This window comes from Onychostoma macrolepis, chromosome 03 (assembly GCF_012432095.1).
Source record: "Onychostoma macrolepis isolate SWU-2019 chromosome 03, ASM1243209v1, whole genome shotgun sequence".
In the NCBI taxonomy this organism is placed as follows: Eukaryota; Metazoa; Chordata; class Actinopteri; order Cypriniformes; family Cyprinidae; genus Onychostoma; species Onychostoma macrolepis.
In genome coordinates, this window is record NC_081157.1 from 34,344,978 (window position 1) to 34,398,671 (window position 53,694).

A 53,694-nucleotide genomic window follows, 5' to 3' on the forward strand; every position below is an offset into this window, starting at 1 on the left:
AAATAATGTTCAGGACAGTGTGATGCATGTGAAGTTCATTAACATCTCCGTGTGATTATGTAAATCTCCTGCTGCATATTTAAACAGCAGGCATGAGTCCGTTTATACATTCATCTGATCACTAGAGAGAGTGAAGAATCGCTTCAGTTCATTCAAACTGTGCTGTGAAACAAACCATGATCTCTTCATCTTTAGTGTTGCTTCTGGCAGTGATATCCTGTAAGTTTAGTCTACTTTCTCTGTGATACATCATTTTGTTGCTAAAAAGCTTGTGAACAGTTTTTAAGCATCATGATCTCTTATTAACAGGTATTATTTGATTTGATACAGGTATTGATTCATATGAACTCACTCAGCCTGAGTCTCTGATTGTCCGTCCTGATGCCACTCTCACTATCAACTGTAAAGTCTCTTATTCAGTTACAAGCTATGCTACAGCTTGGATTCGTCAGCCTGCAGGAAAAGCTCTGGAGTGGATTGGAGTGATCTGGAGTAATGGAGGCTTATACTACAAGGATTCCCTGAAAAGCAAGTTCAGTATCACCAGAGACACGTCCAGTAACACAATAACACTGCAAGGACAGAATATGCGAGCTGAAGACACAGCTGTGTATTATTGTGCCAAAGAAACACAGTGACAGACACCAATAGCCTCCCTGTACAAAAACATCATCATCGTATTACAAATTAAAAGTGTTTTTGATGATTTTCATCATTCTGGCTTATACAGATGCACAGAAATTGTTTGAAGCTTATCAAAAAATTATAGACATTAATTCAGCTGGTAAAACAAAAACAAACAAGGCAAGCCTAATAAATCGAAGTAAATGCATGATTTAATAAACCAAAAATATGCACCAAAAATAAAGAAATTAATAAAAACTGAACAATCAAATTTTGCAGTTCATAACAAAATATTGCTTAAGCATCATGATAATAATTGGATGTAATGAATTATGCAAATATTCCTCCTCCTACTCCTTGTTATTTGAGTATAAAGATGAAAAGAAGCGGCTTGTTCTCACACGTCTCAAACCATGATCTCCTCGTCTCTCTGGTTGTTGCTGCTGCTGGCAGCTGTTTCTCGTAAGTCTAATAGCTTAGAGATACTTCAGAATAAAAATACTCTTGGTTATACATAATGTTGTCATATTTCTAACATGTCCATATTTTTCCCTCTCAGGTGTCCACTGTGTTGAACTGACCCAGACTGAATCTATGGTCTTAAGTCCTGGTCAGGTTTTGACACTGTCCTGTAAAATCTCTGGATATTCAGTGACTGACAGCAGCTACTGCACTGGCTTCATTCGGCAGCCTGCAGGAAAAGCTCTGGAATGGGTTGGAGAGATATGTGGTGATGGTAGCACATATTACAGTGATAAACTGAAAAGTAGATTTCAAGTTACCAGAGAGTCTTCCAGCAGCACAGTGACTCTTCAAGGACAGAATATGCAGACTGAGGACACAGCTGTGTATTACTGCGCCAGACAGTCACAGTGACACAGAGCAGCTACTGCCTTGTTCAAAAACCACACTAACACTCGGCACACAAATACACAGCTTTGCACTAAAATCTTGGCACATTTCATAAGACCTCAGACCTCAGTTATATAACAAAAAGGCATTGCTCCTCAGACTAAAAGGTTTTCAGAAAAAAACAAAAAAAAACAATGTCAAGTGTCAGGTCTTGTACGGTTAAGCATTGGGTGAAACAGCCTCAGACAAAAGGCATCTTTGATGTCTTTGGTTGCTGTAATATAATTCCGGTCAAAAAAAATGGATACCACATAATAGATATAATTGCTGATAAGGTCATGATTGAATTGTTTATTTGTTGATCCATTCTCATTCTCATTCTATGTCTTACCAAAGTAATTTATTATCAAGACTAATAAAAACATTCAAAATTAGATTGAAGCAACAGACATATATGGAGACAAGGGAGTGTCTACAATAAAAGAGACATATTTACTGATGTGTGACCCTCAGGAAACACCTGCGTTTCGTTATTGCCTCTAAAAAAAATAAGTGAATATGCACGTATAGTTTCATAAGACTTATTTGAATTATGTAAATACAAAGCATATAGAAACCATTAAAATACATTCTGTTAAAGTTGATAACATGCTCATTCAAACATAAATAGAAGACAATACAATCAAGAAATTGCTATATCCTTATGTCTTCTCAGCAAGTGATATCAGAAGCAAATTATGTGAACCCGATGACTCTAATATAATCGTAGAAAAGGTTTCTAATCCAAATTCTGCTAATCAAACTAAACTTATGACATTATTATGACATTTTAATAAAACTGAGATGATCAAGAAGTCATTCATAAGCTGCTGCTTCTGTTGTGTGTGTTACTGCATGTTTCTGTTCTCTTATATTGTCCTAAATGTGTGCTGTCAGTTTCCATTAACTCGCCCTTTGTGGTGTGAAAACTGTGAACTACTTTTATTGTGTGATAAAAGTTTGCTTTTTATTAACTGCATCCACAAAGCCATACAAAAGTAGGGCTGGGAGTTATATATGATTACACACACAAGGTTAGATTAGATGTTTAAATTAAGCAATGAAACACAAGGTTTATTCCACAAACTGACCTCTTTCTGTGCTGTGTTTCCACTGAGGAAAAAAAAAAAAAATATATATATATATATATATATATATATATAAAACATGATCATTTATCATTCAGGCAACATGTTCTCATAAATGTCACAAACTCAAATACAGTTTTGCTTACTTTATTAAGGCCCAATATGTTTTTCATCACTGCATTTACCAATTTTTGTTTCCATTTTTTTTTTTTTCACAGGTAGAAAATATGTTCCTGGATTTCTTTCTTTCTTTCTTTCTTTTCTTTTTAATATCTGTAAGTGATCAGCTTTGATCAATGGCACTTATTACATTTATCGAAGCAATTTAGTCTTATCAAAGGCAATTTACAGATATTTAAAAAAAAAAAACATGAGAACATATTTTTATTATGGAGGCTGCTGCTCTATTGTATGAAGTAATGCAATGTCGCAATAGTGTCGCAAATATTCAATGCCTACATGAATATTTAAAATGTATAAAGTCCAAAAAAGTACTTCATACGTTATATTTTCATTAGTGTTGTCAAACGATTAATCACGATTAATTGCATGCAAAATAAAAGTTTTTGTTTACATAATATATGTGTGTGTACTGTGTATGTTTATTATGTATATAAATACACATATACAGTATATATTTTGTTGTGGAAATTCCCAATGCTAATCTGACTTCACCACAGACAACTCAAACAACTACAGTTGTTTATGTAATAACTAAAGTATCTCTGGCTAACTCCCTGAATTCCCCGAATACTTACAATACAATTAAAAGAACTACAGTATCTCGAGCTAATTCCCTGAATTCCTCGAAAACTTACAATTTATTTATTTATTAGTTTATTTAACAGGGATATAATCCTATATATCCCAAGGTACAACAATATAATCCAATACTTCCCTGAAGTATGGTGACGGCGTCCCGTCAAGAAGCTACTATCACTACCTCAATCACACATGAGCACACAGGTCTTTAGCATCTATACACTCTCACCGCCCTTCTCAGCTGTACGCTGTTACCTCAGCCCGAGGACAGCTCTATAGTCTTCCAACACTATCACTGTCTTTGCGGTGGTCTTTTGAGCATAGAATTTTTAGTACTTCTATTCCTCACCTGCGCAGCATATGCCAGACACCACTCCCAAGCTGCTCTTTGCAGGGATGAAAGTTTTATTCACGGCCAGGAGCCCACCATACACCATGCGCAACTGGCATGACACGACTAAACATAACAGAACCCATAAACAGCAATTTCTCAGTTCATGACCCCTTTGAAAACAAAATCTGTATAGTCTCTTTGTGAAGGACCTAATTTTTTTGTGTGTCAGGAAAGTTGAATAACCTAATTCAAAGCCTACAAATTAAAAACAAAAACACACTGAATTATTATGGGGCCAACTAACCAGTTACTATCTAGTCAGATTTTCTGTGCCAGCAGAAAAAGAAAACGTTTTAAGGGAGTAGAAATGTTTTCTCAAATCTAATGACAAACATGATGAAATATAATCAGTTTAATTAGAAAAGAATGGTTGCTTGTCTTGCAATAATTGTTGTTTGTCTGTATGTAAATTCCATCATCCCTTTGTACAAAACTGGAGTCTGAGGGTCAGTAGGACAAATAAAATAACATTCACTTCAGTATCAAATCATGATCTTATCAGCTCTACTATTGCTGGCAGCAGCTGCATCCTGTGAGCTTCACTGATGCTTTATTTAAACTATAAAACAATGAAATAAGCTTCATAACTGTTAACAGAAGTTTTGTTATATATTTTGACATAACTAATAATAACACATTCTTTCATTGTTATTTTCAGGTGGTGTTTTCTGTGTCGAGTTCAATTAGCTTCCATCAATGTTTGTGAAACCTCAAGAATCATTCTCCATCTCCTGCAGGATTTCAGTATCAAGCTACTGCATTCACTGGATCCGTCAACCCACTGGAAAAGCACTGGAATAGCTCGGATATCTTTATAGTGTTGGTGGCACTAACATTAAAGACTCATAAAAAAATAAGAAATAATAAAAAACAAAATCAGTTTCACCCAGGACACAACCGATAACAGTGTTTCTACAGGGAAATAATTTTCAGACTGAAAATTATTGTATTACTGTGCAAGAGAGTCACAGTGACCAAACAAGCCACAGCTCTGTACTCCTGAAATACATTTCAAGGCCCAGTATGTTTTTCTATCCATTTTTTTTCTGTGCAAAGGTATTAAAAAGAAATGACAGATTGGAGGAGGAGTTCATGCAAAACTGTTTTGTATAATTCCTATAAGTTGCATTGTGCCATAAGCGTGTTCATTGACTATGGTTCTTGCAGAAGAGCATAAATCAGCAATGACAACTATTATCAATTTACTCCTGTTATTACTATTTTTACATGGTCTGTAACTCGTTCTTAAATAATATTAATGATTTATCATTGCATACATTTTAGCAAGCTCACTACTGAGTTTACTTCTGAATAGTTTTACACTTTGCTGACTTCTAAGTTTATTATATTTCTCTCTCTCTTCCACAGATATTCATTGTCAGACCTTCACTCAGTCTCAAGATGAGGTAAAAAGACCAGGTGAATCTTTTCGTTTGGTCTGTACTGCCTCTGGATATTCATTCAGCAGCTACTGGGCAGCTGTGGTGAGACAGACACCCGGCAAAGGGCTGGAATGGGTTGCAACTATTGGCACATCTAGTTCTCCAATCTACTATTCCCAGTCAGTTCAGGGCAGGTTCACGGTGTCCAGAGATGATTCCAGCAGTCAACTGTATCTACAGATGAACAGCCTCAAGACTGAAGACACTGCTGTGTATTACTGCGCTAGAGAGTCACAGTGAATGAGTTCAGTGTCAAAGCAATACAAAAACCACCACCTTTATGGTTATTTATGCTCCAGACGTACTATTTCCAAGAGGGGGCGCTCTTATCAAGAAGTCTTAGTTCACTGTTTCAAACTGATTCAATCACTGAATGTTTGTTTTCTTGACAGAGAAATAGACCGTCCATTTTTTCAAGCCTGAAGAAACACAAATACACCTTTGAGTAGCTTCATCATGAAATGTGTTCTTGTGTCTGTAAAAAGTATGTGTTTCTGGATTTTTCTTTCTTTATTTTTTATCAGCTTTGATCAATGGCACTTTTGTTTTTTTTTTGTTGTTTTTTTTTTTTTTACAAAAAATGTTCATATAGATTGAAGTATGTACAGTATATAGTCTTTTTCGAAATAGTAAGAGTGAAATGTGTGAACACATGCTGGAGTCTATTCTTTCCTCAGGGTCACAAGGTCATACTAGTCAGGATGACCTCCCATCTACGTGAGCTACGAGTGACGGAGAGAACTGTGACATTTAGATGTTTGAATAACAGATATTAAAGAATCCTGTTCTATCCAGTGTTTCTACTCTCCAAATTGATGGCTGCATAGTATGTGTGTAAACAACCATACCGATAAGATGCTCGCTAAAGCTAGAAACCTTTTCTTTAATTAATCACATCTCTGACTCTTGGTCTTCCTTCAACAGACCTGGTCCTTGGGTCTTAACTGTAATTCCCCTGCAACTGTTATCAGAAGTTTTGTGACATAATTAATAATAACACATTTTTTCATTGTTATTTTCAGTGTGGTTTCATTGTGGTGTTTTCTGTGTTCAGTTCACTCAACTTCAATCTTTGGAAAAACAAGATCAGTTTCACCCAGGACACATCCAAAAACACAGTGTTTCTACAGGGGAAGCATTTTCAGACTGAGGACACAGCTGTGTTTTACTGTGCAAGACAGTCACAGTGACTAAACAAGCCTCCTCCTGAACACATGAACACATGAATCAGAGATATGTAATACCAGGGGCATTTCTAGCCTTTCATCAGCACTCAACACCAGCCCTCATATAAATAGTCTTTACCTGAAATACAGTCATTTACAAGCTGCACACAATAAAAACTAATTTTAGACACGTGAAAGAAAAAACACGATTGTCACACATAACACTCTGATAGTAATATTATCAGAAAAAAAAAAATTCTCAGGCTTGTATATTGTAATGTCCATTAACACATAAGGATTTATCAGTAGCTGGGGCTCATGGCACAGTAAAAGGGTCTAGAGACACCCCTGCATGCTACCATCCCTCATCACACATCCATCCATCCACACTTTTCATCTAGCCAAAAATACTTTTAAAATATTAAATAGTCACTGAAATAAATTAATGTTCTCATCAATTACAAATAATAATGTTTTGCTTACTTTATCTTGGCCATTTATGCTATTCGCCATTCTCCAAATTTAACATTTTAGCGTGTTATTTATTTATTAAAAAAATTCTGTTTTTCATACTCATAAGTAGAAACAAGAATTGACAGGCTGGAGGAGGAGTTCATGCAAAACTGTGATGTTTCTCTCTCATAAGTTACATTGTGTCATTGAAGTGTGTCTGTGTTTCATGTGATTCTGTAGAAGAGCTTCATCAGCAATGACAATAATTAATTCAGTCCTGATATTGCTATTTTTACATGGTTTGTTCATTTTTAAATAATAATAATCGAGAATTACAGCATAATACTTATATCAAGAACACTGCAATATTTATTTATTTTTTTAATACTTTTGCTGACTTTTCAGTTCATTATATTTCTCTCTCTTCCACAGATATTCATTGTCAGACCTTCACTCAGTCTGAAAATGTGGTAAAAAGACCAGGTGAATCTTTTCGGTTGGTCTGTACTGCCTCTGGATTTACATTCAGCAGCTCCTATGTAGCTGTGGTGAGACAGGCACCCGGTAAAGGACTGGAGTGGATTGCATACATCGGCACATCCAGTTCTCCAATCTCCTATTCCCAGTCAGTTCAGGGCAGGTTCACGGTGTCCAGATCTGATTCCAGCAGTCAACTGTATCTACAGATGAACAGCCTCAAGACTGAAGACACTGCTGTGTATTACTGCGCTAGAGAGTCACAGTGAATGAGTTCAGTGTCAAAGCAATACAAAAACCACCACCTTTACTGTTGACTTCATTTATGCTCCAGATGTACTGTTCTATTTCCAAGAGGTGGTGCTCTTATCAAGCAGTCTTAACTGACATTACAAACTGACTTGCTCACCGAATGTTTGTTTTCTTGACAGAGAAATAGACAGTCCAATTTTGAAATTCGAAAGAAACACAAATAAGCCTTAGTGTAACTTAATCTATATATATATATTATGTGTGTTTGCATGTTTGTAATAATTAATTATTTTTATTTGTTTGTTTATTTTTTGTTAAATATCTGTAAATAAAAACAGCTTAGATCAATGCAATGTGCCACAGTATACATTTAATTTAAGTCAATTCATTGAAGAAAGAAAAAAGTCCATGATTACATCAAAATAAATTTCTGTAAGAAATAACATTTCTGTGGTAATCTGCATTGTTAATCCTTTTGATCTTTTTTTTTTTTTTAAATCACAAAAATCTAACCTTTCATTGGATAATAACAATTTAAAATGGGGGGAAATATCATTATGAAATAAATGTTTTTTCTCAAATACACGTTGGATAATTATTGGCACCCCTAGAAATTCTTATGAGTAAAATATATCTGAAGTATATTCCCATTCATATTCACAATTTCGAGCACTCCAGGGTGATTATGAACATGAAATTATCCAGCCATGGCTTCCTGTTTCACAGAAATATAAATAGGAGGGAAAACAAAGCCCAAATTCAAGCCCACCGGCATTGCCGCAGGTTATAGTTGTCATTTTCCTTTTATAAGTATTTTTCTAGATGTTATCCATGTTTCATGTCTCAATGACGTGCAAGCAAAGAACCAAGTAAAGGATTTCAAGAGAAAAGAAAAGGTATTCACTTCCTTCCTGTCACATGAGGCTGTCAACTTCCCACCCCTAATTCAGGGAAGCATGGCAAGGCAAAACCTCCCAAAGAACGATAATTTTCATGTTACTAATAAATATTTTTTGTTGACATATTATCTACATAATCATGAAGGTCTCTAGAATCATCCAAACAAAACAATTCTTACAAGAAATCTATAGTTTTTTGTATACTTAGTCAAAAGTCCAAGCGGCAGCTATAGTTGCCAGTGGGCAAATGACTTGTAAGTACATATAACATATATCATGGGGAAATGGGGTATACTGTTGCTAGCATCGTGCTACTCATGTTACTTTATTGTTAAAAACATGTTAGCATCATGCTAGCAACATGCTAACAAGATGCTAATCATGTTAGTATGTGGCTAGAATCATGCTAATCACATTAACAGCTTGTTTAAAACATGTTAACATCTGTCACGGGGTCAACGAGACGTGAGGCGTGCGGATCCATTTGCAAGCTTTTATTTCTCAACAGAGACATGGTCATAACAGGCAGGGTCAAACAAATGGCAAACAGGTATATTGAGGGCAAGACAGATGAGGGGTAATCCAGGTACACGAGCAATAATCCGGGCAGGGGCGAACAGAGTCCTAGACAGCAGGCAAAGGGTTAATCCAAGATACAACGGCAGAAATCAGTTAAACATTTAGCCTACAGCAAAATCAGAGTACAGGCAGTTTTAACTTAAAATGAAAAAGGAATATAATCAGTAATTATGAATTATAAAATTATAATAGCCTATTTGAAACATTTTGTTAGCTGATGCTAACTGGCTAGCTAACTAGTTACCTGATGCTAACTTGAGGTAATTTTTAAATGTAAAGTCCAAACCAGTTAGAATACATTTGATGGAAAAACTAAGTATTTGATGTTCAGGACAGAATAACTATGCAGTAATTGCCCATTGCCTCCTGGGGGCGTTTTACCCCACAGACTATGTTTGAGAAAAAATTTTGTCATTCTGAAAATATAATTATATTTTTATTAAATAACACACACTCCCTATCTACAGGCCCTACTGTTCTCACTATGTTCCACCACTTTAAGATAAATGGATTTGTTGTTTGTTGGGTTTTCATATTCAAGAGATTATAAGATGCAGCTTTTTTGGGTTCGCATCGAATGTTCTTTAACTTTTATACATTATATATTTGTTTATGAGTAAAGATTGATCTTTTGAAAGCAGTTATTTTGAGTTAGATTCCAAATGTTCTCCTCCTATTCAAATTTGACATTGAGGGGTGCATACAACATATTTGCCCACCGGCAACTATAGTTTCCGCATATTCAAATGCGATTTTCAAGAAAAAAAAAAAAAAACCTGGGGAAAATAAATGCAGAATATGTTCACATAGGACACCAACACGTCTATATGCATGAAACCATTCAGAAAAATTTGGTCACAAATGGGTTAATCATCCATCACAATGAGAAAAAACAAATAATATATTTCTGTTGTGTAGCAAAAGATAATTGAGCTTCACAAATTAGTGAAGTGGCTTTAAGAAAAGAGCTAGAGCAGTGAAAATTCCCATTTCCATCATCAGGGCAATACTTAAGAATTTCCAATCAACATGAAATGTTACGAAACTGCCTGGAAGAGGACGTGTGTCTATATCGTCCTAATGCACGGTGAGAAGGAGAGTTTGAGTGGCTAAAGACTCTCCAAGGACCACAGCTGGAGAATTGCAGAAAATAGTTGAGTCTCGGGGTCAGAAAACCTTAACAAAAATTGTCAAACAGCACCTACATCACCACATGTTGTTTGGAAAGGTTTCAAGAAAAATTCTCCAAGCTAATCCAAAAACAAACTCCAGCATATTCAGTTATCAGACATGACTGGAACTTCAAATGGGGGTTCTATGGTCAGATGAAACTAAAAAATGAGCTTTTTAGCAGCAAACACTCAAGATGGGTTTGGTGAACACAGGGATAAAAAGTACCCCATGTGTACAATGAAATATACTGCTGTATTTTTGATGTTGTGGGCCTATATTTCTGCTGGAGGTCCTGGACATCTCGTTTAGACACACGCCATCATGGATTCTATCAAATACCAACAGATAAAAAATCAATAAGTCACTGACTCTTTTAGAAATCTTATAATGGGCCATGTTTAGATCTTCCAACCGTACAATAATCCAAACACAAACCTCAAAAACAACACAAAAATGGGTCACTGAGCACAAAACCAAGCTTCTGCTGGCCATTCCAGTCCTCTGACCTGAACCCTGTAGAAAATGAGTGGAGTGAACTGAAGAGAAGAAGCACCAACATGGAGCTGGGAATCTAAAGGGTCTGGAGTGATTCTGGATGAAGGAATGGTCTCTGATCTCTTGTCAGGTGTTCTCTAACCTCATCAGGCATTATAGGAGAAAATTTAGAGCTGTTACACTGCAGTGTTAATTTCGTTGACGAAGACTAAGACGAAAAATATTCGTCAACGAACCTTTTTTCTGTGACTAAGACGAGACGAGCTAAAATTAATGTCTGATGATAAAAACTATGACGAAATTTATGCCGCGACTACCGGACATTCAAAATACATCCTATAAATTATCTGTCTTGTCTTTCAAAATGTGCGTCTCTGTCATTGGATTACAATCAGATGAGGGGCGTATCTAGTCTCAGTATGGCAGCCGCAGTGGACGGATAGGCTATCAAAACGCAAACTAACGATCTGAAACAACCTCAGCACCCGAAGGGTTGGGGATAGGGTGACCAGACGTCCCGTTTTTCCCGGGAGTCACAATTCGTTGTCGATTAATTTAAAGTTAGTGACGGCGGGATAGGCGGAATCGCGCTGATAGAAGTGCTCTCTCTTGCGCAAGCTCCACTTCTTCAGTCTCATACAGCGCGCGATCAGTTCTCAGCTCTCAAATACACACATAGCAGTCCTGTGTCTATCGTGTAGAGTCAGAGTATCTCACATAAATACAGTCAGTTATGGCTTAAGTGAGCGTAAACAGGTGGATGAAAACTGAATGTGTGTCAGTTACATGCATGCCTTCCGTCTTAAAGGGACAGCATTCCTAATTATCCGTGTCATAAATGTTAACCAACAAAAGATGTTAAATAAATGTATAATTAAGTAAAGCTACTGTATCTGAAAAATGAGTTTAATTTGTATCTCTACCAAAAAATGAAAATGTATTCCAGTTTTTCCAAATCGAATCCTTGAATTTCTCATAAGCTTAATTGATTTGGTCTAAAGAGAGAAGAATGCCTATTTTTGTTTGAATACTACATATAAAATAGCTACCAAAATAAATGTTGTTAACTGCACTTTGACTAAAAGTAAAGACTAAAAGTTGACAAAAATACAATGACTTTTCGTCGACTAAAACTAGACTAAAACTATGAAATACTCAAATGACTAAAATGTGACTAAGACTAAGCATTTTCGTCTCAAGACTAAGACTAAGACTAAATCAAAAATGCCTGCCAAAATTAACACTGTTACACTGGCAAATGGAGGTTTCAAAAAGTATTGACTAAAAGGGTGCCGTTAATTGTGGCCAATGTGTATTAGAGAAAAACATTTATTTGATAATGATATTTCCCCCCATTTTAAATTCTTATTATCCAATGAAAGGTTAGATTTTTGTGAATTTTTAAAATAAAAGATCAAAAGGATTAACAATGCAGATTAATTTTCACAGCCTTCTTTGATCATATTTACCAAGGGTGCCAATATTTTTTGCCATGACTGTAAATAGGCGCTTATGGACATAATTAAGAGCTCTTTAAGTCCTGAGGTGGAGAGAGTCACAGGTCTCATCTGAGAGAGTATAGACAGACAGAATCATGTACTTTATGTTATTGCTATTGATTTTATCTGCAGCACCCAGTGAGTATCGATTACTGCAAAACAGCAATGTGTTTTCTTTTTAAGCTGCAAAAAGATCTGTAATGTGTACAGATCCAAATATTGTAAAGGACAATCAGTCGACAACGATGATAAAAATTAATTCACTCTTATTAATATTAGTTTTACATGACATTTGCTAAATTAGTTAGATTAAATTTAATTTACTACAGTCAGCTTTAGATTCTGTTTAAGTGTATTCATTTGGTTTCTGCTTCACAGATATTCATTGTCAGACTTTCACTCAGTCTCAAGCTGTAGTAAAAAAGACCTGGTGAATCTTTTCGGCTGGTCTGCACATCCTCTGCATTTTCATTCAGTAGCTGTGCTGCAGCTGTTATGAGAGAAATCCCTGGAAAAGGACTGGAGTGGATCGCATTCATCCATCTATCCAGTTCTCAGACTTTCTATTCCCAGTCAGTCCAAGACAGGTTCACAGTGTCCAGAAATGACTACAGAGGTCAGCTGTACCTACAGATGAACAGTCTCAAGACTGAAGACACTGCTGTGTATTATGGTTGCATGAGTTCAGGGTCAGTGCAATACAAAACACACTTCCTCGTTCCTGTATATTGCAGATGCTGGAAAATCTGTGGCCTAGTAGGACACACAGTTCTGCTTAAATACTGTATAACATTGTACCTAATATTTTATTGTTCTTTGTAATTTAATTGAAAAACAGACAAATGTGCATTTAATACATTAAACACCATGTTACATGTCTGCCTGTCTGTGATCCCCGTTCTCCTTATTTGGTTTAGTTCCTGCCCTCATTAGTTAATTATCATTTGATTGTCTCCACCTGTGTTTGATCATGTTGTTTGCTCTTTTGTTCCTGTTCCTTTAAAAGCCTTCAGTTCTCCCTTGGTTATGGTCCATTATTAATAATGTTATGTGTGTTTATTTCGTGAGCTACTTATCTTCATTAAAGAAACTATCTTTTGTACCCGTCGCCTCCTCGCACTCCTTGGACTCCACCGCACGTAACAGAATAACGGACCAACACAGAGATGGAAGTCGTCGCCCGCACCAGCCTGCCGCCGTTGATTCCGGGCCGCCGCCGTCTGCAGCTGGTCCCGGCCCACTGGGCAAAATTCAGGCCGGTTCGGCTGCCTAGCCCGCCGCAGATCGCGGGAATGGAAAGGCAGCCATGGGCGACTCTCCCAAACCCACAGTTCGCGGGAAAATTACGGCCGCCGTTCACGGCCTACCCAAGCCCGCCGACACGGAATACGGCAAACCCGCCCAGAAGAATGGCATCGCCGCCGAGAAGAATGGCAACGCCACCGAGAAGAATGGCGAGCCCGCCGAAAAGAATGGCGAGTCCGCCGAGAAGAATGGCAACGCCGCTGAAAAGAATGGCGAGCCCGCCGAGAAAGACGGCAATCTCACCGAGAAATATGGCAAGCCCGCCGACGGAAGCTTATGTCCCCTGCGGAATTCTGGTGGAGTATGAGAGGGATGACATACCCACCAATGCCCGCTCCTCGCAAGTGCCCGCCAGTGCCAGTTCCTCGCAAGAGCCCTCCTGTGCCTCCGCTGGTCCCGTCCAGCTCACCTGTGCCTCCGCTGGTCCCGTCCAGCTCACCTTCGCCTCCGCTGGTCCCGTCCAGTTCCGCGCTGCAAGAGCGCCCCCTAGAATCCGCGCTGCAAGAGCGCAAACCAGAGCCCGCACTGTCAGAGCGCACCCCTGTGCCTGCGCCAAGAAGGCGCCTCCCTGTCTCCGCGCTGCAAGAGCGCCCCCTAGAATCCGCGCTGCAAGAGCGCCGCCCAGTGCCCGCGCCACAAAGGCGCCTCCCTGCCTCCGCGCTGCAAGAGCGCCCCCTAGAATCCGCACTGCAAGAGCGCAAACCAGAGCCCGCGCTGTAAGAGCGCCCCCTAGAATCCGTGCTGCAAGAGCGCAAACCAGAGCCCGCGCTGCAAGAGCGCAAACCAGAGCCCGCGCTGCAAGAGCGCCCCCTAGAATCCGCACTGCAAGAGCGCAAACCAGAGCCCGCACTGCAAGAGCGCCGCCCAGTGCCTGCGCCAAGAAGGCGCCTCCCTGTCTCCAGCGCTGCAAGAGCGCAAACCAGAGCCAGCGCTGCCAGAGCGCACCCCTGTGCCTGCGCCAAGAAGGCGCCTCCTGTCTCCAGCTGCAAGAGCGCCCCTAGAATCCGGCTGCAAGAGCGCCGCCCAGTGCCCGCGCCACAAAGGCGCCTCCTGCCTCCGCGCTGCAAGAGCGCCCCTAGAATCCGCACTGCAAGGCGCAAACCAGAGCCCGCTGTAAGAGCGCCCCTAGAATCCGTGCTGCAAGGCGCAAACCAGAGCCAGCGCTGCAAGGCGCAAACCAGAGCCCGGCGCTGCAAGAGCGCCCCTAGAATCCGCACTGCAAGAGCGCAAACCAGAGCCGCGCTGCAAGAGCGCCGCCCAGTGCCTGCGCCAAGAAGGCGCCTCCTGTCTCCGGCGCTGCAAGAGCGCAAACCAGAGCCCGCGCTGCCAGAGCGCACCCCTGTGCCTGCGCCAAGAAGGCGCCTACCTGTCTCCGCGCTGCAAGAGCGCCCCCTAGAATCCGCGCTGCAAGAGCGCAAACCAGAGCCCGCGCTGCAAGAGCGCCGCCCAGTGCCTGCACCAAGAAGGCGCCTCCCTGTCTCCGCACTGCAAGAGCGCAAACCAGAGCCCGCGCTGCCAGAGCGCACCCCTGTGCCTGCACCAAGAAGGCGCCTACCTGTCTCTGCGCTGCAAGAGCGCCCCCTAGAATCCACGCTGCAAGAGCGCCCCCTAGAATCCGCGCTGCAAGAGCGCCACCCAGAACCCGTGCTGCAAGAGCGCACCCCAGTGCCTGCGCCACGAAGGCGCCTCCCTGTCTCCGCGCTGCAAGAGCGCCGCCCAGAGCCCGCGCTGCAAGAGCGCACCCCAGTGCCTGCGCCACGAAGGCGCCTCCCTGTCTCCGCGCTGCAAGAGCGCAAACCAGAGCCCGCGCTGCCAGAGCGCACCCCTGTGCCTGCACCAAGAAGGCGCCTACCTGTCTCTGCGCTGCAAGAGCGCCCCCTAGAATCCACGCTGCAAGAGCGCCCCCTAGAATCCGCGCTGCAAGAGCGCCACCCAGAGCCCGCGCTGCAAGAGCGCACCCCAGTGCCTGCGCCACGAAGGCGCCTCCCTGTCTCCGCGCTGCAAGAGCGCCCCCAAGAGTCCGCGCTGATCGAGCGCCCCCAAGAGTCCAGACAAAGATGGATAGCCCCAAATTTCAGCCTTAAAATTTTTTTAGGGGGGGCTATTCCCCTGTCTTTCCTGCTCCGTCTTGGGAGCCCAAGCTCCTGGATCCTCCATGGGCGCCCAAGCCTCCTGACCCGCCTAGGCCTTCCAAGCCTCCTGACCCGCCAAGGCCGCCGGAGTCCCCTGACCCGCCACGGCCGCCGGAGTCCCCTGATCCCCTGATCATCCAGGACGCCCACCCCCCCCTCCCCATTGGTACTGTTACGGCGCGGGACGCGCCTACCGGGAGGGGGAGATACTGTTACATGTCCGCCTGTCTGTGATCCCCGTTCTCCTTATTTGGTTTAGTTCCTGCCCTCATTAGTTAATTATCGTTTGATTGTCTCCACCTGTGTTTGATCATGTTGTTTGCTCTTTTGTTCCTGTTCCTTTAAAAGCCTTCAGTTCTCCCTTGGTTATGGTCCGTTATTAATAATGTTATGTGTGTTTATTTCGTGAGCTACTTATCTTCATTAAAGAAACTATCTTTTGTACCCGTCGCCTCCTCGCACTCCTTGGACTCCACCGCACGTAACACACCAAGCATTACACTTAATTTGTTTGTTGAATATGTTTCATCAAAATCATTAGTTATGCTCATGTTGTTTCATTACCAAAAGGTGGCTGTTGTATTTTATTTTTTATTTTATTATTATTTTTTTTTTTTGTATATACATTTATTTGGCACTATTTTTGTATCTTTCACTATGTAATTTTTGTTGATAAACATCAAATTATAAGACCTAGATTGTACAATAGACATATAAACAGGTTTCTAAACTTTATGCTACAAATTGCAATAAAAGTGCAGTGTTTATAATGATCAAAAATATTTTTCCAAAACACAAAAATTAGGCTTCAAAATAAAAACCTGCATGCATCTTGAATGACCAATAATAATCTCTAAATAGGCCTTCATATCAAAACATCAAAGGTTTATCTTTATATTAAAAATAGTTTTTACACCTTAAAGAAAAGTGACAGGTCCTCTCTTTTTCTTTTTTTTTGTGTGTGTGTGCTTATAGAGTTACATTGTCCCTTTTCTCTAGAAAGCAATTGTTCCAGATATCAAATAAAATAAAGATGAAAGGGCAAAAGTACTGAATTTTTACATCTTGAACAACAAAGTGACTGTATGCAAATTCTCCATCTGCTCCATGTACTAAAGTGAAGTGTGTCTGGGGGTCAGAAGGAGAAATTCACATCATTTTTAATCATGATCTTCTCATCAGCTCTACTACTGCTGGCAGCAGCTGCATCCTGTGAGCTTCACTGATGCTTTATTTAAACTCTAAAGCAATGAAATAAGCTTCAGAACTGAGACAAAATTACTAATAACACATTCTTTTATTGCTAATTTCAGGTGGTGTTTTCTGTGTTGAGCTCACTCAACCTCCATCTCTGGTTGTGAAGCCTCAAGAATCATTCTCCATCTCCTGCAGGATTTCAGAATCAAGCTATTGCATTCACTGGATCCGTCAACCAACTGGAAAAGCACTGGAATGGCTTGGATACCTTTGTAGTGGTGGTAGCACTAATATTAAAGACTCAGTGAAAAACAAGATCAGTTTCACCCAGGACACGTCCAAAAACACAGTGTTTCTACAGGGGAAGAATTTTCAGGCTGAGGACTCAGCTGTGTTTTACTGTGCCAGTGAGTCACAGTGACTAAACAAGCCACAGCTCTGTACAAAAACCTGAACACATGAATAAGAGAAGCGTAATACCAGGGGCATTTTTAGCCTTTCATCAGTACTCAACATAAGCCCCACTCCCACTCTTTTTGATACAGTTTGGGGTAAAAAAAAAAAAAGGACATAAATAGTCATTACCTGAAGTGCAGAGTCATTTACAAGCTGCACACACAATAAAGAGCTGCTTCGCTGCTGATAAACAAAAAAAGATTTCTGCAAGTTTTGTTTCCTACTGTAGATTTTAGGTAAATATCCACCTAAATTCTGTACTCTTATTGTTTTATTTCTCATAAAATATCCCATTACTATTTCAGTGTGAGAAGCCGCTGCAAACGATTCAGTGCCTGAGTGAACATTGATGAATTTGGCAACAGTGCTGTGGTGAGAAAAACAAAAAAAAAAAAAAAAACACACACACACACACAAATGATTGTCACACATAATTCTCTGATTGTAATATTATCAGAGAAAATGATTTTCAGGTCACTATACAGAAATCTCCATTAACACATATGGATTTATTAATTCATCCACACTTTTCATCCAGCTGAAAATGTTTTATAAATATATGTTCTCATAAAAGTCACATATTCAAATTTATTTTCACAAATTGAATATTACATATTCATTTATTTATGTACAAATGTCTCTTTTTCATACACACAGGTACAAAGAAGAATTGAGGCTGGAGGAGGAGTTCATGCAAAACTGTGATGTTTATCTCTCATAAGCTGTTGTGCCACCGAGTGTTTCTGTTCACTGACTGTATGTGGTTTTTGTTGAAGAGCATCAATAGCAATGACAACAATAATTAATTCAGTCCTGATACTACTATTTTTAAATGGTTTGTTATTTTCTAAACAATAATAATAATAATAATAATAATGTATAAATGCTTTTAGCAAGCACATAGTTAGGTTTTTTTTCTCTCTCTGACTTTATAGTTTATATATGTCTCTCTCTTCCACAGATATTCATTGTCAGACCTTCACTCAGTATCAAGATGTGGTAAAAAGACCAGGTGAATCTTTTCGGTTGGTCTGTACTGCCTCTGGATTTACATTCAGCAGCTACAATGCAGCTGTGGTGAGACAGGCACCTGGTAAAGGACTGGAATGGGTTGCAACTATCAGCACATCCAGCACACCATACTATTCCCAGTCAGTTCAGGGCAGGTTCACGGTGTCCAGATCTGAGGGGGGGGGGGTCCCCCTCAGTAGAAGTTGCGTCCCCGTCCCCCACTCCATCATCAGGCCCTGGTCCTGATGTTCAAATGCACCACTGAAAATAATAATAGAGCTGTCAGGTAAATAATTTAAAGTGAAATTAAATGAAATAATTTCAAACACAACTAAATTGTCACTAGATAAAAATACAGAAATTTTGGACACCTAAGCAAAATTCTTGAAGAAATAAGTATTTATACCAATACTTTTATTAAACACTGAAATCAGATGAACCTGACAGAAAAGTTAAAGATATGTTTATTAAACAATCTACAAAATGTCTTAAAGTGCTTGTAACATAGGCCTATGTATTTCCGGTGTGTTTTCTTCATGTTTATTTGATCACAGATCCTGTCATTTCATGTGGAAAGCAATTATTGTACTATACCAAATAAACAACAAACTGACATTTTGGACAACCGAAAACCTGTATGCAAATTCTCTACTTGCTCTTTGTACAAAAGAGGAGTTTCTGCTTTGTGGATCAGTAAGAGTGATAAAGCTGCGCTTACTCCAAATCATGATCTCATCAGCTCATCCTGTGAGCTTCACTGATGCTTTATTTAAACTGTAAAGCACTGAAATAAGCTTCATAACTGTTAAAAGAAGTTTTGAGACATAACTAATAATAACACATTCTTTCATTGTTATTTTCAGGTGGTGTTTTCTGTGTTGAGTTCACTCAACCTCCATCTTTGGTTGTGAAACCTCAAGAATCATTCTCCATCTCCTGCAGGATTTCAGTATCAAGCTACTGCATTCACTGGATCCGTCAACCCACTGGAAAAGACCTGGAATGGCTCGGATATATTTGTAGTGATGGTAGCACTGAAACTACAGACTCAGTAAAAAACAAGATCAGTTTCACCCAGGACACGTCCAAAAACACAGTGTTTCTACAGGGGAAGAATTTTGAGACTGAGGACTCAGCTGTGTTTTACTGAGTCAGACAGTCACAGTGACTAAACAAGCCACAGCTCTTTACAAAAACAAGTCTAAACACATTAAACAAATGAACATCAGCTTAACTGGTTTTATTCAACTCAGAATATAATTTAACATGACTGAAAACATGACTATACCAATGTAGCGTTTGGTACATAAATATAATTTAATTTAGCTCAAAGGGAATCATTTATGATTTTATAGGGAATTTGAACAGAATCACTGAGTCGGCAGCGATTCACTGAACGAGCCGTATAACATTAATTCTGCACTGGATATTAAAATCCAAAATATAGTGAAAACACCATTAATAAGCACAGTGACAAGATCGGCAGATTAAGACATTAACTTGTAAGCACAAAACACAAGATACTTCTCTTTTCAATATAAATAAGACTTTATTTATATAAACCTAAGACATGAACTAATCTAACATGAACACACGCATTCACACGTTGCAGAAAGAGAGAAAGGATGAGTTTAGAGAATGAGAATGTGAAATCCCAAGTTTATAGCAATATGTGCTATTGCAAAGACCTGAATAACCATCAATCACTTAATTAAACCTTGCATTGAGTTTCTCAATGAGGATAAAATTTATATTAAATGCACCACTTCAGTTAGACCTGGAGGTACTTGCTTGCGTTGCCTTTGTGTTACAGGGATTCCCTTCTGTCGTCGTCATTGCAGGAAAGAGGTTTTCCCGAGTTGGTTATTGGCTGGAAGTTCAGTAGTCTTTGAAGTGATGTCTTGGGAAGCCAATGGTTGGGCGTTGGCTGAGGATCGTTTTGGAGTCAGTTGCTGGTTGAAGTTTGAAGCGGGTGCAGTCGGAGCTGGACTTTGCGACAAACTTAACTTTCGAACACGAGACTCAACGGAAAGAAAAGAAGCTCAAATAAAAGAATAAAATGAGTAACGAGACTAGGTGTTTTTTTCTCTCCTCGTGGTGTTAAGTAGCAACTGGCCTGTAGGCCAGAGCATGCTCAAAGAGCGCTAAAACAGCGTCAAAAGCGGTGGCGAGAAGAAAGAAGGAGAAGGGAAGAGAGAGAAAGATTAGATGGTGTCCTGAGGTTTTAAACTCGGCTTTTGGACACATCCCATTTGGTGTCTTGACCAATTAGATAGGCTATTATCTTAGCTAGGGTTGTTCCTTCCATCATAAATCAGTTTGTTATCTGGTCACATGGTCTGAATTTTACACACTCTTGCAAAGTATACTTTTGGATGTGATTTCTATAACCAGAATATGATACATTTGACAAAGAATCAATTGGAAGAAACATTTCAAGCTAGAATTGTCAAACTCATACCAAACACGAATAAACCTTAAAGTCATTCAATAGTTATTAAAAGGACATACATAATATGTGCTTAAAACATGATAGTCTAATGTGTGGGTTACATACATAATACAGTGTTATGCCTGGAAATGTCCTTCTAGGATGATTTTATATGCATATGAAAAAGAAAGTCTCTGTGTAGTTCTGTGGAGACCAAAAGACATGTTCTTTGGACAAAGGAATTTCAGTCTCAGTCTTTGTCTTGTATGTGTGGGGGAAAAGTCAATCTAAAGAAGCTCGTGATTTCTCTTGTGGAACACATGTGATGGCCATCTCTTTGACCATTAATCTTGACTATTTGCCCCATATTTAACAATCTCCTTCCTGCGTTGGACTTATCAATAAGTGTTCTTTTGTCTTAATGTTGCAAGCTGTTCTGGAAGAGGCTTGTTGGTTAGGCTTCCTTCAGAGGTTGGAGCAAGGAATCTAATTTATGACGTTGTCCTGTTTTCTTGGGGCCTCTTCTGGAATGTCGGCTCCTCATGTTTCGATGTTCTGATCGAATCTTAGTTTTGTCTGACTCGTTCTGATCCTACACCAACAAAAGTTATTTTTATGGTTAAGATCAGGTATAAATGATTCTTTAAGGTAACAACACATATTCACTCATTACAGTGTATTATACAATTCCACCTATAAACCATGTCATCTGTGTGAGTGCAGTGAGATTGTTTACAGTAAATTTTTTTCAAGAGGTTTTTTTATTGTTAAAAAATGAATTATTAAACAGTTTTCCACTTAAACATGATACAACCATTATAACCACAAAATGACCAGACTTTCAAGACTTTCTTTTATAAATCAAGTATAGAAAATCAGACAAATAATTTTGCAGTATCATTAATAATTACCATAAGAACTAATATCAGAAGTTTACATCAATGCAAATCTCCGCCCTTAACAGAAGCACACAGACAGAATAAAAGCTCTTTGTGTTTTACAGAGCCATAACACAGTGAAAATACAAGCAGCATCATGTACTTTATATCAGCACTGCTAGTTTTAGCAGCTGTACCCCTTTGAGTATACCAAATAAATATTTCTAGAAAATCAAATGTGGAGTTTAGTTTGTATTACTGAAAATGTTTTATTTGTTGTACATAGGTCTTTTTTGCATTGAACTGGATCAGCCTCCTGTCATGGTTGTAAAACCAGGGGAAACGTTTACCATCGCCTGTAAGATCACTGGATATTCAGCCTCAGGTGGAGGCTACACAAACTGGATCAGACATTCAAGTGGAAAACCCATGGAATGGATCGGATATTTCCAGACTTCCAGCAGCAATCGTGTCACAGATTCTCTGAAAAATAAGATCAGTTTCTCTTCTGAATCCTCCAGCAACGCAGTTATTTTAACAGGAAAAAACTTCAACACTGAGGACACAGCTGTGTATTACTGTGCTCGCTATACACTGTGCTACAACCTGCCACAGGACCTGTACAAAAACCCAATTTTTCAATAAAACAAAGTTATACATTGCAGATCCTTTCCATATTAAACATCTTGTGACATAATTCCAAAGTTAATATGGCAAAATCAAAGCAAATAAATAAATACTGCACACTGAATGGGACAGGTCATGTTTTAGACTTTGTAAATCAGTTATATTTTTTCTATTAAATTAATCTGCTAAATGTCAGGTAACAACCTTGGGTGCACAATTGACCCCCATTTAAGAATAATTTAGATGCCAGAAGAGGGCATCCTTTCATGAAATGAAAAAAAAAAAAAAAAACTTACACTCCTGTTTTGTTTGAACACACCTACTCTGTGTGTCTCCATGCATGAGCAAATATATCAAGGCAAACTCAACTGCCATATTTTCTATTTAAACAACTGGTAAATAAGTGACTTATCTGAAGAGGAGAGACAATGTTCTCCATAAAGCTCCTTCTGATGTTGGTGGCTGTACACAGTGAGTGTTTTTAGTTTAGGGGGTTTTATTTAGGCAGTTTTACAGACTTACAATGTAACATCCAATCCTGTTTCATCAGTGTTGTAGTTCATTTGATGTGCAAAGCATTTTTTTCTCTGTTTAGGTGTTTATTGTCAGGTTGTGCTCACACAGTCTGAACAGTCAGTAACTGTGTCTCCAAGTGGATCTGTTAAACTGATTCACTTTGTTTGTTTTCATACAGATACCCTTACAAAAACCCAGGAGGGGGAGAAATGGAGATGATGGGAGATTTTTGCTCTTTCTTATCTTTAAACGTGTTTAAGTTATAAAGCCAGGTTAAAAGGAGCATCAGCAGTATCAGCAGTTGTTACTGATTGAGTTCTAATTAGATGAGCACTAATAATGTTTGTAAGACACATTCAAAGCAGTTCATTTCATATTGAAGACAGAATTCACCCCAAAATTACCATAAAGCAAACCACTGTATCTTTCCAAACCTATATGGTTGTTCTTTATTAGAAAACAAAAGGAGAAGTGCACAAGTCATAATGAAATTAATGTTACATTTAAAGCTAATTATTTCATACTTTTGGAGTATGACAGAAACAGACCACTTTCATTTTCTTTAATGGAAAAAAGCAGCCACAATATTCACATTTTCTGTAGGCTACCACATAAAAACTCATTCAGGTTTGAAATGAATAAATGATGACATAATGTACATTTCTTGGTGAAGCATCCTTCAATATTCACCCTGTGCACACACACATTACTAATACTCAATGCAAATTCTCCAGTATTTATATACCCATCCCCACCTTTGCTGTGTATAATTCTCTTGTGTTGCCACGAAGCTGAGAAGAATTATTCATAAAATCATGTTTTATCTGTTTGTGCTTCTATTGATGTCTGTCACATCTTGTGAGTACAAATCTTTTTTTTTTCTTTTAGCAGTATTTAACATCATTAATAACCACAAAAAGACCATTTCAAAATTAACTTTTGTGTGTGTGTGTGTGTGTGTGTGTGTGTGTGTGTTTAATTTGCAGCAGCGTGGAACACAACCAGCCAAGCACCCTTTCGGTAAAACCTGGAGAATCTTTTACCATTTCCTGTAAAATATCTGGATATGCTCTCAGTGATAGCTCTAAGGCACCTTCCTGGATTAGACACACTCAGGGGAAGATCCTTGAGTTCATTGGCATGATCCATGCTGGTGGTGGAATAGACTACAAGGATTCATTAAAAAATAAGTTCATTATCTCCAGAGACACATCCACAAGCACAGTATATCTTAAAGGACACAATCTGCAGGTTGAGGACACGGCTGTGTATTATTGTGTTCGGTATACAGGCACTATGATGAATAACAGTTTAATGCCTGTGCAAAAACCATGAGCACAAACACTTTGGTCTAATTTTAACATGCATGACTTAGTTTGGATGTTGAAAGATAAGACCTAAATCAATATACACTTTAACAAATATGTACATTTATTATTGAAAACAAAATGGGGCAATAATTAAAAGTCAATTAGAATTTTAAATTACTTAAATATAAATGATATTAAAAATATACTTAATAAGGTTTATTCATTTACCAAACAGGTAAACGAATAAACTAATTCCTTGAGTAAATGAATAAATAGGTCAATGAATAAGAATATAATTGCTGTATTTATCTAAATGTACACAAATGTACAGTGATCATATTTTATTTTGCAGATTGTTGGTGTCAAACACTGACTGAGTCTGAGGCTGTAGTCCTGAAACCTGGAGAATCTCATAAGCTGACATGTACTGCCTCTGGTTTGGATATGGCTAACTACTGGATGGCTTGGATCAGACAGAAGACTGGAAAAGAGCTGGAATGGCTGGCTTTGATCAGATATGATAGCCAGTCTATATATTACTCTCATTCTGTCCAAGGAAGGTTCACCATCTCCAGAGACAACAGTAGGAAGCAGGTGTATCTGCAGATGAATAATATGAAGAATGAAGACACTGCTGTGTATTATTGTGCAAGAGAGCCACAGTGACTGAAATGACTAGCGTTGTGCAAAAAATAAATTGATTGCAACAACTTACCTTAAAAATTTTATTAAATTCAGTGAATTTAATGATTCAATGAGTGTATGTAATGATTAATTGAATTTACTACATTTTTAAAGGTAAGTTGTTGCAATCAATTTATTTTAGCTACATTTAAATAAACACATTTATTTGACTAACATGTTTCTATTAATTAAGTGTTGCTAAAATAAATTGTCTGATACCTTAAAAAAACGTAGTATAATTTTTTTTTCAGAGTATATTGTTGTACAATATTATTTTTGTATCTGTCACGAATCCGGTCTGTGAACTTCCACTCACCCTCCACCAGAGGTCACTCGCTCACCACATGGACTTCACACCATATATAACACTGGACTTCATTTCCCATCATCCAACACTGATCACAGCTGTCACCAATCACTCATTGCACTAATCACACGCACACCTGATACCACGCACACACTGATCACACACCTTATTTCAACCCTGGACATTCTCTCCCTCGTTGCCAAGTATTGTATGCATTATCGCTGCCCTACAGAGCCCTGTTAGTTTTCCTAGCCTCGCCTAGCCTTGCCTTTGTTTAATCGTGTTTTCCCCTGCCTGGACTATCGCTAACGTTTTGGATTACCTCTCCTGTCTCGCCCCTTTGGATTCTGTACGCTGATCGTCGACCCACGCTTGTCTCTGTTTACTCTTTGTCTTGTCCATATTATACCTGTTTGCTGTTGTTTGACCCTGCCTGTACGACCACGTCTCTGCCTAATAAAGTCTGCATATGGATCCGTACGTCTCACGTCTCATCAGCCCCGTAACAGAATACTCAGCCACACAAGGATCCAGCGGCTTTTCAGATGGACACTGGCCAGGTATGGATACTGCAAGACTGTTATTGACCCTCAAGCAGGGCTTGCGATCGCTCGAGGAATATGTACAAGAGTACTTAGATATAGCCTATTTTTCTGATCTGCCGGACTCAGGAGTCTCCGCTGCTCGTCCAGAGTCACAGCAGCACGTCACGGCTGCTCGTCCAGAGTCACGTCCTGTCTCCGCTGACCGTCCAGAGTCACCGCAGCACGTCTCCACTGACCTTCCAGAGTGGGGTCACGTCCGGGCTGACACACCCAGATCTTCAAGGTCAGTCTTTCATTATCGTAGTCTGATATCCAGTGTGAGGGATTCACCGCTGGTGTCTGCACGCACAGCTGGTATCCCCAAACCCAATCACTCTAGCCCTCCTGTTCCTGAACTGATTCCCCTGTCTGAAACGCTTCTCCTGATGGGGATCGCATTTTGGTGTGTTTGGGCTGCATACACCACCACAGAACTCCCTGAGGTAGTGTCGCTCACTGCTGTGTTCCCTGAAGTGATGGTGCCCGCTGCGGTTTCTCCAGAGGTGGCGGTACATGCTGCAGAACCTCCCGACGCAGCGGTGCTCACTTCAGCTCCTCGTATGGTGGTGGCGTCCAGCAATGAACTCCCAGCCTGTTGTGTTGCGGTCAAAGAGACCATTACTGAACTCTCCTGTGTCCTGTGTTTACCACTGTAGAACCTCCAGAGGTGGCGGCAACCGCCGCAGAACCTCCAGAGGTGTCAGCGGTATCTGTTAATGAACTCCCATTCTGTTGTGTTACGGTCGAAGAGACCATTACTGAACTCACCCTGTGTCCTGTGTTTACCACTGTAGAACCTCCAGAGGTGGCGGCAGCCGGCGCAGAACCTCCAGAGGTGTCAGAGGTATCAGTCAATGAACTCTCGTGCTGTCCTGTCACGGCTATGGAGGCCGTCAATGAACTCTCGTTCTGTCCTATCACGGCTAGGGAGGCCGTCAGTGAACTCTCGTTCTGTCCTGTCACGGCAAGGGAGGCCGTCAATGAACTCTCGTTCTGTCCTGTCACGGCAAGGGAGGCCGTCAATGAACTCTCGTTCTGTCCTGTCACGGCAAGGGAGGCCGTCAATAAACTCTCGTTCTGTCCTGTCACGGCTATGGAGGCTGTCAATGAACTGTCGTTCTGTCCTGTCACGGCTATGAAGGCCATCAATGAACTCTCGTTCTGTCCTGTCCCTGCTATGGAAACTAACCATGAACTTTCTGTGTTCCCTACCTCAGTCCTCCTCAGGGGGGGGCTCTGTCACGAATCTGGTCTGTGAACTTCCACTCACCCTCCACCAGAGGTCACTCGCTCACCACATGGACTTCACACCATATATAACACTGGACTTCATTTCCCATCATCCAACACTGATCACAGCTGTCACCAATCACTCATTGCACTAATCACACGCACACCTGATACCACGCACACACTGATCACACACCTTATTTCAACCCTGGACATTCTCTCCCTCGTTGCCGAGTATTGTATGCATTATCGCTGCCCTACAGAGCCCTGTTAGTTTTCCTAGCCTCGCCTAGCCTTGCCTTTGTTTAATCGTGTTTTCCCCTGCCTGGACTATCGCTAACGTTTTGGATTACCTCTCCTGTCTCGCCCCTTTGGATTCTGTACGCTGATCGTCGACCCACGCTTGTCTCTGATTACTCTTTGTCTCGTCCATATTATACCTGTTTGCCATTGTTTGACCCTGCCTGTACGATCACGTCTCTGCCTAATAAAGTCTGCATATGGATCCGTACGTCTCATGTCTCGTCAGCCCCGTAACAGTATCAATAGGTGGTACTATTGTCCATGAAATGAACCTCAATGTACTAAAACTCCAATGATTTCACTGATTTTACTAAGTCATGGTTTCAATGCAAAATAACTGTCTGCTTCATATTTAAACAGCTACACTGTTGAATGGAGGACTCCCCACCAGTTCAGCCTTCATATAAACCATGTTCACTTCATTTCTCTTGCTGTTGCTGGCTGCTGTGTCTTGTAAGTAAATTCCTCGAACAAAACAAACTGTTTTCTAAGTGTAAATAAATACATATTCATAATTCTATTTTAAATGTTGTGTTTATCCACAGGTATTGACTGTCAGGTTGTGCGCACACAGTCTGAACAGTCAGTAGTTGTGGCTCCAGGTGCTTCCTACAAACTGACCTGTGCCTGCAGTGGGTTTTCTGTTAGTGGCACTAACATGTACTGGATCCGTCAGGCACCTGGAAAAGGACTGGAATGGATTATTAATTATTATTCAGATTCTGATAAGAGCTCAGCTCAGTCAGTGCAGGGCAGATTCACAGCATCTAAGGACAGCTCTAATCTCTATCTGCATATGAATCAGCTGAAGACTGAAGACACTGCAGTGTATTACTGTGCAAGAGACACACTGTGGAAACATGAATACAGGCAGCTGTTCAGAAACTCATCTTGAGAAATAGAGTGGACATGTTTGAGTTATGCAAGCTCTACAGTAACATAACGCTGAGCTGTTTTAAATAAATGCAAAAATATGTTAATAAAAACTTAATTATAAAAATTGTATTTTTCATTTCACACTTGGTTTTCAGTAAATCTATGCAGACTATATGACTGTGATTCTGTGGTGAAAAAGCCAGGATAATCAGTGACTCTGTCCTGCACTGTGTCTGGATTCTCAGTAGGCAGCTCTTAAATGCATGTAAAAACTAAAGGTGCCTCAGATATCCTTTTGAGTACTCTATCTACTTCAAAATGTATTTTAAGTGCCCCAAAGCTCTTTTTCTTATAATAGGGTTCCTGAAGGAACCATGACAGTCTTTTCAGTTCATGCAGGAACTCATGTGATCCTTGAAGCACTTTGCTTCCAGTTCTGAGGTTCTGGAGTCACATTTCATTACACTGAGACCTCGAAGTGCTCTGGAGGTTCCTGGAGGAACTCAAATTTTAAAAAAAGAATTATTGTAGATCTGTTAACATTGAAGTGGTTGCTGGAAGATCTTACTTGTAAAAGCCAGCATCTGGAAGAACCCAGAGATTCATGTGACAAAATGAAATATGACTGATTATTATTATTATTATTTACTTTATCGGAATGTGATGGAACATAATGACTTTTGTGGCACTTGCCATGACTAAATGGTTTTAAAATTTGTCACACTTGTTCTGTTCACAGTCAGAATTGGCAGTCATAACAAACAAAAATAAATAAATGAATATAACAAAGGGACATATTAAATCTACAAATCAGCCACAGTATATCCAACTAAAATTATTTCTGAAAACACTGTTCTCAGCAATAGGGAATATACAGTGGTGTGGAAAAGTGTTGGCCCCCTTCCTGATTTTTAATTTTTTGCATGTTTGTCACACTTTATTGTTTCAGATCATCAAACAAATTTAAATATTAATCAAAGATAACACAAGTAAACACAACATGCAGTTTTTAAATGGAGTTTTTTTTATTATGAAGGGAAAACAAAATCCAAACCCACATGGCCCTGTGTGAAAAAGTGCTTGCCCCCTCCTATTAAATCATGAAAGAACTGTGATTAACCACATTATTTTAGAAAGCTGAGTTAAATTTCACTAGCCAAACCCAGGCCTGATTACTGCCAGACCTGTTGAATCAAGAAATCACTTAAATATAACCTGTCTGACAAAGTGAAGCATGTTTAAAGAGCAACACATCATTCCGCAATCTTAAGAAATTCATAAACACATGAGAAACAAAATAGTTTACATGTATCAATCTGGAAAGGGTTATAAAGCCATTTCTAAGGCTTTGGGACTCCAGCAAACCATGGTCAGAGCCATTATCCACAAATGGAGAAAACTTGGAACAGTGGTGAATCTTCCCAGGAGTGGCCGGCCTACCAAAATTACTCCAAGAGCACAAAGACGACTCATCCAGGAGGTCATAAAAGAACCAAGAACAACATCTAAAGAACTGCAGGCCTCACTTGCCTCAATTAAGGTTGGTGTTCATGATTCAACAATAAGAAAGAGACTGGGCAAAAACAGCATCCATGGGAGAGAGTTCCAAGGCAAAAGCTACTGCTGACCAAAAAGAACACAAAGGCTCGTTTCACATTTGCCAAAAAATATCTTGATTATCCCCAAGACTTTTGGGCAAATATTCTGTGGACTGATGCGACAAAAGTTTAACTTTATGGAAGGTGTGTGTCCCGTTACATCTAGCGTAAAACCAACACAGCATTTCATAAAAAGAACATCATACCAACAGTCAAACATGGTGGTGGTAGTGTGATGGTCTGAGGCTGCTTTGCAGCTTCAGAACCTGGATGACTTGCCATAATTGATGGAACCATGAATTCTGCACTCTATCAGAAAATCCTGAAGGAGAATGTCCGGCCATCAGTTTGTGATCTCAAGCTAAAGTGCACTTGGGTTATTCAGCAGGACAATGATTCCAAACACAGCAGCAAGTCCACCTCTGAATGTCTCAAGAAAAACAAAATTAAGGTTTTGGAGCGGCCAAATCAAAGTCTGGACTTAAATCCAATTGAAATGCTGTGGCATGACCTTAAACAGTCAATTCATGCTCGAAAACCCTCCAATGTGGCAGAATTAAAACAATTCTGCAAAGAAGAGTGGGCCAAAATTCCTCCACAGCGATGTGAAAGACTCATTGCCAGTTATCGCAAACGCTTGATTGCAGTTGTTGCTGAAAAGGGTGGCACAACCAGTTATTAGGTTTAGGGGGCAAGCACTTTTTCACACAGGGCCATGTGGGTTTGGATTTTGTTTTCCCTTCATAATAAAAAACTTAATTTAAAAACTGCATGTTGTGTTTACTTGTGTTATCTTTGATTAATATTTAATTTGTTTGATGATCTGAAACATTAAAGTGTGACAAACATGCAAAAAAAAAAAAAAAAAAAATCAGGAAGGGGGCCAACACTGGCGTCCTCGCGCTCCTGCTGTTTACTCACGCACGTGCGGCGTGAGTGCAATAGCGATTTCAAATACAAAGAAAATAACGCCATAGTAGACGCATTTCTGCACATGAGCAGTACAAATTGTGTTTCCAGTACGGATCGAGTAGAGAGGGTCAAGCAAGCGCTGTTTAGCGTCATTCTCACGAGAGCGTATTTTTGCGCACATATACTGTTCTGTGCGCTTGCTGTGCAGAAATGCTCCATTGCGAGGATGGTTTTCCGTTCATTTATTTCAGTAATTCAACTCAAATTGTGAAACTCGTGTATTAAATAAATTCAATGCACACAGACTGAAGTAGTTTAATGCCGAGTTCACACTGCACGATTTTCAAACTCGTCGGATCGCTGTTGTTTTCACACTGCGTGATTATCTGGGGTAGCATTCAGTCGCTGCTGTGTTCACATTGAACGATGGATCGCGATAGGGGCTTTCACATTGCACGATTTCACAACAGGAAGAATCGCCGACAACTCTGTCTGATCCACAAACCACGTTTCACAACAAAACACACGCGAGAAGTGATAAGGAAATAACTCGAGAACCTGCATGCGTCAGCCCGTTGTTCTCGAGGGAGACTGGAAGTAAAAAAAATATAGCCCGCAAATTGTCTGTGCGCTGATTTCCAGCTAAAAACAGAAAAACAGATTATGCAGGAGGGAGATGCAGGGAACAGGGATTCTGTTCTGCAAAGAGTGGTAAATAATAATTTTGCTGTAACTGTTAGCTGATGTTGCGGCTGGTCAAGCGTTTGTGCTTGTTTCTGTATGATATAATTGTACATATTAAAATACTGATATGGTCTATAACTCCTCACCGAACTTCCCTCTGCCCTGTATCTTTGTCTCTCATTGGCTGAAGGTCATGTAGTTTTCGGTCAGAAATCATTGCACACAGCGTGATTGTGAATCGCCGACAGCTCCAGATATTTAGCATGCCAAATATTTCGCGGGCGTCGGCGACGTGTCGGCGATTCTCTCAGATCGCGTCTTTGGTAATTCACACTGCGCGATTGTCACTCGCGTGAACGAGCTCCGATTTGCCTCCGATGTCGGGCATTTGTCGGCGATTTATCAAAACCTGTCGGCGAGTGAAAAATCGGGCTAAAATCGTGCAGTGTGAACTCGGCATAACGGGGTGGCGTAGTCGGTGTTTGTGTAGCGGCTCCTTGTGGTGGCCTGATATTTAAGTCACTGTGTGTGTGAGGACTATTAGGTGATAAGACACTTTCAGCCCTTTTGAATAGAGACTGCCATATTTGGCATAATCCCTAACACGTATTTCTGACTCCCCTTCTCCCTCCTACCCGCCACATACTGATTGAGACAGGAAAAACTGCAGTAGATTGATTTAGAATGCCATATTTTACTGTCATGAGCGAATATTGTAGAAAAATTCCACACTAAATGGTGACTAAACGCGACCCATTAATACATGTTAACCAGGAGTCACCCTAATCGCGTCTGATAAAATCAACATGTATCTAACGTTTCCCTAAAGAGCGGCTATGCAGTGCACTGCCTTCGTCTGAGTAACAAACTAAAGAAACAAAAAAGTGCATAATATTAACAGACGAACTATGCTCATATTTATAGTCCCAAACAATCAGCGGCAGGTGCTTGGAAACGCTGTTTTGTCTCAGCCGCTCGCTGCACAGAACAGACGCAGAGAGGCGACACGTACTGCGCCGGGAGTCAGATCTAGCGCTCGCGGGGCAGCACTGGCGACATCTTCCAACTGAACCATAGCTAAAGTTTATCCAAAAATGTCGCTAGGTGTGTCAGTTTGTGTATTCTATGGCAAAAAGCCGCTAAAATGGTCTGAAAGTTGCTAAATATAGTGCTAAAGTCGGGCTCGTGTGTGTGAGTTCTTCTGTGTCATCACGTTCTACTAGTTCTACAGCTTCAGACCCTTCACGCTTAGTAACACATACAACTGTGTTCTTGCCACAATGCAATAGTGAAAAGAGACCGCTCTCAAACAGTGTGTCGCGTTCCGAACGTTATTTAAATAACACCCCAGACAGCAAGCCAACATTGAATAAACATTGTTTTTCCATCTGAATCATCATTATGGTTGATGTTGAAATTTCAATGCAAAATAAATGTTTAATCACCATTACCATATCGATGAAAACCTGATGTTATTAATGTTGATGGCAACAATATTGGAACAACATTGATCTATAGTTATCTTTATGATTGATTAAGCATTGATATTTGGTTTACCGGGCGATCGCTGAATGTGTTGAAAAGTCATTGATTTATAGTTGACCGGGAAACGACGCTGTTGTTGAAGAGTCATCGGCATATAGTTGACCGGGAAATATGATTGAAAATGCATCGATATATAGTTGACTGGGAAATATGATTGAAAATCCATCAATTTTTGGTTGACCGGGAGATCAACACCAACGTACTGCACCGGACACAGATCATTTCTGGACCTTGGCACAAGCGTACAGGTAAGCATGTAATGTTCGATATGAATGAATTGTACCAAATCAAATACTGTTAGGTTGATCGTTAACATGATGGTTAATGTAGTAACCGACGCAGTGCTGCAGTCACTGAAATAGATTTTTGTTTTAGCCTACCAATGTGTCAAAATCTGCCAAAAGTACTTGATCTCTTTTAGGTTATAAAGTTAGCAAAACCTCATTGGTCCAGTCTATTTTTGTGACAGCTAGCTCAAAATACATGTCTGTACCCATTGCTAGTGTCGTGAAATCTATTAACACAGCACCGCTATTTCTTCTGACCGCCGGAGAACACCGGCGGAACCAACGCTAGCATAGTGCTCTACCCACAGCAGCGGCGGGCCAGAATTACACAAAAGACATGGTTTACCTTTACTTTATTCAATGCAGAACTGTCTCGAGTTGTAATGTTAACTGGAAATGCCGATTAGACCATCTCGTAATAGCCTACAAATCCAAAATATGAATAATCCTCGAGCAGGGCTGCGATGTGCGATACAGTTTTGTAACTCCATTGTGTTTGTTTTCAGAAATGATAACAGTCGTTTCATACTGCTTATGCGATATCACGATTTTTGATGATCTTCTGCACCTTTTCTGAGTGCGGGGAAGCGCTGTTATACAGCGCCTGACAACCAGGCCTGGCGTCTTAGCCCCACATACTTCATTTAGAAACAATTAAAATGCCTCGTTAATTTATTAGCCTGTTTTTGCGGTGAGATTTATGCATATTCCTCCATGCACCCAGTATTTAAGCAGAAATTAATGTGCAATTTAGCCAACCAGAAAAATCTTTTGTCTATGGTAACTCTAATCAATACATTTACTATTTAATTAGTTATAAGTATCCAGTTATTTATATTTAATTTGTTGAGTTAACAATTAGTTCTGATTTAATAAAATAATAAACATGATTTTTTTTTTTAGAGTCACTTGGCCTCATAAATTGTCCTTATGAAAGATGTCACTGCAAGCTAATCCTTTGCCTCCCTTTAATTCGAATACATCCATGAACATATTGGGCAGTTTTGAAAAGTGCTTTGAATGTAGTCCGTCTTATACAGCCTCGACAAAAATGCGTTTCTACCCAGAAATATAAAATGATTTACCTAACTATGAGATGGCAAGCTGAGAGAGGGGGTAAAATCTTTGCGTGGCAGGTGGATATATGTTCCATTCAGACATTATAGCACATGTGACAGAAAATTACGTCATGTAACGTGATATAGGTATCTTGTACTTAAATATAGTGAACGGAGTCCATTATTCATGAATAAAAATTGTTCAGTCTTTAGAAAAACCTTTCAGTGGATGATTCTGAATTGAATTGCTGTTTACTGACACTGTGATTTACTTTTTGTCCTTTTTTTCAGATCATTAATCCACATCGTTTTTCAAGTAAGCAAGTCTTTAGTATAATAAGCCTCATCTGAAGTGGCTGCAGCAGACAGACGCAGCAGGAGTTAGCACTTTAAAAGAAAAAAAAAAAGAAATAATACAATAAAAATGATTGTTTAATTTTTAAAGAATGCGTGGGGTGTCATTTGTGCTAGTCTAGGTTATAGCCTAAAGGTATTTCTATTTTCTATATTTTGCTAGCCCATCCTAGCTGTCGATAAAGCAGGATTATAGCCTAATAATAATGTTTTTAATATTATATTAAAATTACAGACCTTCAGATTAAACCTAGCTGTGGTATACTAAAACACCATTGAAGTTTTGTTGATATGCTGGGATTTCAACATTGTTTCAATATCCATTGTAATCGAAATACCATTGAAATTCTGTTGATCTCTAGGTATGATTTAAACGTTGTTTCAATGATAATAGAGGGTGCAACATGATGAAGAATCAACATCAGAGTTCGACGTTGATTCAATGATTTTATCGTTGACAGTGGGATGTTGATTTAACATCGTTTCAATTACTATTTGCTATCTGGGACCGGTATTGCGGTATTTTAAAAATTCATATAAGAAAAATAAATACTGGTATTCGGTATGAACCGGTATACCGCCCAGCACTAATACAAATGACTGAAATATTTTATTAATTTTAATAAAGATTTTAATATATTACACTAACTTTTTTTCAGCTCAAAAATAAATATGCATATAAATATGCATATAATTATTTATATATTGTGTGCGTAAAGAGAGATTGTATTATATATCTATTAGCCTGCTTGCACTCTCTGCACAACTCTGTATGCATTGGATTGATTTTAATAACTTTAATGTACTTGAATTGTGCACCAAACAATTGGGGACACATAAAACCTGATCAGGACATCCCTATTTATTTTAATACATAAAAAAAAAAAAAAAAAAAAATTGTAAATAAATTAATAAATCAAATCAGTTTACTAATGTCTCCACCGATCTCATTTGTGTCAGTTGTTCCGTGACTAATCTGCATTTTTGCTGATAATAGTATATGGGTGTGGCATAGATGGATATTTGTTTTTTTTACATCATACACCATCAGCAACTGAAGAGAAATCTGGACCTAACCACCCCCTGGACCACTCTAGACCACTCTTGTTTTTTAGTTTTTTTTAAAAAAGACTTACTAAATATAAAGTGTCTGTGTGTTTTCCATAATGCGTTGAATCATACCCAACAAAAGATGAATGTTTTAAAGCAGTGGGCGAGTAATTCAGTCTTTGATTTTCTTTATAAAAGGCTACTTTGAGATTGTGTTGGCAAACATGCTTATAGTGCATTATTTTCAACGTGTTTATTGCTAGCATGGAAAAAATAGACGTAGCGTAGCCCTTACAAGTAGAGTGTGATGTTGACATGATGTTGACCTCACATGCTTACTGCTGATCGATGTAATTATAGTGAAATCACTTTAATGGTAAGCAAAAAGTGAATTTGTAAGTTTAATAAAGAAAAGCTCAAATAAAGAGTCACTGAAGTAACAGCTGACATATCCGTTGCATATAGTAATCCTGATTTTGTGGCCCTACTAGAAAAATAAACCATAACAACAACAACAACTGTCTGGAATCAGCTTAGTTTCGCAAGAAGTGCATCGACAACAACAACCTGATATTGGAAAAGTGCTGATCTGATCTGAACTCTAACCCCCGTTGATCCACTTCCTCATATATTATTAACTCTTCTCTCCTACCTCACATCTGCCTTATTTGCACTACTGAATGTAAATTTTTATTACAGTAACAACTGTTTACTTTTGTATCTTGCACTACCATACCTAAATTGGACTATGCTCATTTGCACTGCCGACTGTTGTTAACATTAACATTTTGCACCGTATGTCTAATTGTAATATGCAATCACTTCCACTGCACTTTTACACCTTGTTTATAGTAATAGTCATCTGTATATATATTATATTGATAGTACATATCACCTGTAAATTCTGTTTATAGTAATAGCCATCTGTATATTTATTCACTATACATATTCACCTGTAAATTCTGTTTATATTAATATCCATCTTTCTATATATATTTATACATATATTCAGTACATATCCTTGTCCTGCACTTATTCAACCATTGTATATACTGCACTTGCTGCTATTGCACTTCTGGTTAGACCTAAACTGCATTTCGTTGCCCTGTACCTGTACTTGTGTAATGACAATAAAGTTGAATCTAATCTAATCTAATCTAATCTGTTTACTATTCTACAACCCATTAAAGCTCTACAAAGTCCTTTACATACTTTCTCACAAACAAAACACAATGTCACATCTGTTTGATGGAACTGAGGGGTATACATGCCTGCTGTGAAAAATAATCACATTTATTCATTCAAGTACAATATTATTTCCATATTAATAGGTGGTACTATTGACCATGAAATGAACCTCAATAGTCTCAAGCTCCTTTGACTCCACAGATTTTGCTAATTGAAAGTTTCAATGCAAATTAATTGATGTCTGTTTCATATTTAAACAGCTACACTATGGAGTGGAGGACTCACCACCAGTTCAGCCTTCATATAAACAATGTTCACTTCACATCTCTTGCTGTTGCTGGCTGCTGTGTCTTGTAAGTAAATTCCCTCAAAAAAAAAAAAAAAACTAACTGTAAATAAATACATATTCATGATTCTGTTTTAAATGTTGTGTTTATCCACAGGTATTGACTGTCAGGTTGTGCTCACACAGTCTGAACAGTCAGTAGTTGTGTCTCCAGGTGCTTCCTACAAACTGACCTGTGCCTGCAGTGGGTTTTCTGTTAGTGGCACTAACATGTATTGGATCCGTCAGGCACCTGGAAAAGGACTTGAATGGATTATTCATTATTATTCAGATTCTTACAAGAGCTCAGCTCAGTCAGTGCAGGGCAGATTCACAGCATCTAAGGACAGCTCTAATCTCTATCTGCATATGAATCAGCTGAAGACTGAAGACACTGCGGTGTATTACTGTGCAAGAGACACACTGTGAAAACACTAATACAAGCAGCTGTTCAAAAACTCATCATGAGAAATGGGGCGGACATGTTTGAGTTACGCAAGCTGAACATCTTGTAATCCTTACCCCACAAAATAAGCATGACACTGATACTACCAGTACCGCCGCTCCCTATACGCAGAGTACGCATTTTGTGTAGGGCACCAACTCCCAGGGGGGCACCATCCCAGTTGCTGAAAAAAAATAAATAAATAAATAAAAATAAATAAAATAACAGTGACGTGCCATTCCCGCATCCGCACCCGCGACCGCTCGCGGCTGAATGCAAATTATTAACTGATGGACAACTATGCCCGTTGATAAATTTTCAGAGGCCTTTTTTGCCTCTTCATTTTGTCATGATTTAGAGTTTTCTTCTCAGAACCATAGTGTGGAAGGGTATTTTAATTATTTTAATTCGGTTTGTACAGAAATTTTAGATGAGAGAGCACCCTTAAAATATAGGGAATCAAATAAACAATCACAGCCGTGGATGAATGATGAAATTCGTACCTCAAGGAAAATTTGCAGAAGGGCTGAACGGAAATGGAAGAAAGATAGGTTGCAAGTTTAATTTGATATATTAAGAGAAGCCTTGGCAAATTTTCAGTCTATTGTGAAGGTTGCAAAAGCAAAATATTTTTCAAATATAATTAATAATTAGCATTTGTATTAATATAATTAATACAAATGCTGTTATAGATACAGGTGCTGGTCATATAATTAGAATATCATCAAAAAGTTGATTTATTTCACTAATTCCATTCAAAAAGTGAAACTTGTATATTATATTCATTCATTACACACAGACTGATATATTTCACATGTTTATTTCTTTTAATTTTGATGATTAGATCTTACAGCTCATGAAAGTCAAAAATCAGTATCTCAAAATATTATAATATTACTTAAGACCAATACAAAGAAAGGATTTTTAGAAATCTTGGCCAACTGAAAAGTATGAAAATGAAAAGTATGAGCATGTACAGCACTCAATACTTAGTTGGGGCTCCTTTTGCCTGAATTACTGCAGCAATGCGGCGTGGCATGGAGTCGATCAGTCTGTGGCACTGCTCAGATGTTATGAGAGCCCAGATTGCTCTGATAGTGGCCTTCAGCTCATCTGCATTGTTGGGTCTGGTGTCTCTCATCTTCCTCTTGACAATACCCCATAGATTCTCTATGGGGTTCAGGTCAGGCGAGTTTGCTGGCCAATCAAGCACAGTAACACTATGGTCATTGAACCAGCTTTTGGTACCTTTGGCAGTGTGGGCAGGTGCCAAGTCCTGCTGGAAAATGAAATCAGCATCTCCATAAAGCTTATCAACAGAAGGAAGCATGAAGTGCTCTAAAATTTCCTGGTAGATGGCTGCGTTGACTGTGGACATCAGAAAACACAGTGGACCAACGCCAGCAGATGACATGGCAGCCCAAATCATCACTGACTGTGGAAACTTCACACTGGACTTCAAGCAACATGGATTCTGTGCCTCTCCACTCTTCCTTCAGACTCTGGGACCTTGATTTCCAAATGAAATGTAAAATATACTTTCATCTGAAAAGAGGACTTTTCTCCACAGCCCAGTTAAGATGCTTCTGACGTTGTCTCTGGTTCAGAAGTGGCTTGGTAGCCCTTTTCCTGAAGACGTCTGAGCGTGGTGACTCTTGATGCACTGACTCCAGCTTCAGTTCTCTCCTTGTGAAGCTCTCCCAAGTGTTTGAATCGGCTTTGCTTGACAGTATTCTCAAGCTTGTGGTCATCCCTGTTGCTTGTGCACCTTTTCCTACCCAAATTCTTCCTTCCAGTCAACTTTGCATTTAATATGCTTTGATACAGCACTCTGTAAACAGCCACACCTTTCAGTAATGACCTTCTGTGACTTACCCTCTTTGTGGAGGGCGTCAATGTTCGTCTTTGTCATCATTGCCTAGTCAGCAGTCTTCTCCATTATTGTGGTTTCAAAGAACAAGAGATACCCATAATTTATACTGTAGGGATGGTCATTTATTCAAACTCAAATGTAAATATTCTAATATTTTGAGATACTGATTTTTGACTTTCATGAGCTGTAAGCTCTAATCATCAAAATTAAAAGAAATAAACATTTGAAATATATGAGTCTGTGTGTAATGAATGAATATAATATACAAGTTTCACTTTTTGAATGGAATTAGTGAAATAAATCAACTTTTTGATGATATTCTAATTATATGACCAGCACCTGTATGTTCCAGTCAGGTTTTAGGTCTCTTCATAGTACAGAATCCGTCCTTCTTAAGGTTTTTAATGATATTTTTTGGCAGTTGATTCTGGAAAGGTAGTTATTCTTATTTTACTTGATCTCACAGCTGCTTTTGATACAGTTGATTATGGTATTTTATTGCAGCGTTTGGAAGATGTTGGTGTTAGGGGTACTGCCTTAGATTGGTTCAAATCATACTTAAATAATAGATCTTTCTCGGTTTGCCTTGGCGATTTGTGTTCGACATCAGCTAAATTACGTAGTGGTGTGCCTCAGGGGTCTATTCTTGGGCCTATTTTATTTTCATTATATATGGGCCCTTTGGGTTCAATTTTTCGTAAATATAATATTATGTATCATTTATATGCAGATGATACTCAGTTATATATCCCAGTAGATCCAAGTGCATCTCAATCTTTTGAGGAACTTGTTCAGTGTTTAGGTGAGATAAGAGCCTGGTTGGCAAGCAACTTTCTTCATCTTTAATACTAATAAGACTGAGTGTGTTGTTTTTGGACCTTCCTCTGCTTCCAAGGAAATTATAAGTAGGTTGGCCTCTATGAAGATAAGTGTTTCAGATCATGTTAAGAATTTTGGTGTTACAATGGATTCAGCTTCAGTTTTAGATAAACAGGTTTCTAGTGTTGTGAAGGCTGCCTTTTATCAACTTAGAATTATTTCTAAACTGAAATCTATTCTTTCTTTTAAGGACCTGGAGACTCTTATTCATGCTTTTGTGTCATCACACATTGATTACTGTAATTCTGTATATATAGGTATCTCACAGGGTCAGTTATCTCGTCTTCAATTAGTACAAAATGCTGCTGCCAGACTTTTGATGCACACATTGAAGAGAGAGAGAATTACTCCAGTTTTGGTTTCTTTACACTGGTTGCCTGTAGAATTTAGAATTGAATTCAAGGTTTTGTTGATGATTTTTAAAGCGTTGCATGGCATTTCTCCAAAATATATCGCTGACCTTTTAATTCCTTATCAAAATTCAAGAAACTTGAGATCTTCGAATCAGATGATTCTTCATGTTCCTAAAACAAGATTAAAATCTAAGGGCGATAGGGCCTTTTCAGTGGCTGCTCCCCGTTTATGGAACCCTCTCCCAATGCATATTAAATCTTCCCCATTTGTGGATGCTTTTAAGTCTAGATTGAAATCGTACCTTTTTAGTAGAGCTTTTGGAGTCGATTAGAGGGATCAGGTTGTACTTTTTAATGTTGAATTTTGTTGAATTTTGTTGAATTTTGTTTTTGTGACTATGTATTGATGCTGGTAAGCACTTTGGTCAATGGCAGTTGTTTTAAATGTGCTATAAAAATAAAACTTGCATTTGTATTGTAAAAGACATCAGAAATCCGGCGCCAAGAAAAAAAAAAAAAAAGGGATGAAAACGAAGCCTGTGCGTCACTTCCAGGTAGGCTACATTCTTAATCCCGTGAAACCTTTTTGGGTGTTGAGGTTAATAACGTGTTTTCATGTCGGTAATAATTTCACCACCACCAACGTGTCTAATATTCTCTCTGAGTTTCCATGTTCCCTTACAAAAGTTAGCCATGGTTTTAATAGGAATATAAAAAAAAAATCATCTTGTAGCCATGGTAACCGCAAATTAACCAAAAATTAATTAATTTTGTTACTTCAAATAATAATATACAAAGAAGTATTAAGATAATAATATAGTTTTTTTTTTTTTTTTTGTGGTTATAAAAACAAACCTTACCCAACAACAGCCTTTAAAATGACTTAAAATGCATTATATAAAAACAATGAGGTAACCCGGCTGAAAAAAACCCCAAAACAATAGAAAACAAAAACAAACAAACAAAAAAACAAACAAAAAAAAACAATAGAACCATCACAGAGAATACTAATAGAATAGAAGCCAATAGAAGATGACCAATTACCAGTAGAGACCCACAGGGTCCATTACAGTTTCCGTTAGTAAAGTAAAACCCGTAGTAAAACCATTACACATTTTGTGATGGAGTCTGTTGTTTTTTTTGTTTTTTTTACATGTTATAAATGCCTGTGAAGGGTGCCAAAAGCCTGGTAATTGCTGCTGTTACACTTATAGGACGATCATATCCTTGTTTAAAAGGCAAGTGACCAAACATTTAATTCAAATATCCACTTAATCTTTAATTTTTTTTGGCCACCTTTTTGCTATAGATGACAGAGCCTCTATAATTTCTTCAACAAAAAACATGTGGACATCACCACCCTTACAAAAATTAACCATGTTTTTATCGTAGTAAAACTGCTTAATTTCCTTTTGCATGATTTCTGAATGCTTGAGGCCATAAAAACAATCAGACAACTGTATTAATAAAATAATAGCCATAGGTAACTGTCTAGAGCTACAATTATAATTTGTAAATAATACCATTTAATTCCAAATTTTTATTTATTTACTTTTATATTTTATTAAAGTTCTATTTTGACCCCTATAGTAGGTGTTTTTTGTTGTTGTTGTTTTTACTTCCATAATATTTGAGGGAGGGGGCACAACAATACAATCCTGCTTAGGGCACCCATTTGGTCAGCAGCGGCCCTGGATACTACACTCTTAAAAATAAGGTGTTTAAAAGGTTCTACACAGCAATGCCATAGAAGAACCATTTTTGGTTCCACAAAGAACAATTCAGTCAAAGTTTCTTTAAAGAACCATCTCTTTCCTACCTTTTTATAATCTGAAGAACCTTCTTTCACCACAAACAACCTTTTGTAAAACAGAAAGTTTCTTCAGATGTTAAAGGTTCTTTATTTTTAGACAAAACGGTTCTTCTATGGCATCGTGAAGTACCTTTATTTTAAAGAGTGCAATGACATTCATCTGGGAAAAAGCATAAATCATGCAAGCATAAATCAAGAAAAACTTCCCTGCTGAGCTAGAAACTGTATGGAAAATGACTGAGCAATGATAATCTTTCATCATGCACTGTTAGACATTTCTGTAATTTCCACAGTTATTTACTGTATATCACCCAGTGTAATACTGAAAATTCCCTTTACAGTAAATAACTGTAATACCCTTTGCATCATGGGAATTTTCTGTGACGTCAGACCCCAAATACAGAGACTTACTGTATTTTTTTTTTAAATTGCTGTATACTACTGTAACTGTCTCTTTGGCGCCATTATACTGAAGTCGTTTTATTTTCCTCACTTCTTACATTTGGGTTGACACAATTTGCCCTACACCGTGTCTATAACGCCGCAACAGCTTGGGACTGACTACAATGATTGGAAAATCCGTTTGTACTTTATGTCAGAAACAGTGCGAGCGCTTGGAGTACATCTGTACGTCAGAAATATACCGGGGCATCAGTTTGCTGTCCGCATCCACTGTGGATAATATATATAATGGGTTCTATATTGTTGTCGGGTTGCGCCGCACCACTCGCGTCCGAGGAAGACACGGAAGCAGCGGGGTAACGCCATGGGTTTTTCCCGGGGATGAACCCGCGAGAGTGGAAGAGCTCCAGAGAACATCTGCGCTGTGTGTCGATGCACTTTACGAGAGAATAAGACCAGCAAGCAAGGTAAAAAATATATGTACGTTTGTCTGTGTGTTTGTGTCAGATTTTTGCACACCAGTTTACCTAACATTAGTAACATTTACTAGTCAACATGGCGGTAACAAACTTTACCATGGTAAACTGCGCTGTCGTTTCAAACGACTTTTGTCAGCTTATTGAATTAGGTTACCAAATTAAAATTGTTTTTAATGAGGAACGCTTATCTTATATTAACATTAGGTTAACTAATGTGAAGTTTAGTTCAGGTGTTAGTAGTTAATGTTGGCCAGTGTTAACATGGTTAAACTAGTTTTATGGCTAGCTGCCTTTCTAGTTTTAGAATTAGTTTGTTATAGTTTTTAATGGAATTTAAGATTTACTGCATTTTTTTGTATTTGTTTTAAAGGCAACTGCAATGAAGCATCGAGAAAGACATGAGCAGGCCAGCCACCCTGAGACTGATAATTCATGGTAAGAGAACAACTATGGTTTTGAGAGGTTTGTGTATTCTATATAAGGTTTGCCTTTTAAAAGTGTGCTATTTCTACTTCTTGTTTTTCAGAGAAGACATTTCTGTCAAAGTGGATGGTGAGCAAAGATGGTGGCCGCGTTTTGGAGCAGCACCTGGGTTTTGCAGTTGGCTATGTATTCTTTGGCTGCTTGTCTTTTTTCCCCATTATGTTTCTGTTGCCTAAAGATTCTTTGTGAGGATGAATCCAGAGGACACAACATAATGCACTGCAAAACATCCTAAGACAGGAGAAATGGTGAAGATGCACTGTTCCAGCATTGGAAGTCTGTATTTTTAAGTGTTTTACATGCAATGTTTTAAATAAAGAATTTGATATTTTATAATTATTGTGTCTGTTTTAATTGAATGCCAGTAGTACCTATGTAGAGTAAAAATAAAATGAATTCTATATAAAAATTATAAAATCTAATGAAATCTATATTAAAATGAATGAATTACAGTAGTATACTGATAAATCAAATACAGTTTGCTACTGTAAATCTTAAATACAGTAACTTACTGTAAAAACCCTTTGAAATGTCTAACAGTGTGTTGGGTCAATATCAGATAACACACCATGAGGAAAAAAGTAAAAAAAAAAATAAACACGAAGTAATATAACTTTGCTCAGTTATTAAAACAAGAGAAGATTTGACCCTTGTCTACTGTAATAATTATCAGATTACTGCGTTAAACTACAGGTCTGCAAACCTGCAAAAATGCAAATGATTTTGTGTGAAGGGTCGGTGTCTCTCAGACTCCTGAAAGACTTTGTTATAAGCTGAACTTTCAGTCAGTGCGTGTGTCAGTGACTAAAACAGCTGCAGTGTACCCTATGCTATAACTGTTTTACTGTGGTAATGGAGATGCTGTATGGACTCCTACTGATGATTATTTAATGTGAGAAACTCCCATTAGTTCTATATTACTGTTTCATTGTTCAAAATCATTTAACATTATTTGTTCCATGTTTTTCAGCTGTTAGTGGTCAGTCTTTGACCTCCTCAGATTCTGTGGTGAAAAAGCCTGGAGACTCAGCGACTCTGTCCTGCACTGTGTCTGGATTCTCAATGAGCAGCTACTGGATGGGCTGGATCCGTCAGAAACCAGGGAAAGGACTGGAGTGGAGATTCACAGTAAGACAAAAAACAGCAGGGCTGCACAAAAACTATTTGTGCTAGTTGTGGGGTGACCGTATATGTCATTTACAATCTGTGATCTCTGACTCTCTCTCTCCCTTTCTCTCGCTCACTCTGTGTGTGTTTGTGTGCGAGTAATATGTGTGGATTTGTGTGCATCAATTAAAGCAGCGCATTAATAACTTACTGCAACTTAACTTGGACAACCGAAGAGCTGTATGCAAATTCTTTACTTGCTCTTAGTACAAAAGAAGAGTCACACTACGGACTGTCCAGCAGAGGGAAAAAGCCAGCACAAAGCCTTCTACAACATTCTCCTGAGTTCCTGTTCATTATTAGTTAAATGATATCACCTGTGCCTGGCTTGTTAGAGTGTGTGTGTATATAAGACCTGCATTTGTTTGTAACTTTGCTCAGTCTTGAAACTCTTCTGTCTAGGCAAACTTTGGTTAATGCATGGTCTCTTGGGATCCAGGCTTGGATTATTTAGAAGGACTTTTTGCCTACAAGTCACTGTGGATTTGTACCTTCCTCAGCCCAGCTTATGATGCCTGACTGTTGTGTTTTCAAGAAGGACTTTAAGTAAAGACTGTTTGCTTTCCTCAAATCCTGCCTCTTGTAATTCTCTGCAATTTGGGTCCACACTGCTTTATAGTACAGTGGTTAGTGCTTTGATGTTTCAACACACTCTGCTTTCAAGTTCTGGTTGTGACAAGAAGAGTATCTGCTTTGTGGATCAGTAGGACTAATAAAGCTATGAACTATAAATCTTGATCTTCTCATCAGCTCTACTAATGCTGGCAGCAGCTGCATCTTGTCAGCTTCACTGATACTTCATTTAAACTCTAAACTAAAGCAATGAAATAAGCTTCATAACTGTGAAGGAGTGGATGGAGTGAAAATTGATCTCCCATATCCTCCAGAGTGATAGTAATCATATCATAACATTATTTCTTATTAAAATGATTGCATTATGTCTTGTTTGATTATTCATCAAGTTATTGATCAGTATTTAACCTCCTAGATTGTTTGATTATTGACTTAAAGAGGTGGTTTATTGCAATTTCACTTTTTTAACATTAGTTAGTGTGTAATGTTGCTGTTTGAGCGTAAACAACATCTATAAAGTTGCGGCGCTGAAAGTTCAATGCAAACAGAGATATCGTCTTTTAAAATTCTGGAGATTTAATGCCTACAAAAACTGCTGGTAAGGGACTACAACAAACTACTTCCCGGGTCTGATACGTCACGGACCCAGATAAACCCCGCCCTCGGGAACATGTAAGGAAGGAGGCGAGGCCATGCTGTGCTGCTTTAGAGAAGAGGAAGAGAAAACTATGGGTGCACATAAAAATCTATTCATATATGAATCGCGATTCTGTCTTCTAACGATTCTAATGGATTCACAAGTTTCAAAATCAATGTTCTAAAACAGCTGTTCTTAATACTGTTCCTCGCCCTGGTCTGCATCTCTCTCTCTCTCTCTCTCTCTCTCTCATTCAGATCGTCAGATCAGTTCCAACAAACTGTTCCAGTTATACATTTTCACATAGCAATGAGAAGCGTTATACATGGACGCGTGTGCGGTTGCCGTACTGTATTAAAGCTTTAATCAGGATAAAACCGTATATTAAAAGCTAACATAAGCAGTAGCATAATAACAGCATATCTAAACGTATGAGAAAACAAACAAACAAACATACCATTAAGAGCCGTGCTTGCACAGGTTCTGCGCGATTCTCTTCACTAATATCCTCTGCGTCTCAATCGGGCTCAAATTGATAAGCAATATAGACGTTTCTATATTGTTATAAATCATTGTTTACAATACAACTGGAGCACATGCCGCAAAACACAGGATGCGGAGACACAGTCTGACAATTACTTGTTGCTGTCAGATTTAGACAATAAAATAATTTTATAAACATAAACAATATGTGAAATAAATAATTTACAATCTGTAGATTGTAAATTAAAGAAAAAATAACATTTAATGCCATGTTTTAGAAACAATAAATTTGATTTTAAAGAGCCCTGATATAATAATAATAATAATGATAACATGAGAAAAAATTGAAATAAAAAAATAGAATAAGAATGCAGTTCCATTAGTTTACATCAGAGCTTGCCTCATTAAATTTATGTATTGCATGATTAGATAATGGAATAATGAAATTTATTTTTCATGATAGTTTAATCTTGGTAGTTTAAATTACTTACTTACATTGTCTGCAAACTGTCTACATTTTCTGCTCATAGACTCTATCCTTGTAAATAACAACTTAATTAAATTCACAGCTAAAAGCCTTGTTTAAAATAATGTTCAGGACAGTGTGATGCATGTGAAGTTCATTAACATCTCCGTGTGATTATGTAAATCTCCTGTTACATATTTAAACAGCAGGCATGAGTCAGTTTATACATTCATCTGATCACTAGAGAGAGTGAAGAATCGCTTCAGTTCATTCAAACTGTGCTGTGAAACAAACCATGATCTCTTCAACTTTAGTGCTGCTTCTGGCAGTGATATCCTGTAAGTTTAGTCTACTTTCTGTGTGATACATCATTTTGTTGCTAAAAAGCTTGTTATCAGTTTTTAACATCATACTCTTTTACTAACAGGTATTATTTGATTTGATACAGGTATTGATTCATATGAACTCACTCAGCCTGAGTCTCTGATTGTCCGTCCTGATGCCACTCTCACTATCAACTGTAAAGTCTCATATTCAGTTACAAGTGAGCATACAGCCTGGATTCGTCAGCCTGCAGGAAAAGCTCTGGAGTGGATTGGATTGATCTGGAGTGGTGGAAGCTTATACTACAAGGATTCGCTGAAAAGCAAGTTCAGTATCACCAGAGACACGTCCAGTAACACAATAACACTGCAAGGACAGAATATGCGAGCTGAAGACACAGCTGTGTATTATTGTGCCAGACGTACACAGTGACAGACACCAACAGCCTCCCTGTACAAAAACACCATCATTGTATTACAAATTAAAAGTGTTTTTGATAATTTTCATCATTCTGGCTTATACAGATGTACAGAAATTGTTTATCAAAACAACAAGCTTACAACAAGCTTATCAAAAAATTATAGACATTAATTCAGCTGGTAAAACAAAAACAAGCGAGGCAAGCCTAATAAATTGAAGTAAATGCATAATTTAATTAACAAATATAATTTGCACCAAAAATAAAGAAATTGATAAAAACTGAACAATCAAATTTTGCATTTCATAACAAAATATTGCTTAAGCATCATGATGATAATTGGATGCAATGAATTATGCAAATATTCCTCCTCCTACTCCTTGTTATTTGAGTATTAAGATGAAAAGAAGCAGCTTGTTCTCACACGTCTCAAACCATGATCTCCTCGTCTCTCTGGTTGTTGCTGCTGCTGGCAGCTGTTTCTCGTAAGTCTAATAGCTTAGAGATACTTCAGAATAAAAACACTCTTGGTTATACATAATGTTGTCATATTTCTAACATGTCGATATTTTTCCCTCTCAGGTGTCCACTGTGTTGAACTGACGCAGACTGAATCTATGGTCTTAAGTCCTGGTCAGGTTTTGACACTGTCCTGTAAAATCTCTGGATATTCAGTGACTGACAGCAGCTACTGCACAGACTTCATTCGGCAGCCTGCAGGAAAAGCTCTGGAATGGGTTGGAAGGATGTGTGGTAGTGGTAACACATATTACAGTGATAAACTGAAAAGTAGATTTCAAGTTACCAGAGAGTCTTCCAGCAACACAGTGACTCTTCAAGGACAGAATATGCAGACTGAGGACACAGCTGTGTATTACTGCGCCAGACAGTCACAGTGACACAGAGCAGCTACTGCCTTGTTCAAAAACCACACTAACACTCGGCACACAAATACACAGCTTTGCACTAAAATCTTCAGTATTTCTGATCCAGTTTCAGTTATATTTAATGTTCACAAAAATGAATACAAGTGTATTCTTGGCACATTTCATAAGACCTCAGACCTCAGTTATATGACAAAAAGGCATTGTACCTCAGACTAAAAGGCTTCAGCCATTGGACTAAACAGCATTGCGCCTCTGACTGAAAGGTTTTCAGAAAAAAAGCAAAAACAATGTCAAGTGTCAGGTCTTGTACGGTTAAGCATTGGGTGAAACAGCCTCAGACAAAAGGCATCTTTGATGTCTTTGGTTGCTGTAATATAATTCCGGTCAAAAAAATGGATACCACATAATAGATATAATGGATACAACAGAACAGATATAATTGCTGATAAGGTCATGATTGAATTGTTTATTTGTTGATCCATTCTCATTCTCATTCTATGTCTTACCAAAGTAATTTATTATCAAGACTAATAAAAACATTCAAAATTAGATTGAAGCAACAGACATATATGGAGACAAGGGAGTGTCTACAATAAAAGAGACATATTTACTGATGTGTGACCCTCAGGAAACACCTGCGTTTCATTATTGCCTCTAAAAAAATAAGTGAATATGCATGTATAGTTTCATAAGACTTATTTGAATTCTGTAACTACAAACCATATAGAAACCACTAAAATACATTCTGTTAAAGTTAACAACATGCTCATTCAAACATAAATAGAAGACAATACAATCTATACAAATACAAATGCTATATCCTTATGTCTTCTCAGCAAGTGATATCAGAAGCAAATTAAGTGAATCTGATGACTCTAATATACTTTTAGAAAAGGTTTCTAATCCAAATTCTGCTAATCAAACTAAGCTTATGACATTATTATGACATTTCAATAAAACTGAGATGATCATTTTCTCCTCACAGTATCACTTGTATTTCTGTCTTCACCCTTTCCATCTTCCTCCACTGTATGAGGGTCTCTGAGGACTTCCATTAATGTTGCTTCCAGATGGATAAGAGTTGTGTCTACTTTGATCATAATAATTTCGGGGTTTTGATTTTTGCCTTTCAACGTCAAAAGACAGTTCAAAAGAGGGAAAAGACGTGTCAGAGGAACTTGCTGAGGAAACCCCAGGTAAATTATGCAAGATAACACAATTATTAAAGACTCCACTACAATAGAAGACTAGGAACACAGTTAGAGTCGCACTGGTCACAATCACGGCCGCTGTGTTGCTCATAAATGTACGTCGACTGTACTTCTGAGCTTTCACCATGTCTCCCTCATTCATCTTGCTTCTCACCTTTAAGACAATAGAGGAAAACTTGGTAAAACTGAGTAAATTTGAGTATAGATTAACATGTTGTTCTAGAAAAGAATTATCACTTACCTTTAATGATCATATCAATGCAGCAAAACCCAGAAACAAGCAGTTGCAAAACATGATGTTAAACACAGAGCAGCACATGTAGCTTTTCTCACATAGATGACTTCAGGTGAAACCCCTCCATTATCTGACTCTGAGAAATTGTTCATTTCAACTGCCACAGTTTCCCTGGCAGAATCCTGAGAGGGAATCTCATATAGCAGCCTACAGGAAGGAGGTGGCCAGTCTTATGACATGGTGTGAGGACAACAACCTTGCCCTCAACACGGACAAGACAAAGGAGATAATAGTGGACATGAGGAAGGAGAGGAGAACTCACCAGCCACTGTTTATCCAAGATCTTGAAGTGGAGAGGGTGAGCAGCTTTAAATACTTGGGGGTCCACATCAGCGAGGACCTCACCTGGACACTCAACACCACCCAGCTGGTTAAGAAAGCACAACAGCGGCTGTACTTCCTAAGGAGGCTGAGAAAGTTTGGCATGTCACCTAAGATCTACAGCTGTGTTGTTGAGAGCGTTTTGACCAGCTGCATTACCGTGTGGTATGGCAGCACTACAGTGAGGGACTGCAAACGTCTGCAGAGAGTGGTGAAGATTGCTGAGAAGATCATCAGGACTCCACTGTCCTCCCTGCAGACCATTTACCATCGCAGAGTTCACAGGAGAGCTGCCTCCATCCTTAAGGACCCAACCCACCCACAACATGGACTGTTCACACTCCTACCCTCAGAACGGAGGTACAGGAGTGTGAAATGTAGGACTTCCAGATTAAGGAACTCCTTCTTCCCCTCAGCCATTAGACTGTTAAACGGGTAGCCAGTGGACTAGTCTCACATATCTCATAGAATATGTGGACTGAACTGCTACAGCTCAATTTTGCACATTGCTAATGTTACTGCTGCTATTTCATATCAAGTATCTTCATCTTGATTTGCACATTATTAATGTTAAAGCTGCTATTGTTATTATGCAGTTGCACTCAATTTGTTACAGGCTACTGCACTACTGTTTTCTTTTTTCTTATTTATTTGTATTTTTCTTATTTATTCTTATTCTTATTTAGGTGTATGTCTGTTTTTATTTTTTACATAATTTGCACTTGTCTTGGCATTCAGTGTGGACAGCAAAGAAAGAATTTCATTGTACAGGGAAACTTGCTTTTCCTCACTGTGCATATGACAATAAATGTTTTGAATCTTGAATATATGTGTTGAAGTTCCATCACGTTCACAACAATTAATCAAGAAGAAGTCATTCATAAGCTGCTGTTTCTTTTGTGTGTTACTGCATGTTTCTGTTCTCTTATATTGTCCTAAATGTGTGCTGTCAGTTCCATTAACTCACCCTTCGTGGTGTGAAAACTGTGAACTATTTTCATTGTGTGATAAAAGCTTGCTGTCTTTTTATTAACTGCAGCCACAAAGCCATACAAAAGTAGGGCTGGTAGTTATATATGATTAAACACACAAGGTTAGATTAGATGTTTAAATTAAGCAATGAAACACAAGGTTTATTCCACAAACTGACCTATTTATGTGGTGGGTTTTCCACTGAGGGAACCAACATAGATCTACCTAATAATGAAAAAAAAAAAAAGAAAAGAAAAAATTACAACAATCTGCAAACAGCTCTAATTTTATTTCTGCCTGAAGGACATCTGATGAATGTATGCAAACTGTGGTTGTATATATATAAACATGATCATTTATCATTCAGGTAACATGTTCTCATAAATGTCACAAACTCAAATAACTGTTTTGCTTACTTTATTAAGGCCCAATATGTTTTTCATCACTGCATTTACCAATTTTTGTTTCCATTTTTTTTTTTTTTTTTGCTGTGCAAAGGTAGAAAAATAAATGACAGATTGGAGGAGGAGTTCATGCAAAACTGTTATGTATAATTCCCATAAGTTGCATTGTGCCATAAGCCTGTTCACCGACTGTGGTTCTTGTAGAAGAGCATAAATCAGCAATGACAACTATTATCAATTTACTCCTCTTATTACTATTTTTACATGGTCTGTAACTCATTCTTAAATAATATTAATGATGTAGCATTGCATACATTTTAGCAAGCTCACTATTGGGTTTACGTCTTTATAGTTTTACATTTTGCTGCCTTCTCAGTTTATTATATTTCTCTCTCTTCCACAGATATTCATTGTCAGACCTTCACTCAGTCTCAAGATGAGGTAAAAAGACCAGGTGAATCTTTTCGTCTGGTCTGTACCGCCTCTGGATTTACATTCAGCAGCTCCTGGCCAGCTGTGGTGAGACAGGCACCTGGTAAAGGACTGGAATGGGTTGCAACTATCAGCACATCCAATACACCATACTATTCCCAGTCAGTTCAGGGCAGGTTCACGGTGTCCAGAGATGATTCCAGCAGTCAACTGTATCTACAGATGAACAGCCTCAAGACTGAAGACACTGCTGTGTATTACTGCGCTAGAGAGTCACAGTGAATGAGTTCAGTGTCAAAGCAATACAAAAACCACCATCTTTCCTGTTGACTTATTACTTATGCTCCAGATGTACGGTTATATTTCCAAGAGGTGGTGCTCTTATCAAGAAGTCACTGTTTCGGACATCACTCACTGAATGTTTTCTTGACTGAGAAACAGACGGTCCAATTTTAAAAGTCTGACAAAAAGCCGGTCACACTTTATAATAACTGCACACTATGAATCATTAGTTAAACATTAGTAAATAGTCAATTAATCCTTTATAAAGCATTGTTCCAACATTAATTAGTAAGCAGTTTATAAATATAGCTATAAATGTTTTGTTCTTGAGCATATCTATAATGTTTAATAATTGTATTTTCATACTTTATTAATTATCCATTTATCATTTCTAAATTATTACGTTATTTACAAACAAGTTATTTAGGAGTTGTGTTACATACTTCCCATCTAGGGCTGGGGAGCCAGTAACAAAACAAAAAAAAACATTAAAGAAAAATATCGGTAACACTTTACAATAAGGTTCATTAGTTAACTACATTAGTTAGCATTAACTAATAATAAACTGCACTTATACAGCGTTTATTAATCTTTGTTAATGTTAATTTCAACATTTACTAGTACATTATTAAAATCTTGTTAACATTAGTTAATGCACTGTGAACTAACATGAACTAACAATGAACATCTGTATTTTTATTAACTAACGTTAGCTAAGATTAGTAAATACAGTAACAAATGTATTGCTTATGGTTAGTTCATGTTAGTTAATACATTAACTAATGTTTAACTAATGAACCTTATTGTAAAGTGTTACCAAAATATCTAAAGAACAAAAAAAACCTTGTAGAGAGAACCAGGGCATCCAACCTCCTGTCCCATAATCAACACAAACACCAATTCAAATTAATATATTTTTAATTTGAATAAAGAAAGATAAACAGAAAAAATCTCACAGAAGAGGTTATCAAACATATAGGGAACACAGACTTCAGGGGAGAGCTAGGCCAAAATAACAAACAAAACCAAACTAACTAACCCGAAGATATTTAT

At 38.4% G+C, this 53,694-nt stretch overlaps 1 protein-coding gene and 6 gene segments (V, D, J or C); all 7 read left to right on the top strand.

Annotated features, from left to right (window-relative positions):
• The first annotated feature begins 116 nt into the window (after positions 1–116).
• On the top strand, positions 117–784 carry LOC131538107 (Ig heavy chain V region 5A-like). The segment is given in 2 exon segments: positions 117–219; positions 331–784. Coding segments are annotated over 2 exon segments (351 nt in total).
• Positions 785–891: 107 nt separating this feature from the next.
• LOC131538106 (Ig heavy chain V region 914-like) lies at positions 892–1,913 on the top strand. The segment is given in 2 exon segments: positions 892–1,086; positions 1,184–1,913. Coding segments are annotated over 2 exon segments (366 nt in total).
• Positions 1,914–16,784: 14,871 nt separating this feature from the next.
• Positions 16,785–17,307, top strand: LOC131536983 (Ig heavy chain V region XIG14-like). The segment is given in 2 exon segments: positions 16,785–16,843; positions 16,945–17,307. Coding segments are annotated over 2 exon segments (351 nt in total).
• Positions 17,308–21,925: 4,618 nt separating this feature from the next.
• Positions 21,926–22,249, top strand: LOC131535217 (Ig heavy chain V region 3-6-like). The segment is given in 1 exon segment: positions 21,926–22,249. A coding segment is annotated over 1 exon segment (324 nt).
• Positions 22,250–22,570: 321 nt separating this feature from the next.
• Positions 22,571–27,802, top strand: LOC131536963 (uncharacterized). Of its 2 annotated transcripts, XM_058770189.1 has the most exons (7): positions 22,571–22,702; positions 22,926–23,605; positions 23,734–23,767; positions 24,410–25,608; positions 25,720–25,876; positions 26,427–27,622; positions 27,711–27,802. In XM_058770189.1, exons 4-6 carry the CDS (start codon positions 25,594–25,596, stop codon positions 26,888–26,890), a joined length of 636 nt encoding a protein of 211 aa, XP_058626172.1. In that variant the 5' UTR covers positions 22,571–22,702; positions 22,926–23,605; positions 23,734–23,767; positions 24,410–25,593; the 3' UTR covers positions 26,891–27,622; positions 27,711–27,802. The 2 variants fall into 2 exon arrangements, with proteins under 2 accessions (XP_058626172.1, XP_058626171.1); XM_058770188.1 differs by lacking the exons at positions 22,571–22,702; positions 22,926–23,605; positions 23,734–23,767 and having other exon boundaries at positions 24,081–27,622.
• On the top strand, positions 27,576–28,060 carry LOC131535233 (immunoglobulin heavy variable 3-33-like). The segment is given in 2 exon segments: positions 27,576–27,618; positions 27,711–28,060. Coding segments are annotated over 2 exon segments (393 nt in total).
• Positions 28,061–48,270: 20,210 nt separating this feature from the next.
• LOC131536977 (Ig heavy chain V region 5A-like) lies at positions 48,271–48,763 on the top strand. The segment is given in 2 exon segments: positions 48,271–48,322; positions 48,420–48,763. Coding segments are annotated over 2 exon segments (366 nt in total).
• The last annotated feature ends 4,931 nt before the right edge of the window (positions 48,764–53,694 follow it).

Excerpts from the sequence above, each read along its gene's own strand:
- LOC131536963 (XM_058770188.1), top strand. The coding sequence starts at position 25,518 with ATGGATCCGTACGTCTCACGTCTCATCAGCCCCGTAACAGAATACTCA.